At 43.1% G+C, this 61,619-nt stretch overlaps 4 protein-coding genes across 4 annotated transcripts in view; 2 read left to right on the forward strand and 2 right to left on the reverse strand.

Moving 5' to 3' along the window:
- atf4a (activating transcription factor 4a) overlaps positions 1-2,455 on the reverse strand; it is a 5,794-nt gene extending 3,339 nt beyond the window's left edge. Inside the window, exons 1-3 of the mRNA XM_083764707.1 lie at positions 2,317-2,455; positions 482-664; positions 1-192 (exon numbers count right to left, since the gene is read on the reverse strand). The exon at positions 1-192 is cut by the window's left edge and continues 93 nt beyond it. Of these exons, the coding sequence (XP_083620833.1) occupies positions 1-192; positions 482-533 (244 nt within the window). The 5' untranslated portion in view covers positions 534-664; positions 2,317-2,455. The remainder of the gene's footprint in view (positions 193-481; positions 665-2,316) is intronic.
- A 2,863-nt stretch (positions 2,456-5,318) lies between these two features.
- On the reverse strand, positions 5,319-8,870 carry rps19bp1 (ribosomal protein S19 binding protein 1). Its single transcript, XM_083765957.1, has 4 exons — positions 8,701-8,870; positions 7,036-7,221; positions 6,640-6,740; positions 5,319-6,245 (listed from the first exon to the last, which is right to left on the reverse strand). The coding sequence occupies exons 1-4, from the start codon at positions 8,756-8,758 to the stop codon at positions 6,099-6,101; spliced, it is 492 nt and encodes a 163-aa protein (XP_083622083.1). The 5' UTR covers positions 8,759-8,870; the 3' UTR covers positions 5,319-6,098.
- A 531-nt stretch (positions 8,871-9,401) lies between these two features.
- On the forward strand, positions 9,402-14,087 carry LOC310858464 (3-mercaptopyruvate sulfurtransferase-like). Its single transcript, XM_083764583.1, has 2 exons — positions 9,402-10,079; positions 13,498-14,087. Exons 1-2 carry the CDS (start codon positions 9,494-9,496, stop codon positions 13,806-13,808), a joined length of 897 nt encoding a protein of 298 aa, XP_083620709.1. The 5' UTR covers positions 9,402-9,493; the 3' UTR covers positions 13,809-14,087.
- A 5,116-nt stretch (positions 14,088-19,203) lies between these two features.
- tmprss6 (transmembrane serine protease 6) lies at positions 19,204-58,739 on the forward strand. The gene is given in 31 exon segments (XM_083765593.1): positions 19,204-19,374; positions 20,061-20,284; positions 20,899-20,995; positions 21,435-21,562; positions 21,775-21,997; positions 22,390-22,495; positions 22,733-22,811; positions 23,206-24,189; positions 25,669-25,742; positions 30,954-31,135; positions 32,349-32,569; positions 35,054-35,195; positions 40,616-40,756; positions 41,046-41,188; positions 41,620-41,687; positions 42,210-43,000; positions 44,646-44,853; positions 45,184-45,320; positions 45,445-45,461; positions 45,463-45,564; positions 45,665-45,745; positions 45,748-45,791; positions 48,029-48,171; positions 48,842-48,940; positions 49,183-49,296; positions 50,095-50,217; positions 50,699-50,870; positions 52,320-52,475; positions 52,531-52,718; positions 57,093-57,229; positions 58,480-58,739. Coding segments are annotated over 31 exon segments (5,568 nt in total). The 5' UTR covers positions 19,204-19,295; the 3' UTR covers positions 58,645-58,739.
- Positions 58,740-61,619: the final 2,880 nt, after the last annotated feature.

Consider the following 61,619-nt stretch of genomic DNA (forward strand, 5'->3'; position numbering starts at 1 on the left):
CGAACAGGGGATAGGTGGGAGGGGGAGAGGGTGGTGGGGAGGAAAAAGAGACAGGGGAGGAGGCATAGGAGGAAAAAGAGTGGGAAGGCGAAGATGCCGCCCTCCCTTCTATGAAGGAGGGGGGAGAGAGAGCTTCCTCTTCATCTTGGTCCAGAAGGGGCCCCATGGGGTCAGCCATCAGAAATGAGGGCCCTGTGGCGGAACAAATGACAGTTTGGAAGATGGACTAAAGACATCAAGCCCCATCCCCAAGATGTCATGCTCCTTTGACTATTTAATTCAATTCATAATGGCCTACAGCCATGTACTTCATTTTAATGGTTTTGATCACAACCCAAATAAAATGAACAACTGATTTCCAGATACAAATCTGATTGACATAGTTCACCTAATGACTAGATCTTTTCTTTTTTCACATGATGCCACTATGCATATTTTATGTGTGGTGTGTTGTGCTGGACATTTCACTTTGAATACCAACCTAAGAACAGGTCCCCCACGTCCTCCAAAGCTAGTTGGGAGCTCAGAGTCATGGCTGCTGCTGGTCAGTGGTAGTTGTGAATGAGTCAATAAAAACAATGGAGTGTCCGACGACGTTATCAAGTCGACTGGTCCGGTCCTGCTGTCGACGGCAGCAAAGCTGAGGGTGGTTGCCGGGAGAGACCTGAATGGAAAAGAGTGGATAAGGTGGAAGGCGGGTCAATCATGATGAAAAATTAGGCACATTATTATCCCATTCTGACCTGAGATCAGATTCATACGAGGTTTCCACTGGACACACACTGGTCTGATTAACCCATTCTGACCTGAGATCAGATTCTAAAAATGTCAGGCGTTCTTCGATTTTTTCCAAAAATAGCAGACCTACAAGCTCGTATCGCGCCACTCGGTGGCGCGATATGAGCTTGTAGATCTGCTATTTTTAAATAGCTAAAGCATAACATGATGCCAACACCAAAATGGGTGCCCGTTCAGAATGGGTTATATTAACCTACATGTTTACTTTATACATGGACAATGAGATTTAAGGGATAGAACATGTCTATACATTATCAATAGCGCAAAACACAAATATGACATTTTATCAATACAGTCGAAAAACCTTAACGTGTTACTAAAATTGAATCTAGTGCCACAGGTTTCACAAGATATAGTCATAAGATAATCTTGTGCATTTGTTATCTGGTTTACGTGACTCACATTCCACTGACACAAATTAATGTGACAACACTAAGCATGAAGTGTGCACGGTATGCCTGTGGTGTGTAGCCTACTTTCCCCATGACGAGTTATTCGTGTGAGTTTAGTTTAGTGAGGCTATTTCCATCTGATCCCTTCAATGGAAAGGCGTTGATGGGAAACAACTCCGCCTCCACCGGGGCATAACATCTCCTAATTTGGTCATGGTTTTGGTCGGTAGCTCCGCCTCCCCAATGACTCACCATGGAGACAGAGACAGGCCGGAGGGGGCAACCGCCATTTCTCCACAACACAGAGGAGCCATCTGTCATGGTGTGACTGTGAGTGGGAGGGAGGGAGGCGAACCCGCCGCTGAGCCGGGACATTACGCGCCATTTTGGATGCCACGTTGTCAACACTGAATATGAACTTCACGCTTCATATTTTAAATATTGTATTGATTCTCTGTTGCACCAGACATATCATTTACAACACATTTTACTGTGGCATTTGACAGTGAGGGGACACATCACACCATGTGATGATGTCCCTTTCTCGGTCCGTGCCCACCAGGCGGACCAGACGCCGGCCGGGTGGTGTCAAGATTTCGCCGTAAAACGGTGTAGCAGCGTGGGAAAACAGCCGATCTACAAGCTCTCAACGCGTTGCACCGCGACGCGTTGTGAGCTTGAAGATCTTCGATTTCGATTTCGATGCGCGTTACCGTACTACTAGGGAATTATATAAATAAACAAACCACTAACTAGGACGATTTCAGGTTAAGTAACGTTAAAACTACTCCTCCTCCACCATCACCAAAGCGCAAACACGACATATTGATTGATTGATTGATTGAACAGTTTGTAGAATTTACAGTACATTTAACTCAATACAAAGACTGTCAACTGTGAGTGGACGACCCAATTAAGCATTACACTTGTTTACAACAGGGTCCACATTGTTCAATTCATCAAAATATACCCATATACCCACACCACACGGCCCGTGCAGTGCACAATTACAACCAACTCTTTGTTCATTTGTTGTACGTCGTTAGATGTAATAATAACAAGTTAACGCTCGGCCCGCCGGCACGATTTGTTAACTAAACTAATCACAAAATCAACTTGTACTTACGCCATTTTGCCTGAAAGAGCCAGTGCGCAAGCCGTTGCACTGCGAGGTTATTGCCGCTGCACGATTAGCCGCGATTACACTGCCATTTTGAGCCTCACACTCAAAACAAACACAACCTCTTCTAGCGTGATGAAAACAGAGAATGCACCGGGCGAGTCACATGACTGCATATATATGACCACATCACCGACATGGGTATCCTTCCGCCGTGTCACATTTGAGGGCATGCTGCATTTGTGAAGTTGGCGCACTCGAGGAGAGCGGTGGCTACGTGCTCACTTAATGAGCATTCCTTCAAGCGGACTGCACTGACCCACAAAACACGCACACCCCAAAATCACTCCGCGTTGTCTTATCTCTGATTGGTTAGAAAGTATAGTTGCGAAACAATAGTCCTTTCCTTGGGGAGGGAGCTGTGGGAGGGCGTAGTTCGAAAGAAACACACTGTCTGTACAGTGTACACCAAACACCATGCCAGTTATGTAGGTCAAATGCAAAATGTAAACATTGGATCCTTTTGTGACGTGTTGGAGTCTAACACACCCCCCCTTTTCCCGTCACTGTATATGTATCTTTTCCCTTTTTGCTTCCTATATGATGAATTCCTGTTCTGTACTTTAGCTACATAGAAATGTCTATTTGTATGTCTCTAAATGTTTTGATGAATTGAACAATGTGGACCCTGTTGTAAACAAGTGTAATGCTTAATTGGGTCGTCCACTCACAGTTAACAGTCTTTGTATTGAGTTTGTGCTTGAAATGTACTGTAAATTCAGCAAACTGTTAATAAATATTTAAATCAATCAATCAAAAAACAAAACGATCCAATGTTCTCTCTCTCTCTCTCACACACACACACACACACACACACACACACACACACACACACACACACACACACACACACACACACACACACACACACACACACACACACAATGAATATCATATAATCGTATCGTATATCGTTGGCCTATTGCATTTAATTGGTAATGATAATCCAGTTAAAGTCTATACAAACACCAGGCTTTGGGCTGACATCTTTCCATTTTACTTTATTTAAATTAAATAAAAGCGAAAAGCTCAGAGAGCTAAAAGAGACATCAAGGTTTGATCATAATTATGGGTTTGACGCACGTTTTACGTTACAGGTTTATAGTCAAGACTGCTCTCTGGTGGCGAAAAGGGAAAAGGTTCTGTTCAGAGTTCCTTAATAGGCTACCGCTCAGGTCTTTGCTGAGGTAACTTTAAAACCTCAACTTTGCGCACATGGAGGCGAGCAGAACCTCTGTCGATAGGTTATAAAAATCATACCGTTAAAGTCACGGAATATGATCAGAAATATTCCTTAGCAAGACATGTCTTGGTCTTGGACTTGGTATTAAAGTAACGTATTTCAATATTGTTACACTTTACAGCCTAATATTCCCTATTACTGATACACATTTAACTTTCTTGCTTCTAACAATCCATCTAGTTGCCAATACAATATGGACAGATAATAATAATAATGGTCTATTATTTAATATCCATTATTTTTCGATGAATTGACTAGTACAAAGGGACCCCAGTGGAAACAAGCCATTATGTAAAAGTCTTCTCTGTTAGAGCCTCCTCCCATCAGATCACTGGAACAGTCTCCCTACAGAAGAAAGAGACCTCCAAATATTTGACCTTCAAATTTAACCTTAAGAGATGGCTTAAAGGCAACCACATTTACAATCATGAGTACCATAATCTCAGCTCCATTTGTCACTGGTGTCACTTCTCACATTTTCACTGTCAATGTCCCCTGTACCCTGTTTACATGTTTTTTGGTATTGTATCGTGGTAAGTTTTTGTATGGATAGTTTTATTACCACTTTTAAAAGCCTGCTCAGGGACTACAGATGGAATTTAGCTTCTGGTTAACTCTGGCCCATTTGCATGGATGTGAAAACTGACGTGTCGATTAATGTGCATTGTCCCTGTTAAATAAATAAACCCAAAGACAGCTGGCAGCAACGCCAAAATGCTGGATGCCACCTTCTGTTACAAGACCCATAAATAGTAGCAGCAGTGTATATTTTGAGGGGGCCAAAATAACAGTTCTCTTTATGAGCACTGTGGCTGTATTTCTTTAAAGTGTAATTAATTGCCGTGGCGTGTACACTCTCTCCTGACATTCCCTTTGGAGAAAATCTGAGAATAGCAATAGTTTGGACACTGCAGAAGAAATGTTATCATAAACTAAAGGATTGTTCATGTCTTGTGGTGTCATTGTCAATGAGAGAAAACCCATGTTCCTCCGACCCAAACCACAGGTGGCAATGACCTGTGTTGGATACCCAAAGCAACAGAAATGGTGTCTAGATATGGACTACTAGTAGTATGTAATTTATATAGCATATCTGAACTTGCATAAGTTCAGAACCAAAGTTGGAGATGCCAGCAGAGGTCAAGTAGCAGGGGGTTTAGAGTGGGCAGAGAATGATTTCTGATTACAATACAATACACCATACACTGTTCAGGCCAGGGGAATTATAGTTAAATGTGAAAAATATTGGATACTTATTTCCTTGTCATACTGTGTTACAGTCAGTGTTCAAAATAATGTTGGCACTGATCAATCTAGTGGTTTAGCTGCAGATCGGTTGACCCCTGGCATCTAGGCCTAGAGCCCTAGACAATGATTCATTTTTGTGTGGTGTATACTGTATATCTCCTGTTGACTGTAGCTGAGCCACCACAGACAATTAAATCAGAGGAAACACACCAGCTCCGCATATTGTTTTAAGGTGCTTGTCTATAGCATGACCATATATTCAAGAATACAGCAGTTCAGATGCCTATCCCTTTTTTAATATATATTTTTATCCCACGATTTTGTAACCCATTTTTCACCCCTGTGTCAATCATCTAATGTGATCCTGGGCTATTCCCTATAACCTATTCCCCATATATGAGGGACAAGGGGAGAGCAATGGACTTGAACTCATGCTTCCTTCATGCCCGAGTGTCCAAGTTGCTCCTTTACACCTGACAGGGGGGAGTTTCCCTGGTTGGACGTAGCGCATGGAAGGAACACGTTATTCCAACCAGTTCCTTTCCCCATGCCTATCCTATTAAAGAAAATGTATTAAAACAATAGTTAGTGTACACATTTAAAGGATCGTTATTTTGAAGAAAATAAACAATCCTGAATGACCTGAGACCTTTGTTAACAATTAGTCTGTATACATCTTTTTTATTACAATTTTTAACAGTGTCCCTTACAGTGAATGTCATTTAGACAAAAGGGAGAAAATTATCAAAAACACAAAAAGCAACAAGTGTTTCTTCTCCTCTCTTCTTGGTCTTTTAGAAAGGTAATGGTCATTCTGTTTGGTATTGTAATGTTTTTCATGTCATTTCTTTCAGTGAAACAAACTGGAGGATGTGTAAGCCATAACTTTAAAATCTAACATTTTCTTGTGGCTAAAAAGTAAAGAATATGTGAATAATGTGAGCACAAAGAGAGTGAAATCACCATCACTTCAATGCTGTGGGTACTGCAATGCATAATATTGTGTCCTTTCAAATAAATGAAAGTAGTAAACAGACACCTCCAGGAACAGAATATCCATCACCTGATACATGTAGCTATGCAATTTCTAACGCATGTCTCACCGAGTTCTGTGGTCCAATCAGCAGCCTAAAAGAAAAGAAAATATATACAGTCTGGTCCAAAGCCCCACTTTGAACTACTTGTTCTCACAGAGCAGAATCTCCAATGTGCATTTAATACCACTGAGGACATCTTATTATTTCTCATCCTCCACAGTTCTGCCAAAGTATTCCTTTTGGAACTGTTGAAACTGCTCCTCTGTGAACAAGGACTTTGGCTCTGGTGCCTTGGTGGAAGCGTCTGGACGGTTCCTGGACTGCCTTCCAGAGTTGTGATTCAGGATCTAAGTGATGACAGAGACCAAGTATTAGGGGGTGCAACAGTAAATCAAACTATTATTTTTTTTCTTTTTAAGCCCAAATATGAAGATTATAATTTATAAATTCCACATGGCTCCAGACTGGCCTCAAAGTACTCTGGTATACTATTATGTAGAAAAGGTTACAGTGATCTTAACCTTTGATCAACAAATTCTAATCAGTTCCTGAAATATTGCATTCATGAGAGACACAGAGTATGCATTCATGAAAAATAAATTGCCATAATACAGCAGTTATGTATAGGCACTAGTGCTTACTAGTGCTTTTTCATTAGTGATGACCTAATACAAGATTACAGTACAGTTGCAATTCAGAAAGCTGGGGGGTGCCGAGTGGACACTAGCCGCCAATCCTTACCTTCATGGTGTCAGAATCTCTTGCTTTAATGCTACCAGTTCCCAGGAAGTACTTTAGGTTTGCACTCAAATGGCTCTTTGTCTGGTGCTTCCTGAACTCCTCTGCGTGAAAGAAAAAAAAAAAGGTCTACTATTTCCTCTCCATTTTCTCCCTCTACGCTAAATCTCTCCCTTTACAACAAATCTAGTTCTACTATTTCCATCAAATGTTATAACATGCACAGAATTGGGTCGCTGGGTTAAAAGTCCATGGATGAATTTGACTCATATGGTTAGCAACAATAAACTGATACAGGAAAAGTGGAGATTTATCTAAAGAGGCCAGAAATACAAGCCCGACTACCAACCAATTATATATAGAATCAAAATGGTAAAATAACTTTATGATGTCACTTACCCACAGCAGACTTGGTCCTCTTGTCTTTAACAGTAGCTTTGCTCTTGCCCGGACCCAGGCGACCCTGCAGCCGTTTGACCTGCTTCGTGACACCGTGTCGGTTGGTGCTGACCAGCTTCATGGCACGCGTCTTATTGGGAGTCTGTAGATGCTTCTTAGCATTACTTTTCTTACTCTTGCTGACATCTGGATAGGAAAAGTAAGAGGGAGATTTGTATTGTTTCTCTCAAAAACAAAAAAATAATACCCACATAATTTCAGGTTTTAAAGCTAGAATCCAGGGCGCTCGTTTGGCAGTGTTGGACGGTGATATATTTGTCACTGCAAATAGAGTTGCAATACCCGCCCGCCATTGACTCCTCATTCATCCAATTTGCGTTTGTGATCTGCTTGTATTAAACAACGTTAAACTCACCAACATTGCAGCTCTAGGCCAAGCTTGAATTATCCTCTTTCAATCTGCCAAGCTTTTGTTTCATAAAAATCCACCATAGACATGTTATGAGCTACTTTCTGTAAAGACATTCTGTGCAGGTTATTCTTTTTCTAAGTGTTGGAGTTTGGAAGCACTCGTTTTTATGAACGGGTCACACTGCTGCCTCCTGCATTATGTGCAAATTCGAAGCAGGGCTGTTCAGTGACTTCAACGAGTGCTTCCAAACTCCAACACATAGAAAAAGAATCACCAGACCTGCACAGAAGTTCTTGACAGAAAGTAGCTCATAACATGTCTACGTGGATTTTTATGAAACAAAAGCTCGGCAGATTGAAAGAGAATAATTCAAGTTTGGCCTAGAGCTGCAATGTTGGTGAGTTTAACATTGTTTAAAACAAGCAGATCGCAAACGCAAATTGGACGAATGGGGAGTCAATGGAGGGTATTGCAACTCTAGATTCATCCCATTATAAAAAATCTAGAGTTGCAAATTGAGGCTAGGGTTGCGAGAGGAGTAGGACAATGCCCAAAATGAATCCAATCCCCACTTGGGGGACGCCTCAGAGGAATATTCCGTTTCAAATCATGTGGAAAAACAGTACCTACAATTCGTTAGTAAGAGAAACCTATGAAAATCTGGGAACTAAATCGTTACCAAGACATATTTCTTCACCAATATGTTTCTAAAGGTGTCTAATAATATGTACTAAAAGTTTGAGTTATTAGCATAATGTGTGACCATACCATTAACATCCTATAGCCTATTGGTGATACACATTGGTGTAGGCTAAATGCTAGTTTGGCATTCACTTAAGCCCAAACCAGTGAAACCACACCAACTCCTTGTAACTAGTCGCAACTGCTTGCAACAAACCGTTTTATTGTCAACCACACCAACGCAACTGCCATTTGGGACAATGGTTGCAAGTACAAGGAGTTGCATGGCGTTTTTAAGCGACTGGTCAGTGGTCACTGGACTCGTATTAGCCTTGGATCAAGAAGACTATCATTTTCGTATCTATGAAAGCAAAAATCAGACTCGATTCGATCAGGGCTAGACTCGTACATATATCTTAAATTGTCCCTGATCTCGTAATCTGACTGTTGTCCTACTACCTTTATAGTAATAAAAGCCAGCATGTTTGTAAATCTGCAATGGACTCGCGACTATGCCCGCTATGACTGCTCATGGCTAAACTAACACATTTTGCCTAGAGAAAAAGGATTACCTTTTTTGATGTCATCGCTTAGCAATTCCAGTCCTCGTCTTATCATTGATGCCGACATTCTGCTATATTATTTACTACTGTTAAGTGGGAATATACTGTATATAATTTAATTACAACTTTAATTCAGCTTCTTTCACACATGTTTTTTTCCTAGCACGCGAGTCCATCAACATCCGGTGAGCGGTGCATCATTGAAACAAACCGGATACTAAACATTGCCCAACACACACACAGTTCCACCCATATTATGGTTCCACTCTGGTTCCACCGAGATCCATCAGGAGGTCTTTGAACCGAACCAAATTAAATTATGAATATGATCTCAGATTACTTTTTCTTAACCAATTGTAATATGATTAGCTATAATATTGTTATCAAAATCATCCCAAATATCATTATTAAAGATTATAAGACCAGCTGGCTGTGTCTGTCTTGTGGTCAAGTGACAGCAGCTGTCACTTTCATTGCCTGCCAGTGCTGCCACTCCAGAAAAGTTGCTTGAGGTTTGTAAAAAAAACAACAACAACATCAAAGGCTTCAGAACACAGTCATAACATATGCATTATAAGTCACTGCCCTTTCCCATGTTGGCTTTAGGTTGGCAACGCCCCCATTGAAGTGACTTGGCATGTGGTGCGCCCTCTCTCCACCTGACCACCTCACTCACTGCTGGAGCTGGACTGTGGCATCATCGACATCTCCTCCACTTTTCCTGCGGGACCTAGGCTACCATCAGAGACTACATTTCAATAGGGCTAATAAGCGCCTTGCTTCCTCCCTCGTCAGTTTGACCATGACGCTTCAAACAAGATCCATCGTCGCCTCAAAGTGGCTCTCTGAAGCCATTAAGGGACATGGGAAAATGCGCGTCTTGGACACGTCGTGGTATCTGCCCAAACTGCAGCGCAAAGCCAAGGGCGAGTTCAAAAAGAGGCACATCCCGGGTGCAGCGTACTTTGACATAGACCAGTGCTGTGATCTAACGTCTCCGTATGACCACATGCTGCCACCCGAGAACGTTTTTGCCGATTATGTCGGTAATTTGGGTATTGAAAACGACACGCACGTCGTGGTGTACGACGCGAGCAAATTCGGCGCGTTCGCCGCGCCCCGGGTGTGGTGGATGTTCCGGGTGTTCGGACACAGGTCCGTGTCGTTGCTGGACGGGGGACTCAGAGACTGGGCACGGGAGGGTCTGCCAGTAAGCGACCAGTACGTCAGACCCACGCCGACCGAGTTCAACTTCAGGACCTCGCTGAACCGTTCTTGGATCAAGACCTATGAGGATGTCCTGGACAATGTGGAAACGAAGACGTTTCAGTTGGTGGACGCAAGACCATCAGGCCGGTTCCGAGGCGTAGATCCCGAACCCAGAGATAGTGAGTATAAGAAAATTAAGAATTAACGCGTCTGATGATGATGGAGCTGATTACTGTGGTGATGATGATGATGATGATGGAGCGCTGCGTCATCATCACTATCATCATTCATCAACTGTTCTAATATGAAGTGGAAAAAGTGGTTTGCATGTGTTGTTGTGACTTGGTTACATTACTAGTTAGAGGATTTCCTCTTTAGTGGAAGTTGACCATAATAATATGATATCAAACAGTAATCATATAATAGAATGGTTTTACAAAACGCTTATTCTGAATGTAACTCCCAGATATACTTCTTCATATATATAATTATTATTTTCATTTTCTCAAATGACATGGACAAGTCTTGCCATGGACACACGCTGTGTGTGTGGACATTTGATGTGTAATTTGGGTATTCATTTAGCTTATTAAGTTACAGTTTGATATGGCCACAAACAAAAATCACTTTCCAGGTAGTTATCCATCAATGCAGTGACACTGATTCCAGCCATGCAGCAGAGGACCCATTTGCTTTGCCCCCAACACGACCAAACTGCCTAACAATGTAGCTCGTGTAGACTGAGAGACAATCTGGGAACCCATCTGCAAAACTGAGAGCTAACCATTTTTACTGCATGCTGCTTGCCTTAGACTGAAGCTGATCAATGACCTGATTAGGAGAGGTTACATCGAGGTAACAGACACATTGCTGCAATCAAACAGCAAGGCAAACTCTTATTGGTTTGACTTCCTTACATGTTGTTGTAGGCAGATCGAGGACGGTTTACCCTGGGCAAACACGTCAACCAGAGGAATACAAACACATGACATAAGACAAGCACGCACCATGCCTTTTGCACAGTCATTGAAGTGCAAGCTCATTTGAACACAAACACTCCACACATACTGTACATGCACGAGTGCACGTGCACACAGTACATACTATCTCTCTCACACGCACACACACACACACACACACACACACACACACACACACACACACACACACACACACACACACACACACACACACACACACACACACACACACACACACACACACACACACACACACACACACACACACACACACACACAGTAGTTAGTATAGCATGGGAGTTCAAATTAAGTGAGCTGAATTCACATATATTTTAACTCAGTGTTCTTTGGGTGTGACTTGTTGATCTTTACAGGCAGTACAATGTAGATAAGGGTCTTATCTCATCCCAAAGACTCAGAAATTCCTCCAACACATTATGCACAATTTAGCTAAGTGTAATAATGTATCCCCCCCTTTATTTTCTATAGAACTCTGCACGTTTCCCATGCAAATATCTTGCAAATGTTGTTCCAGAATAAATCTCCCGTTTTTGAAAAGGTTGAATTCAAGGTGAAAGCAAGGTTTGTCTCATATTTATGGTAATAACAAGCACCGGTATACCTACTGCTACTGTTACGTGTTAAACAGTATCACATACAGCCTATGCTGTTAAGTACATAAACATATACTATGTGGGTTCAAAGTACCTATATGGCAGCTGTTACAACTTTGTTTTACAGGTTACATATTATCATGCAGGCGCTTGATTCACTGTTGAGTTAAAAAAAAACAACAACACAGAATTAATACATCCTTGTGTACATAGTAGTGTGCCATCGAAAAACAAAAGATCAGAAAACATTGTGTGTTGTTTTCTTTTGTTTACCACAATTACCAGAACCGATTATTTGACCAAGGTTGCGTGCAATAATTCAAAATTAGTATTTAATGATACGCTTGTCCACCTGGCTCCCATTTACTTTGATTGATTGAATACTTTGTTAACAGTTAGATTAGATTAGATTAGATTAAATTTATTGTCACTGCACATAGTATACAAATACTTTGACAATGAAATGAATAGTGGCGTCCAACCAGAGTGCAATACAGTAATGCAATAATGGGAATAAATACACTTGTTGTTGAATGTACAGAATGTACAGTATGTACAGTAATATATAATAAAGGAAATAAATAGAAAAAGTTGACAGATTGTACAGCGGTACGGTTTATAAAAACCTTTTAAACATTTAAAAACATGCAATTATAAACAAGTAGTCATAATCAACACTAGTAGCAAATAATGAACATAGTGTATATAAGTGAACAATGGGGGACGGGGACAGGTGGTAGCGTGTGGGGTCCTTTTTGGTGTTATAGGCTTATAGGGCTTTTCTAGGACTCTTCACAAATTGCAGACAGGTGCTCTTTTATGGCACTTTTTGATGTTTGTTGGAAGGGCATTCCACATTTTTACCAATGCTTTGCAGCATTAGTTAGTTAGTTTCCATCACAATTGGCTAGATTCCTAGAACATAGCATGGTCTGAGCTCTCTCCCTTTAAGTAGCCTTGTTATAGTTCACTATCACTACCAGTATAACCAGAGACATGTGGCTGTGGCATCTGTACAGTATGGTGTCAACTGGCAAGATTTATAGACTGTATGTAATGTATCATTGTGTATTTGTTTGCCTTACATTCAATCCGATTCATGCCTTGAAACTAAGGCATTGTCAGTAGCATTTCACCAATGTGTTAATTCTGAGTTGACTGCAGCTGCCCATCTTCTTCTAAGTCAGCCTGTATCTTGAAGTGTCTGCTTCTGTTGTCATGAAACAGCTGTCACATGGCCATCCTTAACTTAACTTAAAGGGTGCCACACATCACACCTAGGGAGCTTCTGTTGTCATGAAACAGCTGTCACATGGCCATCCTTAACTTAAAAGGTGCCACACATCACACCTAGGGAGCTTGGGGGGCCCAGGGGGTCTAAATGCCCTGCTGCTGTTCTGACAACAGGCAGTTCAAAGTTCAAACCGCAGCCACATGGAGTTTCATGGTCACCCATGCATCATGATGAGCGCTGGTATGACACACATCATGCTAACATATACTAGATATGGGGAAAGTAAAATGTGTATACCGGTATGTGCAAGATACACTATGACTTGGCAGACAGAAACACCAATGCAAATGTGCATTTGCGTGTAGATGAGAGGCCAGAACGTCGGAAAAAGCAATGTACTGTACATGTGGACAGTGCCTTAGTTTTATTTAACTTTAATAACCCTGCAGCTAGCCAGTCTCCAGTGTTGGATGCAGTTGACCCCTAGCTGTAGGCCTACCTTATTGAACAGTATGTGAAAAATGTAAAAAGACGTAACCTGGAATTTTTAATCTTATCAAAACGGTGGTGTACTATGTCTTACTTTCTTTTGTTTGTTTAACGTAATGTCTGTTAAGTAAATTGTGGTACTATTTTTCTATGTTATGTTAAAAAAGGAGAAATGGGTGGTTCTATACATAATTTATACTATACTGCAACTGAACAAAATGTGAAATGTAAAAAAAAACAAACAGCAGCTGACTGTTCTTTCTCTCGTTTGAATCAACAGACATAGAACCTGGCCACATCCCTGGTTCTATCAGCCTGCCCTTCAACACCTTCCTGTCTCCGTCAGGACACTTCTTGCCCAAAGAGGAACTCAAGGCTTTGTTTAGCCGGGCGGGGGTCGACCTTAGCCGTCCAATCTGCGTCTCCTGTGGCTCGGCAGTCACAGCAGGTCATGTGGCACTGACTGCACATGAGTGTGGACACCCAGACGTGGCAGTATACGATGGCGGCTGGTCAGAGTGGTACACCCGTGCCGTACCTGAGCACGTAATCTCTGAGGGACGAGGAAAACACGTCACAAAGGTTGTCTGAGAACATGACGGTTGGCTGATGAACACTATGACAGAATAGCCGAAGAGCAAAGGATTATGTTGAATGAATCCATGTGTTTTTCTTATGGTCCTGGGAAAAGGGCACTACGATTTAATACGGAAGGCATCATTCACTGAAGGTATATTAATTAAACATCACTGAGGGTATATTAAAGCTCTCCTGTAGGACACGCTCCAGTCACTGGCTCACACTAAAGGTCCAAAATGTAAACACAGACTTGGGGAAAACAGCCTTTTGTTTTAGTGCCCCAACCACGTGGAATGAACCCATTCTGACCTGAGATCAGATTAAAAAAATGTCTATTACATCCTGACAGTTTCATTATTAACCCATTCTGACCTGAGATCAGATTTAAAAAATGTCAGTCGTTCTTCGATTTTTCAAAAAATAGCAGACCTACAAGCTCGTATCGCGCCACTCGGTGGCGCGATATGAGCTTGTAGGTCTGCTATTTTTCAATAGCTAAAGCATGACATGATGCCAACACCAAAATGGGTGCCCGTTCAGAATGGGTTAAAGTAAAGATCTGTTCTCCCAAAACATACGGTCAATTTAAATATTTGATTGCAGACTTGCCCCCAAGTGTCTGCAACTGTTTTTAAACATGCGTGCTACATCACGTGATGAGGAAATGTTGCTGTTCTGTTTTTGTTTTTGTTTATTGCTTTGAAATGTTGTATGATGTATCTCGACGACACTGCAAATGAGGGTGACCTCAATGTCTTTTGAGAATAAATAAAGGTTTGAATTGAAAATTCACGATTCAATCATAAATAACATACCACAGGATTGTTTTTTTTTCACTCACTAAACTAACGGATAGGAGTCCCTGACAGAGGGTCTACACAGGTATGTGACAGAAAAACATGTTTTAACCCATTCTGACCGGGCACCCATTTTGGTGTTGGCATCATGTCATGCTTTAGCTATTTAAAAATAGTAGATCTACAAGCTGTAGAATGAATGAATCTGATCTCAGGTCAGAATGGGTTAAATTAGCTGTAAATGTGTCAAATAATAATCTGTTGAATAAAAAGTAGCAGTGTTGCTGAAAGTGTATGATCGAAAAACGTCGAACAAAACTGGTCAAAGAGCAAATTCCAATTTGTGCATTGAAAGCTACTTTCCACCGAGGAAAGGGACATAGCCTTTGGAAAAGCCAGAGGTTGTGCTGCACAAAATAAAATTAACCCTGGTGTCACCCTAGAACAAAATGATGATCTAACTTTTACAAATAATTCTACATAGGAAATGAAAGTAAAAGGTTGTGTGTTTCATAACAAAAAGTTTATTGTTTTTGTTTTTGGATATGACAAATGGAACCATACAAAGCCATAAACCTCTCTGCAATTTAGTAATGGTCATAGTGGTACCAATAGTAATACATTTGTCTGGTGTTTGAGTGTGGTTGTATTTGCCTGTAAGTGTGTGTTGGGTTTATCTGAAGCTACTCCTATTATCTGTTATCTCGCTGTGCATGAGGTCCTCTTATGTGGTGTTTGATGGAGATAAGGAGTCCCACAGGCACCCCCCAACCCCCCCTCCCCCATTACATAATGCTCAACTTAAAGGCTACAGTTCAATTTTCTTCCTGACAAAATATGAATGTAGTGTTTGGAACAACTTGAGTTTAGGGTTGTCCACTTGAGGGCAGCAAAACATCAGACTAAGGGACCAATGCACTTAATACATCTACATCTTACTTAAGTTCAGGGTGCTAAATCAATAATAATAATACACTTTATTTACGTGTATTTTAGACAAAGTCACAAAGTGCTTAACAACATAAAATTAAACAGTGAATCATAAATCATAACAATTATAGCAACAAAGGCAGCATAAAATTAATGTGTCAGTGAAAAATAGATGTACTGTATACATTTTAGCTGTTGGGGGGTAAAAGGCTTAAAAATATCTGCAAATAATCTATTTATGTGGTGAATTAATATGGGTTTCTGCACCAGGAAGTTAGGAAATATAAATGTATATGCATGTCCTGTAGGACTATCCTACTGTATGTGATATTAGACAACTTGAGCTATTCCTTCCATCACAGCTTGCCAACTCTGATGGTACGCTTGTTGACGTGCGAGGCCATCCAGAACTGCTGATCCCTTCACATTTATTTAACCTGAGCAATATAAACAGAAACTTTGCCAAGATTACAAGGAAATGAAGGAATGAATAATCATAACATCAAGAGTTTAAAGGGATATTTCACTTTCAAAAATCTACTTAGGCTGATGTGAACACCCCAGACAGTTTGTAAGTTGCTTGCTTCAGTATTTACTAGATATTTGATGTTCATTTTAGCTGCCTTCCTATGCAATCGGATCCCATTGTAACTTAAAACTACATTTTAACCATGATGGATTTATTGAAAACACTTTTTTCTGGTGTCTGATATTGTCCTTCTAACATGTGAGGGGGCCGTGGTTTGCCATTTACTGTTTTCATGTATTTTTAATATTTGTTTTTGGAAAATAATTAGGACTCCTGGAGGACGGAGGTGACTAAAGAATCAAAACATATATTAAAAATAAATGATAATAATGTTTGATACACATCTAACCACATCTAATACCTGCTTTCTCTCTAAGCAGAACCTTGATTGCAACATGCCGAAGGGAATGTTTGTGGTTTAATACCGAAACTACTGACATCAGTACAATACAACCTCACAGTCACAATGGGTGTTTTCTTTTCTTTTCGTCAGAAACCTTAAGACTTTACATGCCAGAAACACTCCCTACATGTCTAGATTGCTTACAGTACATGTGTAGGCAATGTACTGAAAGGAAAGCAATAATCACAAGAGACAAGAATGGGGCAGATCTCTTTGTAGAATGACATCAGGTATGTAAAACTCTTTATGATGTGACATTAGTAACAGTCTGTCTTGAGAGACAGTAAGAACATATCAATTTGCATGTGATATAAATGAAAGCCTTTATACCTGCCATGTACAATAGACGTTTCATCTTTTCTAATGTGATGCTATATTAGCTATAAGTGTAATGCTGTTGTTGATAATCCTGATTGATGGTAAAGTAATCTAAAATAGATCCCATGGGTTAAAATATGCTGTATAAAACCTCACACGAGGGTAAGATCTCAGATCCCAGATCTGTGGTTATTTCTACGTTAAAGGGTCTACCAGTAATAAGACAGGATGTATAACCACACGTGGAGAGGATGTCAGTGAGGTATACTGTGTGACTGTGTGTGTGTGTGTGTGTGTGTGTGTGTGTGTGTGTGTGTGTGTGTGTGTGTGTGTGTGTGTGTGTGTGTGTGTGTGTGTGCGTGTGTGTGTGTGTGTGTGTGCACGCGCGCATGTGTGAGAGAGACAGTTACAGTAAGTCATTTTTCCCCCTATATCACTTGTTCTTGGCTACAATAACATCAGATTAAGGTAAGGTACGTTGGTCCAGATTTCTCCTTTAGTGCATCATGGAAGGGAATCATGTTCTGCACTGTCAACTGCACTGTTTTGTTTTTGTTTTTCAAAGATATTTGGGGGGCTTTTTTTGGCCTTTATTTGATAGTATACAGTAAGTTGACAGGAAATGGTAGAGAGAGATGGGGAGAGACACCCTGCAAAGGTGGTCAGGATTGGGAGTGGAACACGCAAGGCCGCGACATCTATTCAGCATCTTCAATAAAAGGTGTGAAAATGTGGTAGCACGTTGTGTCAAGTCAATCAATCCAGCCCTAGCTCTGCTCCTTGGGTTTCTGACAGTTATGTGGCCCCAGGAACCATTTACTTGAAAAGCCCTGCCCTAGATTGTTATGCATAAATATTTATTTGGCATCCCCTACCAGGACAAAGCTCTCAGTACTACATAGTTCCCTTTATAATATAAATCCAGTTCTGTTTTCTCACTAATATGTTTATACTCATGCAGAAGTAGAAGTGAGAAGTGAGAACCTGGTAGTTTTTACAAACAGGCCTATAGGTTATAAAGTTTAGTTTGCTTAAAGGGGGGGGGGGGGTTACCACACAGTATGGCAGACCCTAGTACTTCCCCCATTCAGAGTCTTCTCTCGTTGTCAACAATCATTCTATTTCCTGCTATGAAAAAAAAAAGAACTAGGCCTATTCAAAATGTTCTGGTGCAGTAGATCTTTGTTGGAGCTCTGCAGCACTAGCGTATTTCAAACAATCCACCATCCCATCCCCACAACAGGTTACAGTATACTTGGTAAGAAGGCATAACACAGTCATTTCTATACTTAGATTTTACATTTGCAGAAATATTTAACATTTAAATATCACTGCACTTAAATTCACATGTTTACCAGCTCAGTGGCCTTGTGGCCCTGGGACTGGGAGATGGGGATTTGATCCCCGGCCGGGTCATACCAAAGACTGAAAGATGGGACCCAGTGCCTCCCGGCTTGGCGCTCTGCAGCATCGGGGTTAAGTCCCTGCGACATACTAGCGTCATGTCCAGGGGGTGTACTTGTACTTGTGTATCAAGCTGCCTCACGCTACAGAAACAGGAGATGGGCTCCTGCCCCTATGGGCCTCATGGCTACAGAAACAGGAGATAGGCTCCTGCCCCTATGGGCCTCATGGCTACAGAAACAGGAGATAGGCTCCTGCCCCTATGGGCCTCATGGCTACAGAAACAGGAGATGGGCTCCTGCCCCTATGGGCCTCATGGCTACAGAAACAGGAGATAGGCTCCTGCCCCTATGGGCCTCATGGCTACAGAAACAGGAGATAGGCTCCTGCCCCTATGGGCCTCATGGCTACAGAAACAGGAGATAGGCTCCTGCCCTATGGGCCTCATGGCTACAGAAACAGGAGATAGGCTCCTGCCCTATGGGCCTCATGGCTACAGAAACAGGAGATAGGCTCCTGCCCTATGGGCCTCATGGCTACAGAAACAGGAGATAGGCTCCTGACCTATGGGCCTTATGGCTACAGAAACAGGAGATAGGCTCCTGACCTATGGGCCTCATGGCTCGGCAAGGCACTAAATTATGTTAATCTTTGAAAGGTTATTCCAGATTTATAGGAATTAATTGGGCTATAAAAGGAACATGATTCAATAGATATTTGTTTAAACCCTGACATCCTAATCAGAGACTGTTTCTGCTTTCTGGGTCACTTGTGGTTGTGATTTTCGGTTTCTCAGCATGCACATGATTGTCATGTGTGTATGACGTGTGTGCAAGAGTGTGGAATGTGGTGTGTGGCAGGTGTATGGTGTGTGTGTGCATGTGGACACGCGAAAATAAGTGGGACTGGAAAATAAGGCCACAATCTGAAATACAATCATCCGCTAACGACACCGCCAACCACTTTTATCTTGCTATCTGCTCAGGTTGACAAGAAAAGGGAAGCAGTAAGCAGCCTCCTACACAGTGATCTACTCTGCATCCTGTCTCATGCAGCAACACAAGCATCCATCCATCTCTAACGTACCTGGGACAGTCTTCCTGAGATGATGGTCTGCAATGGAGGCCGAAAAGAAGCTTCATTTGTTGTTTCTCCTTCCCGTGGTCTTTCATCTCTCCACTGGCTCCCTGCAGGACAGTAAGTGATTGTTATTGCATAATATTGTAATAATGAATTATTACCATTACTGTGGCAGGGCTGTGAATATGTTTCACTGAGTAACTGTACATGGGGTCCAGGAACAACATGTTCAATGTACAGTGATTGTATCTGTTGACAAAAATTGTGCCTGTTACTATAATCAATTACAGGTTTACTCATAAACCTAGTAATAAACAAGTGATTATTTGTTACATTAATTTAAGAAAAAATGTGATACTGAGATAGTTGGAGACAGCCAAAACCTTAAAACAGTTGTGAACTTGTGATGTGGAGTGTAGTCTAGTGGCTGAAGTATAGTTTGTTTGATGAAACAACACCACAGTACAGTATGTTATATAATATATACTATACATAATGGTCGTTATGTAATTTCTAAGCCTGAGAATGTTGGTAAATTGTTAGGTAGCCTTTTAGTTTCTTACTCCTACATTAGTCGTTTTTCACAGTGATACTTCATAACTACCGTATATGAGTAAAATGCTGGGACTAAATTGTATTTTATTTTTGTAACACATATATTATGTGATCTAACATCGAACATAATTAAAAACAATGTGTGACCACCAAGTGTGTAATAAATAAGCATTTTAAGGTATCCTTCTAAGTTCTGTTTAGATTAGACTCTAGTCTAGATGACAACAGACGCCCTTTATCTTTCACAGGTCTTCATTGCCTCAATGACTACAATAACAACATTACATGTGAGTGGAACAGCACTTCTGCATCTGACCAGAGGATCCTGGCTGCAGACACCAAATGTACTCTCAGTGTCTCCATAACAATGGAAGATGAAGATGAGCCATACTCAACCTCCTGTGACCTGAGGCCCTTTGATGACTCCAAACCAACTATGAGAACATGCTCTCTGGTCTACAGTTTTGACGATGTGAGTTGGTAGTATATAATTATTATTACTTTCTCATACAAATCTACACACATTTCAAAAACTCTGACACTGTGAAGTCTGTGACTTCTGCACACACCATGTTCCTTATGTTATTTAATATTATATATATTAATATATTATATATATTAATTATTATTATATATTATATCAATGAAACTTTTGAATACATTCATATGACATTCCCATTTTATGTATATATTTTTTTAGCCGACACCCTTAGCCAGAGTAACGTACGTAAACAGAAATGTTTGCAAGATGACAAGGAATCAATGCTGGTAGACAAAACGGGAAAGGGCGCACACCAGTGTTGCTGAGGTGGCCTAAGACAGTAAATAAAGAATCCAACGTTTCCAAGGAATCAATGCTGAAAAGATCAAGGATCTAATTCTAGCCTCTCTAGTCAGGGTGTATTTCTGAGAAAGATACTATAGACTAGTCTATTCTTCTTTGCCGTTTTCAATGTGATACAATTACTGTATGTTTTTGTAATATATTATCTTACATGTGTAATACTGTCTAGGTATTCTTTAGTGACCTGACCTGCTCCATTGATATATATTAATATATTATCTTACATGTGTAATACTGTCTAGGTATTCTTTAGTGACCTGACCTGCTCCATTGATATATATTGTGAGCCTTTGAAGAATAGCTTGATCGGCATCATCACCTACAAGCCTGCTGACCACAGTAAGTGTAATAGATCAGACATCAAGATTCACGTCAAGAACCCCCACATTGACATTAATTAACCCGCGGACCCCCATTTGAAAAGATATGCCAGGGACCCCCATAAGAGAACATTCTTACGGCTCTAGCAGTGATTCTCAACCATTTTAATTTCAAGGACCCTCAGTTTGATATGCAATAGGCTGCAGACCCCCCCATTTAATGGAATTTCTCATTTTCTATCTCTGAGACCCCAATTTGTATTGTAAAATCAATGTTAGTTTAACTCTGAGAGTGTACAAATGTTGTGTACATTTGTACACTCTCAGAGTTACAAACACATGAGGGCCCAACACATACTCTACAACCAGAATACTGACAATAATATAACCTTAACTCAGGCAAAGTTTGTAAACTATACACTCTTCTGTACGTACGTACGACGTGCGTGCTATTACAGTAAAGCTGAGTCCTCCTGGAAGGCCTTCAATCAACTATTCCACCATTTCCTGGAAAGTCCCTGGGAATAATCTCATCAAAGACTACAGCTTCCATATCCAGTGGAAACAAAAGGCTCAGTCCTGGAAGGTAGGTGCGTGCGTGCGTGTGCGCGTGCGCTTGTGCGTGTACGTGTGTCCATGTGCATGTGCGACTGTGAGTATGTGTGTGCGTGTGCATGTGCGTGTGTGTGCGCGAGCACGTACATATACGGTTACCAGTACGTACGTGAGCATGTGTACGTGCGTACTTGTGTGTGAATGACCGTAATCTTTCATGAATCTCTTTTAAACCCTTGTCAGGATGCCTTGGAGGGAAACAGAACACATTGTGGGTTACAATGCCAGACGGAGCTGGATCCAGACAAGGATCTGGAGCTGGATGAAACGTACCAGGTGCGAGTCAGAGTCCTGGCCAGTGAATCTTGGGCCAAGTCCACCTGGAGCGACTGGAGCGACACTGCATCATGGAGATCAGTCGCTGGGAGGATGAAGACAACAGGCAACAGGTTACAGGATGAACTAGGTAAAGAACATAATCAGACAAATACAATACCCTGTGTGTACCTATTGTACCTACTATTTTACTTTCATCAACGTGTGGCAGGGATTTGGGGAGTGAGACAAACATTCATAGACATTGTATGAATGCCTTAACAAATAGAGTAGAGAAAATGTCACAGTTTACTGTATTGGCTGTCAAATGTTCAGACGAATCTCTACAATGTTCAATATGAGCAATCATTGGAGCAATGTAACAAGATGAAGGGGAATAGCAGAAAAACTAATTTGGATATAAGAAATATGGACATCACATCATGACATCTAATGCTGATTATTTACTTGATTTATTTTTGTCTTAAAATGGAATGACTCACTCATCTCTTCTCGTCTGATATGGTTGTGTCCTTCCCTTAGATGGTCGCAGTGTGCTGGAATCATGGGACTTTATGGTGGGTGTCATTGTGGGGGTTGTGGTCCTGTCCCTGGCCATCATCCTCTGCAAGACAAATAAAAACACTTGGTAAGCCAAGGAAAACTAAACAGCTTCCACTGCTTGAATGTTTCCTTGACTGCTCTCTTCTGCTATCAAACACAAATCGCTCACTTCACCGACTTTGAATATGTCATTCAACCTAAGGGAATGATTGGATATAGAGAAAATGAAGGTGGTTTATACTTAGAACATTATGATCATATGTGTAGTTTGACATGTGTTCATTTTATCATCTGTTTCATCGTATATCATTTGGCGTTTCAGGGTTTATGTGGTGAAGAAGCTTGAAGGTCCACCTCTACCAAATCCAGCTAAATTCTTCCTTCATGATGGAAACTTAAAGGTCAGCCTACAGAGCTTAATTATGTTGATTGCACTGCAGCGTGTTTTTATTGCATTTGATTGTTTTTTATTGCAAGGATTTTGGCTTTTTAATACTTTTTTGTTTGTTTAGTAGCCTATATGACATGTGAAGAACTTTGATTCTGTGTATGAAATGTACTATACACACAAACTTCCCTTGCCTTAAAGTGGTCCGCGGACCACCAGAAAACCCATGCCTTAAATGAAAGAAAATGGAAAAAAAGATTCAGTAGATAGTAGCTGTTGACAGTTGAGTAACTGGATTGGCCCTCATGTATATTAATACATTAATTCAATCTATCAAGTGACACTTTCTATTCTTGTCCCTTTTCATTTTGTCATCAACTGTCCATCCTTATACCTTCCTCTTCCAGGCGTGGCTGAATCCTCAGTTTAACAACGAATCAATCCACTCCTGTCTGAAGAAAGTGGACATCTCCTCCGTAGAGGTCACCAGCAATCCAGACAATATTGCCTTGTGTGGCTCAGAGACGGCACTGCTTGACCGGAAGCAATGTGGCAGTTTCATGTCAACCAATTCTTCCTTCTCCAATCCCAGCTACTCTCACCTCTGTCCTCCCCCTATCTCCTCTCTCACTGAGGGCAATCTGGAGCCCTGTTTTGCTGACTCACCCTACGGGCCTAGTGGCAGTCAGAATGAAAGGGAAGAGGAGAGGGGAAAGGATATGTTTGACTCACCCTACGGGCCTAGTGGCAGTCAGAATGAAAGGGAAGAGGAGAGGGGAAAGGATATGTTTTCCATTGGGAGCGTTATGCAGGCATCTTCAGAGCGAGTTGAGAATCTCCAACCCCAGCAGCGCTGTGGCCTCTTCAGCACAGAGTCAGGCATTTGTAGTGGAGAAGATCAGTTCATTCAGGACAGTCTGAACAATGGAGATAAGGCAAGTATATATGATGGTGCGGGCAAGGAGCTACCAGGAAAGGATAGGGGAAAAGAGCAGGGCAAACAAATACATGTTTCAAATTGGTTTACTAGTGGTAAAGTTGCTTTCAGTGGAAGGTGTATAGAGGTCTGTTCAGACTATGAGAGAGTTGAGAAGCTCCAGAGTCCAGTCTCAGGCATTTGTAGTGGTGGAGAAGAGCAAGTCAGCCCGGACAGTCTGGACGATGGAGATGGGATAACCGCTGGTCATGGCGTCAAGGAGCTGCAAGGAACGCATAGTGACAAAGAGAAGGGCAAACGGATAAATGGTTCAAATTTAGCTGCTGTCGGTGGCATTGTTAGTGGAGGGTTCATACAGGTTTGCTCAGACTATGAGCGAGTAGAGAAGCTCCAAGACCAGCACTGTGGCCTCCAGAGCCCAGATTCAGGCATAGGCAGTGAAGTGGAAGAACAGGTGAGCCAGGAGACTCTGGAAGGTGTTCTTGTAGATGGACTGGGTGGATCCAAAGGCATTCCTCCTCCATCTTTTACCCCTATACCATTTAATTTAGTTGAAGTCGGGACAAGCTCAGCTGTGGGGACTCTTCTAGGCCTTATGCAAGAAGGGTTAAGTGCTTTTCCTTCTACAAGGCCAATGGAGTCCTCTAGTGGTGACTACATGCCAGTGAGAGAGATACAGAGCTGATTCAAATGAAAACAAAAACAGCAAACCATAACCTCAGAGACCAACCATTTACACCTACACTGAGAGTGCACATAAACAACAGAATGGATTGTACGGAGGCGGTCTGTTAGAAGCCACAGAGCTACACTAGCTCTCGGTCAGCGCTGGCAGAGACCAGAACGATTGGCGTTCCTTCGTGCTATCAGACTATACAAGACGCCGGCCCTCCCCCCATATGAAATATGTTTAATATTTATTTAATTATTCATTTGTTCAATTCTATTCTATTTGACCTACTTTTCCTTATAAATTGGGAAGCACATTGTTTGTTTAAAAAGATAATTTTAGATAGTTTGTTGTTTGTGTGGCGTAAACATTTTACAACAATTAGTATTTTATTGAAACATATATATAGCCTACCACAGTATAACTTAAAAACCTGCAGAGTTTGATTGTTGAAAAATGTGAAATTGAGTATAAAGTGAAATTTATGCAGATGACGAACACACAAGATGCAATGTGTATTTTTTTTTTCAATCTCTGTCATGTCTGTCTGTGGTTATTTCTACGTTAAAGGGTCTACCAGTAATAAGACAGGATGTATAACCATACGTGGAGAGGATGTCACTGAAATGTCTATCTAGTGTGTGTTAGTCTCCCACAAGCTGTGAGGCTGCTGGAGGATCCATGGGGCCTGGCCCCATGGCTGTGACTCCGAAACTTTCATTTGCCTGTCGTCGACTTGATTCTCCATATTCTTGCCTGAGTATTTAGTCAAGTCTTTACGTATGTATATGGGCTATATAGTTAAGCTCATTTACTTCAACAGGAAGCACATTAACGGTGAAATAAATGTAACCATTCTGTACTCTGTCTGATGTCCTTACTGTATGTCCTGAAACTGCGTGGATTAGTGCGTGTGAGAGTACGTTCTGTTTATCACGGTGTCCCAGAAATCACATAGACTGTTTGAGTTGCCTTTGCACAGGGTCTGGTAGATGACCTTAGATCTTATAGATTATGTAGCAATGTGTGTATGTATGTCCCTGTGTATATGTCCGAGCACGGAAAGTTGCAACCCCTCATAACTCTGTCATTTCTCGACCGTTTCGGACGTGGGAAGGCTCGCCAGAACTGGGCCCGCCCCCTCTGAATAGCTTTGAACATGTACAAATGCAAAATATAAGGTGCTTACCCTGCTACCCCAACTGATCGATTTATGCACTCAAACTGTTCAAACAGTTATAATTTGCATTTGTACATGTTCAGAGCTATTCGGGGGCACCGGGTGCCGTTCTCACCACCATGGGGTACGAGACCTTAGACTCTTTTAGATTGGAAATGTGAGAATCGATAAAATACAATACGAGAGTCTAAATCTTAGGCTAGCCCCAGAGAATATAATTTCTTGAAGGGCAGAAGGCCACTTTGAGGAGCCCATGGCCTTCATGAAATTCCTGCCCTGAGCCATTAGATTATACAACTATTACTCAACACACAGACCTCCCGAACATTATAAGATCTGACTTTTGCATCATGCATTGCTGGCCCATAATGCTGTACATCCACACATATCCTAGATTTAAATAATATCCTTGAAGGAACATTCTGTGTGTGGAATCAATGTAATATAGTAGTAAATGTGTGGGTAATTGCTACGTAGTGCAAGTAGGTGCAGCTGAGCTTGCATATTGTGTGACAGAATCTCACCCACAACAGGAACAGGAACTTCACCTTTCAGGCTTGTGACTTCAGGCAGGACACACAATTTTAAAGGTTTCTCCGTCCTGCTGTGCAGATTCCACTTGGAAGAGAGTGAAGATGCAGGTGTAGACTCCTTCATACAACAGTGTGACATCGGAGAAAGGGATCCATCAGTTATTTTCTTTTAAGTAAAGCTCTGATGAACTTGAGTCAAATACCTTGACCGTTTTATTATCTCTGGCCCACGCTGGGGAAAGGCTGAAGAAGCCGCAGACCGTCCGTCGGGCGGTCAGGTTTCATCTGGTTTTCTAATTCCAAATCTGACAGTTGTAGGTTTAGCAGTCAGTGTGCTGGGTATAAGCAGACATACTGTCCTTGTACTGTCCTTGTACAGTTGTAGGTTTAGCAGTCAGTGTGCTGGGTATAAGCAGACATACTGTCCTTGTACTGCCATTTGGCTTCCTCCAATCATTTATCAGCTTTAACCCAAATTAATATAGAGATGCTTAGTGGACAACTTGTACTTTCTGGACCCCAGGAAGAATAGCCACGCTAATGGGGATCCATAATAAAGTAAAGTACTGTAAATGGTATATGCATGAGAAGCAGGGTATAGAACTAAAATAAATTGCTCAACATTCTGTGTAAATGTTTTTAAGTGGGCTTTGCTACCCACAAACCACACATTTGCTGGTGTCATTTCACTAGAACGGTTATATCCGTATTTTATTTCCTCTCTCTCACCCCACTCTTCATTAATGTCACTTGCCACCTACTACTGTGTGTACAGTATGCACGTCCTGGCTCCACCACTGAATCGCTGGTCATGAACATAAAAAGAAACTTGAGAAACTAAATGGAAATTCTGTATAAATCTTTGGCTATTATAAGGCCTACTTGATAACCATGATACAGTACATACATCAGTCACCTTTAAAGAGTCTTAACATCATCATTGATTGATTGATTAATTGATTGAAGTATTTATTAACAAGTATGCAGAATAGGTGGAAATGGAAAACTATTTCTTATCATGCACGCTCTCAAGATTATCTGATGCTTGAGACCATACATACCTCCACTACATCAGGAGAATCTGCTTTCAAGTGCTCTGCACCACACACTTTACACCTTACACAGACTTCACTAAAGTACAACTCTCTTCCTTCTCTATATCGCTTCAACTTGATATATAAACATTAGTAAATATCAACTGTACCTACTGTATCACTGTACCTATTTATTATTACCAGTAATTTACTTTATTCATCTATGGTTTGTTTTCTTTGTTTGTCGTCGTCGTCGTCGAGCCCTCAGTGTGTTCTCCGAGAACTAAATAAAGGTTGAAATGAAATGGGAAAAAAATGGTACATTTCCAGCACAACTCAATACAAAAACTGTTAACTGTGAACGCCACCATAAAGCATTACACTTGTGGGTCCACCATTTTCAATTCATCAGAACATTTAGAGACATACGGTACAAATATACACTTCTATATGACAAAAAACAGGAATCAGACTTTTGGGACAGGGACAGGGACAGGTCCCCCAAGATTTTAAACTGGCCAAAGTAACCCCCTTGTACAAAAAAGGGAGTAAATTAGAACCCGGCAACTACCGCCCTAATAGGTTGGGAAGTAACGGATTACATGTAATCCGTTACTGTAATCAGAGTAAAAAAAAAACGTAACTGTAACGTCTTAGAGTACATTTTAAAATGTGTAATCTGGATTACAGTAACGGGGGTGTTGTAACGGGGGTTACATTAGGATTACATTCTCCCCTTCCCCTCATTAATTTTTCAAACAAGTTATAAATTATTATAACGCCAAACGGAATGGATTGGAGTTGAGCGCAGCGCGCACCTCTCTGACTGTGTAAAATCCTCACAGTGGAAGCTGCTGCTGCGTCAGGGCGGTGTTGCCAATTTGCGAGAGAAATAAGCAACCAGGTCTATGAAAACAAGCCCAAAAGAAGTGACTATAAAAGGCCACACGAGCACTTCAAAGCTATATATATCGTCCATTAAACAATGTGCATATTTATATATGTTGGCTATTTGAAAATAGACGATCTACAAGCTCACAACCGTACCATTATTTACAAGCAACTTCAGAAAAATAAGCCCAATGTGGCTTATAATAATCAGACCAGGCAACACTGCAGAGATACAGGGCACGTTCGGAAATAGCGCACTGAGCCCACTGTGCAATGCAAACTAATAGGAGAGTGTGCTCCGGTGTGGTATTTCCCACTAGATAGGAGAGCATATGATATATTGGATTTGGGGATAAATAATGGGTAGCGCAGTCTTCTCTTTTAGGTCAAATACAATGAGGCTTTTTATTTAAAGAGTAGCCTACGGGGTATAAATATAATTGTATAGGGCTGAGTTATTTGTAGACTATATAAATTAGTCTTTACTGTCTAGTCAATGTTTTAAACTCATGCCATGTCTATCTAAATTAGTGTCAGCCAGGAATGTCAAAAAGAGTTTTTATTTGCCACTTTGACCACACATGGATGGAGTTGTTGGTTGTTATCAATCAAACAATCAAAATGGTTCTGTAGGTCAAGATGCATTTTTCTTATGATCTGTTATAAGTTGACACAATGACTCTATAGTAATGTAACTGTTCAGAGAGGTCAAATTCTTAACAATGAAATGACCTTAACCATATTTCAGTTGTCCTTATCTTAATTTCATAGGCTCAACATTCTTGTCTATCAATGGTAAAACTTGTATTATCTAATTAAATTGAATTTTACTTAAAAGTAATCCAAAAGTAACTGAAAGTAACTTGTAGTTACTTTTTAAATGGAGTAATCGGGATTACGTTACTGACTACATTTTTTAGCAAGTAACTTGTAACTGTAGGGGATTCCTTTTTAAAAGTAACCCTCCCAACCCTGGCCTATTTCTATTCTAAGCTCCATCTCGAAAGTGATGGAAAAAATAGTCTATGAACAGGTTGAAAAGTATCTTGCCACTAATAAATTGCTGTACGAGTTCCAATCTGGTTTCAGAACATCCCACTCCACTGACACATGCCTCCTCTATTTGAGCGACCACATCAAACACGAGGTGGATGCTGGAAAATACTGCGGCATGGTCATGCTGGACCTCCAAAAGGCTTTTGACACCGTGAACCACTCCATACTGGTTAACAAGCTTAAAGCTATTGGTTTTGATAGCACATCAGTGAGCTGGATGCAATCCTACCTGGAGGGGAGAGAACAGATGGTGGAGGTGAACGGAACACTGTCCCCTCCCCTCCCAGTGAGCTGTGGCGTCCCACAAGGAAGCATACTAGGGCCTTTACTGTTCCTAATTTATGTTAACGACATGACTTCAGCTTGTGACTGCAACTTGTTCCTGTTCGCAGATGACTCAGCACTGCTGGTCTCGGACAGGAACAAACTGCAGGTTGAAAAGACCCTCAGCTCTGAACTCGGTAGAATCTGCACCTGGCTCGCTGATAACAAATTATCCTTACACCTGGGAAAAACTGAATCCATCCTCTTCGGATCAAATAGTAAACTCAGCAAGGCAGATGGCTTCTTGGTTAGAGTGGGTGACAATATTATCACACGAAAAGATCAAATTACCTACCTAGGTTCCATCCTGGAGGCCAATCTTTCCGGTGATAAAATGGCCACCAACGTAATCAAAAAAGTCAATCAAAGAACAAGATTCCTTTACAGGATCTCCTCACTGGTCAGCAAAAACACCTTGAAGACCTTAACAGGAGCCCTCGTACAAGGTTTCTTTGACTATGCATCCACCTCTTGGTACCACAGCACCTCAAAGGCCCTTAAAACAAGGCTCCAGACCTCTCAAAACAAACTGGTCAGGCTCCTACTTGGCCTCACCCCCCGAACCCACCTCACCCCTGCCCACTTTGACAGGCTGGGATGGCTTAGGGTCGACGACAGAGTACAGCATCTTGCAATGGGTCTGGTCCACAAGATTCGATACACCACCAAGATACCCATGTACCTGTCTAAATACTTCCTTAATGTAAACGAAGTCCACACCCACAACACCAGAGGAAGTGCAACAAACCATGTACAACCCAGATTCGGCTCAAACAAGGGACTAAATTCTTTTCGCTCCTATGCCACCAAAATGTGGAACGCCCTACCAACAGTCATTAAGACATGTGAATCCCTTGACTCCTTCAAAACCGCTCTCAAAGGGCACCTACGGATGGCTGCAATTCGAAACTGGCCTCTGTAAAATCTGAATCCCCCCCACCCCCCCACCCCATTTTCCCTCACTGTATATTGTATCTTTTCCCTTTTTTGCTTCCCATATGATGAATTCCTGTTCTGTTCTTTACCTACAGAGAAATGTCTATTTGTATGTCTCTAAATGTTTGTATGTCTTTAAATGTTATGATGAATTGAACAATGTGGACCCTGTTGTAAACAAGTGTAATGCTTAATTGGGTCGTCCACTCACAGTTGACAGTCTTTGTATTGAGTTTGTGCTTAAAATGTACTGTAAATTCTACAAACTGTTAATAAAGATTTCAATCAATCAAAAAAAATGGGAGGACATCAGGCCATGTTTCAAATTGCAGCTGTCCGTAGGTGCCCTTTGAGAGCGATTTTGAAGGAGTCAAGGGATTCACATGTCTTAATGGCTGTTCCACATTTCTTCCACATCCTGCTACGAGAAAATAACTATTAAAAAGTTATTTTAGTATAACCCAATGGAAACAGAGACTGAAGCAGGTTTATATAATGGAAGAAATTACTGCAAGGTTACAATTAAAAATGGAACGTTTCATACTTAGATGGTCTTCTGTGATATTGTATTTGGGTGTTTCGGTGCATGTGTAGAGGTTGTTTGGTCTGTAAAAGTATCGTGGAGTCGTTGTTGTGTCTGCAAAAATGCTTTAAAGAAGTCGTAGGTGCCCGGTTTGTAGCCGGTCGTGAGCTGGGGGCCGGTCGTGAGCTGGGGGCCGGTCGTGAGCTGGGGGCCGGTCGTGAGCTGGGGGCCGGTCGTGAGCTGGGGGCCGGTCGTGAGATGTTTTAAAAGTCAGAAACTCAGTTTCTTTCCTGCTTTATCACCTGTGGTAGTACTTCCATTTCCGAGAGAGAGGGAGAGGGGAGAGAAAGAGAGCGAGTGTGCGATAAGAACGCACACAAGATGAGATAATGAAAGAAATTACTGGCACTGAAGAAGAAAACAACTGTCAACCACTTATACACCTCCACCCGCTCTGCCTCATCATTTGAAATAAAGAAAGCATGTAGTGAGCAGCCTATACCTACTGTAGCCTTGATCCTTGATCCTTACATCCTGCAGCAATATAACCTACCTGATAAATATATCCATGTGGTGTGAGATCTTACTTGGATGATGCTCCACAATGGAGGCTCATAAGAAGCTTCATTTGTTGTTTCTCCTGCCTGTGATCTTTCATCTCTCCACTGGACAATCCGACCACTCTGAGAGGAGCTTGCAGGACAGTAAGTGTTGATGCTGCCTGCCACACACACACTTTATAGCGCAAGTGCTCAAAGCGCTTCACAATGTTTCATTCATACATTAGATGAAGTATGTATGTATGTATGTATGTAGCAGCCTATGTATGCATGTACGTACACACACACACACACACACACACACACACACACACACGTACACCATGCATCAATCTTCAATAGTCGGGTCGCGGGGGCAACAGCTCCACCAGAGAGCTCCGGACTTCCCTCTCCAGAGCAACATTAGTACAACTTCCTCCTGGGGGATCCCGAGGCGTTCCAAGGCCAGTGATTCCTCCAACTGCGCCTTGGTCTGCCCTAACCAGATGCCCTGCGCCTTGGTCTGCCCTAACCAGATGCCCTGCGCCTTGGTCTGCCCTAACCAGATGCCCTGCGCCTTGGTCTGCCCTAACCAGATGCCCTGCGCCTTGGTCTGCCCTAACCAGATGCCCCCCTTGGTCTGCCCTAACCAGATGCCCTGCGCCTTGGTCTGCCCTAACCAGATGCCCGGACCACCTAAGATGGCTCCTTTCCAAGCGAAGAAGTGGCGACTCTACTCTGAGTCTCTCTCGTGTGACTGAACTGAACTGAACTCACCCTATCTCATATAGATACATAGGCCCCCCCTCTCAGTAGACCATTCATCCGAGGGGAATACATTCTGCCTATATTCTATCATTTAGAAAAAACTAAAATAATTTCTCCATGACTACAGACCTCTAATCTGATCTAATTTGTCTTTCACAGGTCTTCACTGCCTCAATGACTACAATAACAACATCTCATGTGTGTGGAACAGCTGCACTTCTGCATCTGACCAGAGAACCATGGCTACAGACACTAAATGTACTCTCAGTGTCTCCATGATGGTGTGTGGTACCAAATACCCAGCCTCCTGTGACCCGAGGCCATTTGATGACTCCAAACCAGCTATAAGAAGATGCTCTCTAGTCTATAGTTTTAACTATGTGAGTTTAGTAGTATATTATAAGTATTATTATAACTGTCAGTCAAGTAAATATTTGTTTACACACAAGTCATCATTTGTTATTATTAATTGCAATCATATCATTATGTAGGAGTAGACGTGCCACTTTTTGCCAACCCTATATCCAAACTAATAATACAGTATATATGGTAATAACTGTACATCACCTTTGATTATTGTTTTTAGCTGACGCCAAGATATGAGGCAATTTTGTCAAGAAGGAATTTCTTGTGAAAAGATGAAGGATCTAATGTCCTTCAGATAATGAGCATCTGATGAAGAGACTAGATTAACATCATTTCTATGTTTGCAGTATGTATTATAGCTCTACCGACAGTTTGTCTTGTTTGTAGAATGTAGTTTTATGCTTGTACATTGGAATGTAGTTTTATGGTATATATACAGTATACTGCTGTATATAAAATGGCACCGGATGTTTTGCACTATAGCACCTTAGTTTGTCATCATCATTATTACCACGCGTTTATTGCTATTTGCATTCATGTAAAGCCAGTCAATTTGATGAGTTGATTGTTGTGCGGGTAACCTCACGTGCCGTGTAATGCTTAACCTATCACAGCGTGGATGCATGGTGTAATGGTGTATGCCCGTTCCTATGTGTAAATCCTGATGAAGATCTGAGTGATTGAAACGTTGACGGCAATAAAACAGCAGAGCTTTTGCAACATTACCAGTGTGCAGAGTGCAGACTCTATTCTTCTCCAGTGTGCAGAGTGCAGACTCTATTCTTCTCCAGTGTGCAGAGTGCAGACTCTATTCTTCATTTACCCTTTTAATGAAGGCCATTTTGTCTTTTATCTATGGTACTTATAGTAACCTAAATTAGGTATAGTAAACTATATCTATATATATTTATATACGAGTACATAATATAAAATACATTTGATAGATAATGGAATAATATAGGTTGGCAGCCTCAAAATCTGAATCCTTTGAGTTATATGAACTATTTTCATGTTAACAACTGAATTGGGAAAGTAGCAAAGCCTTTATTTTCTACAACTCCCTCACATGTCATGGATGGTTTCATGTTGCCAGTGGAGAACAGGTCCATGGGGATTATTGTTCCTGTGAGGTTTACTTTAGATCTGCATGAGAGAGCATCCCTGTTGCTGGGTGTTGACTAGTGATGTCATGATACCTGTTGCTACATGCATTGCTGTTTGTCCCTCAAGGATGCAAAGGTCATACGGTATGCAACCATAAGGATATAATCATGTAGCAAAAGAGGAAATGGGGAACACAAAACACATATTATGATTACATTTTAGCTTTATCCTTGACTGGAAGGATTGTAGCAGTGGCTACAGGCTAAAGCATTGTAAGTATCAGTGAAAGTTTGTTTACCTGTGGACTTGCAAATAGGATCCTCTCTCTCGGTGTCTATGAGGTGGTTGTTGCCAACTTGTCTGGTCATACACTGAATGGAGATACTTGAGGACACTGGTGACCTGCAGCCAACATTGAGACGGTTTCTTGAGGAATGACAACAGAAGGAAGACGTTATGGTGACCGGGCATAACTCTGTAAAGTCACATTCCAGTGACACAGGGAAAACTCCTGCTCCATTTTACCAAGTGGTCAGTATGCAGTTTTAGTAAAGTATTATTGTCGGGCTGATACATGACCTAATGAGTCCAATAAATCATAATGAACTGTTTTGAATGTAACACAATCTGACAAAGCTGAATTAAGTCAAACTTTTTTTGGTCACATATTTTGGCTTCACTATTATATGTAAATCTGGATAAGAAATTGCTTAATACACTACATAATACACTGCATTATGCTATTCATTAACCATCTAATTGAACCTAGATGGTAAAACAATTGCAATTAATTCAGACACATTATTCAAGGATGAGGGAAATAATGGTTGGGAACAAGAATACAATCTGTACAGACTGTATATTGATGTATTTGTGCTTTTCAAATGAGCCACATCTGGCTTTTTACCCGACAGAAACTGAATCACAGACTTAAACCTACAAATAACACAGTAACTATACAAGCTGACAAAACATAGCATCGAGGCGTGTTGAGTTTGTAGTTCTGCTTTTTATGCTGTTTTTATTTTCACCTTTAATGACGACATGCCCGAAACATTAGGAACACCAGGTTGAAGATGTCAATAAGTTGACTAAAAAGAAGGGAATGAGCTAAGGGCAAAACTTAACCCATTCTGACCGGGCACCCATTTTGGTGTCAGCATCATGTTATGCTTTAGCTATTGAAAAATAGCAGATCTACAAGCTCATATCGCGCCACCGAGTGGCGCGATACGAGCTTGTAGGTCTGCTATTTTTGAAAAATCGAAGAGCGACTGACATTTTTAGAATCTGATCTCAGGTCAGAATGGGTTCATCAGACCAGTGTGTGTCCGGCGGAAACCTTGTATGAATCTGATCTCAGGTCAGAATGTGTTAAACTGTGCTCCCCTCAGTCAGGGAGCTGTCCACAGGCTGTGGCCCCCTCGACCAGAAGGACTCCACCCTGCAAGTGTCTGTGTCTTCGGTTCTTCCTCATCACTGTCATCATCATCATCATCCTGGCTGGAGGAGCTACCCTGCCCTGGTACTTCCTGGGTGAGCCACAAATATCTTGGCAGTCTCTGCTCCACCTTAATGTTTCTCTTAACCCATTCTGACCTGAGATCAGATTCATAACGAGGTTTCCGCCGGACACACACTGGTCTGATTAACCCATTCTGACCTGAGCTCAGATTCTAAAAATGTCAGTCGCTCTTCGATTTTTCAAAAATAGCAGACCTACAAGCTCGTATCGCGCCACTCGGTGGCGCGATATGAGCTTGTAGATCTGCTATTTTTAAATAGCTAAAGCATAACATGATGCTGACACCAATATGGGTGCCCGCCCAGAAACACAATCTCACTCTCTCCCCCTGCGCACACACACACACACACACACACACACACACACACACACACACACACACACACACACACACACACACACACACACACACACACACACACGGTTTGCATGCATGAAGCTAGGCGGGTGGAAACTATAACTGTTCAATCACATCATAAGTGACGACAAAATAGAAATAACATTGCCTGACAACCTCGAAGATAACAATTGGCTTGTAAGTGCAAGCGTGTGACAATAAAGAACAACCTTGAGCTCTAAGAGAGAGTCTACTTGACAGAAACCTGGATGATAATTCTGTATTTACTAAACTTACACACAATCTGCAGAAACTTCATACACATTACGCAGGCAAACATCTGCTTAAACTGTAGCCTACTGTACATGTAATATAAACATGTGTAGGAGGACTACACCTGGAATTCCCATACAAAATGCACACAAACGATTACATTGATACCCTGCATTAAAATGTACAGTATGTATCCTAGGTATAAGGGGATTGGATTGCCATCACCAAAATACATTTCTGATCTCTAACACACGCGCGCACACACACACACACACACACACACACACACACACACACACACACACACACACACACACACACACACACACACACACACACACACACACACACACACACACACACACACACACACACACACACACACACACACACACACACACACACACACACACACACACACACACGCTTACGTAAATGAGCTAGAAAAACCATTTGAATCTGCTAAACTTATCTTATTCAACTCTGGGTTCTCTCCCCCCCCCGCCTCTCTCTCTCTCTCTCTCTCTCAGAGTACAAGGTCTGGGTGTTGGGTGGTGTAACAGCGTGACACACACACACACACACACACACACACACACACACACACACACACACACACACACACACACACACACACACACACACACACACAACCACACACACATGAGCTGCGTTCGCTTCCCGCGTTTGCGCGTCTTACTTGTATAATGGAAGAAATGACTGCAAGGTTAAAATTAAAAATGGAACGTTTCATACTTAGATGGTCTTCTGTGATATTGTATTTGGGTGTTTCGGTGTATGTGTAGAGGTTGTTTGGTCTGTAAAAGTATCGTGGAGTGGTTGTTGTGTCTGTAAAAATGCTTTAAAGAAGTCGTAGGTGCCCGGTTTGTAGCCGGTCGTGAGCTGGGGGCCGGTCGTGAGATGCCGGTCGTTTCACAATGTTTCATTCATACATTAGATGAAGTATGTATGTATGTATGTATGTAGCCTATGTATGCATGTACGTACACACACACACACTACACACACGTACACCATCCATCAATCTTCAATAGTCGGGTCACGGGGGCAACAGCTCCACCAGAGAGCTCCGGACTTCCCTCTCCAGAGCAACATTAGTACAACTTCCTCCTGGGGGATCCCGAGGCCTTCCAAGGCCAGTGATTCCTCCAACTGCGCCTTGGTCTGCCCTAACCAGATGCCCTGCGCCTTGGTCTGCCCTAACCAGATGCCCTGCGCCTTGGTCTGCCCTAACCAGATGCCCTGCGCCTTGGTCTGCCCTAACCAGATGCCCCCCTTGGTCTGCCCTAACCAGATGCCCCCCTTGGTCTGCCCTAACCAGATGCCCCCCTTGGTCTGCCCTAACCAGATGCCCTGCGCCTTGGTCTGCCCTAACCAGATGCCCCCCTTGGTCTGCCCTAACCAGATGCCCCCCTTGGTCTGCCCTAACCAGATGCCCCCCTTGGTCTGCCCTAACCAGATGCCCTGCGCCTTGGTCTGCCCTAACCAGATGCCCCCCTTGGTCTGCCCTAACCAGATGCCCTGCGCCTTGGTCTGCCCTAACCAGATGCCCTGCGCCTTGGTCTGCCCTAACCAGATGCCCTGCGCCTTGGTCTGCCCTAACCAGATGCCCCCCTTGGTCTGCCCTAACCAGATGCCCCCCTTGGTCTGCCCTAACCAGATGCCCTGCGCCTTGGTCTGCCCTAACCAGATGCCCTGCGCCTTGGTCTGCCCTAACCAGATGCCCTGCGCCTTGGTCTGCCCTAACCAGATGCCCGGACCACCTAAGATGGCTCCTTTCCAAGCGAAGAAGTGGCGACTCTACTCTGAGTCTCTCTGGTGTGAATGAACTGAACTGAACTCACCCTATCTCATATAGATACAATTTACAATTTACAATTTAGGCATTTAGCAGACGCTCTTAATCCAGAGCGACTTACATTTAGATACATAGGCACCCTCTCAGTAGACCATTCATCCGAGGGGAATACATTCTGCCTAATATTCTATCATTTAGAAAAAACTAAAATAATTTCTCCATGACTACAGAGTACAGACCTCTAATCTGATCTAATTTGTCTTTCACAGGTCTTCACTGCCTCAATGACTACAATAACAACATCACATGTGTGTGGAACAGCTGCACTTCTGCATCTGCCCAGAGAACCATGGCTATTTAAACACTAAATGTACTCTCAGTGTCTCCATGATGGTGTGTGGTACCAAATACCCAGCCTCCTGTGACCCGAGGCCATTTGATGACTCCAAACCAGCTATAAGAAGATGCTCTCTAGTCTATAGTTTTAACTATGTGAGTTTAGTAGTATATTATAAGTATTATTATAACTGTCAGTCAAGTAAATATTTGTTTACTTTACACACAAGTCATCATTTGTTATTATTAATTGCAATCATATCATTATGTAGGAGTAGACGTGCCACTTTTGCCAACCCTATATCCAAACTAATAATACAGTATATATGGTAATAACTGTACATCACCTTTGATTATTGTTTTTAGCTGACGCCAAGATATGAGGCAATTTTGTCAAGAAGGAATTTCTTGTGAAAAGATGAAGGATCTAATAGTCAAGATATGTCCTTCAGATAATGAGCATCTGATGAAGAGACTAGATTAACATCATTTCCTTCAAGATGAGAAAAACTATGTTTGCAGTATGTGTTATAGCTCTACCGACAGTTTGTCTTGTTTGTAGAATGTAGTTTTATGCTTGTACATTGGAATGTAGTTTTATGGTATATATACAGTATACTGCTGTAGATAAAATGGCACCGGACGTTTTGCACTATAGCACCTTAGTTTGTCATCATCATTATTACCACGCGTTTATTGCTATTTGCATTCATGTAAAGCCAGTCAATTTGATGAGTTGATTGTTGTGCAGATTGTAATGCTTAACCTGTCACAGCGTGGATGCATGGCGTAATGGTGTATGCCCGTTCCTATGTGTAAATCCTGATGAAGATCTGAGTGATTGAAACGTTGACGGCAATAAAACAGCAGAGCTTTTGCAACATTATCAGTGTGCAGAGTGCAGACTCTATTCTTCTCCAGTGTGCAGAGTGCAGACTCTATTCTTCATTTACCCTTTTAATGAAGGCCATTTTGTCTTTTATCTATGGTACTTATAGTAACCTAAATTAGGTATAGTAAACTATATCTATATATATATATATATATATATATATATATATATATTTATATACGAGTACATAATATAAAATACATTTGATAGATAATGGAATAATATAGGTTGGCAGCCTCAAAATCTGAATCCTTTGAGTTATATGAACTATTTTCATGTTAACAACTGAATTGGGAAAGTAGCAAAGCCTTTCTTTTCTACAACTCCCTCACATGTCATGGATGGTTTCATGTTGCCAGTGGAGAACAGGTCCATGGGGATTATTGTTCCTGTGAGGCTTACTTTAGATCTGCATGAGAGAGCATCCCTGTAGCTGGGTGTTGACTAGTGATGTCATGATACCTGTTGCTACTGTACATGCATTGCCGTTTGTCCCTCAAGGATGCAAAGGTCATACGGTATGCAACCATAAGGATATAATCATGTAGCAAAAGAGGAAATGGGGAACACAAAAAACATATTATGATTACATTTTTAGCTTTATCCTTGACTGGAAGGATTGTAGCAGTGGCTACAGGCTAAAGCATTGTAAGGATCAGTGAAAGTGTGTTTACCTGTGGACTTGCAAATAGGATCCTTTCTCTCGGTGTCTATGAGGTGGTTGTTGCCAACTTGTCTGGTCATACACTGAATGGAGATACTTGAGGACACTGGTGACCTGCAGCCAACATTGAGACGGTTTCTTGAGGAATGACAACAGAAGGAAGACGTTATGGTGACCGGGCATAACTCTGTAAAGTCACATTCCAGTGACACAGGGATCACTCCTGCTCCATTTTACCAAGTGGTCAGTATGCAGTTTTAGTAAAGTATTATTGTCGGGCTGATACATGACCTAATGAGTCCAATAAATCATAATGAACTGTTTTGAATGTAACACAATCTGACAAAGCTGAATTAAGTAAAACTTATTTTTGTCACATATTTTGGCTTCACTATTATATGTAAATCTGGATAAGAAATGGCTTAATACACTACATAATGCCCACTGCATTATGCTATTCATTAACCATCTAATTGAACCTAGATGGTAAAACAATTGCAATTAATTCAGACACATTATTCAAGGATGAGGGAAATAATGGTTGGGAACAAGAATACAATCTGTACAGACTGTATATTGATGTATTTGTGCTTTTCAAATGAGCCACATCTGGCTTTTTACCCGACAGAAACTGAATCACAGACTTAAACCTACAAATAACACAGTAACTACAAGCTGACAAAACATAGCATCGAGGCGTGTTGAGTTTGTAGTTCTGCTTTTTATGCTGTTTTTATTTTCACCTTTAATGACGACATGCCCGAAACATTAGGAACACCAGGTTGAAGATGTCAATAAGTTGACTAAAAAGAAGGGAATGAGCTAAGGGCAAAACTTAACCCATTCTGACCGGGCACCCATTTTGGTGTTAGCATCATGTTATGCTTTAGCTATTGAAAAATAGCAGATCTACAAGCTCATATCGCGCCACCGAGTGGCGCGATACGAGCTTGTAGGTCTGCTATTTTTGAAAAATCGAAGAGCGACTGACATTTTTAGAATCTGATCTCAGGTCAGAATGGGTTCATCAGACCAGTGTGTGTCCGGCGGAAACCTCGTATGAATCTGATCTCAGGTCAGAATGTGTTAAACTGTGCTCCCCTCAGTCAGGGAGCTGTCCACAGGCTGTGGCCCCCTCGACCAGAAGGACTCCACCCTGCAAGTGTCTGTGTCTTCGGTTCTTCCTCACCACTGTCATCATCATCATCATCATCCTGGCTGGAGGAGCTACCCTGCCCTGGTACTTCCTGGGTGAGCCACAAATATCTTGGCAGTCTCTGCTCCACCTTAATGTTTCTCTTAAAGTTAAACACAATCTCACTCTCCCCCCCTGCACACACACACACACACACACACACACACACACACACACACACACACACACACACACACACACACACACACACACACACACACACACACACACACACAAGTGTTTACGTAAATGAGCTACAAAAACCATTTGAATCTGCTAAACTTATCTTATTCAACTCTGGGTTCCCTCCCCCCCCCCCCGCCTCTCTCTCTCTCTCTCTCTCAGAGTACAAGGTCTGGGTGTTGGAGTCACGAGTGTTACAACAGTACACAGCTCGAGTGTCTGTCATCAACAGAAACTTCTCCCCTAGTCTCTCCTCTCCCAGCAGTGATGTGTTCAGAACAGAGGCTAAGGGAGTCCAGGACATGGTCAGCTATAGCATCACACACACATATCTATGGCAGTAGAAACCACTGTCTCTCAACTACACTGGACTAGACTAGGCTAGAATATGACGTTATTATTGCTATTATGTCTGTGCTGTGCTTAAAATAACAACAATATCTGATCTAGCTTGACGTTGGGGAAAATATATAATGCATCCATTCTATTCTGTTTACTGTATCTGATCTTATCTTATTATATCTATTGTAAAGTCACAAAACTAGTCTGAATACGCTATGATAGGATTACATCCACATCCAGAGATGCCTATACAACACATTTAATTGTTTGTGTGTGTGTGTGTGTGTGTGTGTGTGTGTGTGTGTGTGTGTGTGTGTGTGTGTGTGTGCATGTGCGTGCGTGCATTTGTCTGTACTCAAATCAGTGAATGACATTTTCTTTTTCCATCTGTCAGGTGGAGAGGATAGTGAAGGACTCCGATATGTCTCGGTATCTCAACTCTACCACCGTGTTTGCCTTTGGGTGTGTAAATCTGTTGTAAAAACTGGAAAATACCACACACTTCTTCAATAATAGGATCCTAGTGCCTGCGCATAATATAGGCCTATACTCATTTACAAACCAGTGTTAGGATATGGTGACTGAAAATGGCCCATAGCACTTACCCTAACCCCTTAGATAGCATTTCTGTAGACTTAGATAGCATTTGATACAGACTTATAGCATGTTATGTAGACAGCACTATAATTGCATTGTATATAGTCATAGCACGCCATAGTACATATGTATAGCATAGTAGTATATATATATAGTTTATATGTATAGTCTCATAATATAGATATTCCACTGTTACTTTCTTAGCTTACGCATGTTTTATTCCCATGCTTTTGTTCTTGCTTATTGTAAGTCGCTCTGGATTAAGAGCGTCTGCTAAATGCCTAAATTGTAAATTGTAAATTGAAAAGGCAAGTGTAAATTCAATGTGAATGCAGATGCTGGTATTTACTCTTTAACAGCATGTGTCTTCTTTGCATCCGCATGCAGGGAGGGGAGTGTGGTGGCACACTTCTGGGTAGTGTTGGCTATCCCCGTCAGCCATGTTGGGAGGGTCAGCCTGGAAAGGGTCACCAGGACCCTGCAGCAGGGTCTGGGGGGACACAGGCTCTGGGGGGACACAGGGTCTGGGGGGACACAGGCTCTGGGGGGACACAGGGTCTGGGGGGACACAGGGTCTGGGGGGACACAGGCTCTGGGGGGACACAGGGTCTGGGGGGACACAGGGTCTGGGGGGACACAGGCTCTGGGGGGACACAGGGTCTGGGGGGACACAGGCTCTGGGGGGACACAGGGTCTGGGGGGACACAGGCTCTGGGGGGACACAGGGTCTGGGGGGACACAGGGTCTGGGGGGACACAGGGTCTGGGGGGACACAGGGTCTGGGGGGACACAGGCTCTGGGGGGACACAGGCTCTGGGGGGACACAGGCTCTGGGGGGACACAGGCTCTGGGGGGACACAGGCTCTGGGGGGACACAGGGTCTGGGGGGGACACAGGCTCTGGGGGGACACAGGGTCTGGGGGGACACAGGCTCTGGGGGGACACAGGGTCTGGGGGGACACAGGCTCTGGGGGGACACAGGGTCTGGGGGGACACAGGCTCTGGGGGGACACAGGGTCTGGGGGGACACAGGACCCTGCAGCAGGGTCTGGGGGGACACAGGACCCTGCAGCAGGGTCTGGGGGGACACAGGACCCTGCAGCAGGGTCTGGGGGGACACAGGGTCTGGGGGGACACAGGCTCGGGAAGGAAGAGTCAGCCAGCTGTGGTGGGTATGGGTACGTCCTGTACCTTCCTTCCCTGTCCGTCACTGGTAAGGATGAGAAAATATGAAGTTAGAACACCCAGGACGATGAATCCTCACCGTCTTCTTCTTCGTCGTCTTCGTTGTTGTTGTCTTCTTCTCGTGGGATCGCCAAGGTGATCACACTAATCTTATGTGAACGGGAACCCATTTCGGTGTCAGCATCATGTTATGCTTTAGCTATTGAAAAATAGCAGATCTACAAGCTCATAGCGCGCCACCGAGTGGCGCGCTACGAGCTTGTAGGTCTGCTATTTATTTTTCAATCGAAGAACGACTGGCATTTTTAGAATCTGATCTCAGGTCAGAATGGGTTAATCAGACCAGTGTGTCCAGTGGAAACCTCATATGAATCTGATCTCAGGTCAGAATGGGTTAAGCATGCAACCTTAGAATATAAGGTTGCATGCTTAACCCATTCTGACCCAGATATTATCTGCATGCAACCCTTTGCTTTGGCAGGTGCTGGGTTAGAGAATATGAAAACACAACATGCCACTACGACACACAAGTGTGTTTTATTTTGTCTTTGTTCATGCTTTTGCTTTCTTTTTTGTGTGATTTTGTTATTAGTTACTGTCACGATGTGGTTCTGGAGGTGTAGGACTCAGGTGCAGAACGAACCAGGCACAGGCAGAGGAGTGAATTCAAGTGGTTTTAATACTCAAAATGCACACTGTGAAACAACTAGGACATAACTAGGACTTGGAATAACAAACTGAAACACAAGGAACTGACCACATCAATCACGACGACGAACTGACAAGGAGAAGGAGCTGAAAACACTGGGGCATAGGCCTATATATAGACAAGACTAACTACACACAGGTGAACTGAAACACACAATCAACACTGGGATAGGCTAACAGACAACAGGACACAGGTGGCTAGGGTTACACTAATACAGGGGGGTGAGACAAGGCAGGAGACAGCAAACAAGGCAGGAAATCACAGAACACTAATACAAAATAAGGTACAAAACACAAATACAAGTAATAAGACCCAAAACACAGACAAAGTCCAAGGGCAGAGGAGCGTACCGTGACAGAGGATACTAATACATCTGGGAATACATTTCTTACCAATAATTTTCTTCACCAATTTGTTTGTAAGGGCTCAAAATGTGCCCAAATATATAATAACCCAAATACTGATAATGTTATATGTGATTTACAGAACTACCATAATTTAAATTTAAATTGAATAAAACAAATGCAGTTTCAATATAATACTTTTGAGTGTTATCCAAAGAACACTGACAGTGTTAGCAATAATTTATTTCATGAATCTTGTATTTGGGATAAATAATAGCCTATTAATCCATTTTGAACGGGAACCCATTTTGGTGTCAGCATCATGTTATGCTTTAGCTATTGAAAAATAGCAGATCTACAAGCTCTTAGCGCGCCACCGAGTGGCGCGCTAAGTAGGTCTGTAGGTCTGCTATTTTTGAAAAATCGAAGAACGACTGACATTTTTTAGAATCTGATCTCAGGTCAGAATGGGTTAATCAGACCAGTGTGTGTCCAGTGGAAACCTCGTATGAATCTGATTTCAGGTCAGAATGTGTTAATAACAGTAAACCTCTCACCATGCATGTCACATTGTCTTTCTTTTAGATTGCTACCATCACCAGAAGGTGCCGTCCAGCAGCCCTGTGGCCCTGCGTGACCCAGACACACAGCACTCCTCCTCCTGCCTGTGGAGCCTCCAGACCTCCCCTGGTTCTCAGCTGGAGCTGCAGCTGGAGTGGCTGCATTCAGAGTGTCGGGACAGGCTGGAGGTGTACGACTCTCTCTCCCCCTCCGGCGATAACCTCATCACTTCGTGAGTACTTTTTACTGTGAATTTGTCTCCTTATTGTCTCTTTTTAGATGAGATGCCTTTGAGATGGTTTTGGTTTTGAGATGGTTTTGTTTCACCTCCAAAAGCTAACCCCACGCTTCTGTGTTAATAAATAAATAAAAGAAAATAGAAAAACTCCTCGCATTTTGTCTTGAGAAAAGAAATGTATGTTTGACAGCACGGCTTAAAACAGATGCTCTCCTACACACCATATGACTGCAGTACTAGTGTACGGCCGAATCACAGGTATAGAAACCTAAATGGTCTCAGAGGAGAAACTCAGATGTACATATTTCTATGTCTCTCTCTCAGTGTGTATGGCTGCAGCAGGCATGACCGCTTTGTCCGCGTCCTGTCATCAGGGGAGTGGATGACCGTGGTTTGGCAACAGGGTCTGTACAAGTACAAAGATCCCTTCTCCCTTTCTGCGCAGGCTTGGGACAGCCAAGGTAAGATTGAGGCCCTAACTAAGACCATAGGTCTGTAGGACCCTGGGGTAGAGTCAATGGACAAATTCATCAATCAGTGATGATGGGCAAGCATCTTTGTGTATGTCTGTCTCAATCTACACAGAGTGTAACTCCGTTATAGTCTAAAGAGCTCACGGCAGTGCCAGGAGTTCAGGGCAGACTGAGGACTCCTTTCTATCCCAGCTACTACCCTCCTGACACAAACTGCACCTGGAGCTTCACTCTAACATATTCATTCATTCATTCATCTCTGTTAATTCATTTAATTTATTGTATTAATTCATCACATACACACTGTGTGTGTGTGTGTGTGTCTACAGCAGCTACCCATTGCAGGGATTGGCCTGACTCTGGAGTTTGAGGGCTATAAGCTGAGCAGAGCCTCTTCCAAACAGGCCTGTACCGAGAGGGACAGTGGCTCCTCCAGGACAGGCTGGACAGCCATCATGGGTTAGATCCCCTCCAACCAGAACTGATCCACAGGCTGGACAGCCATCATGGGTTAGATCCCCTCCAACCAGAACTGATCCACAGGCTGGACAGCCATCATGGGTTAGATCCCCTCCAACCAGAACTGATCTGCAGGCTGGACAGCCATCATGGGTTAGATCCCCTCCAACCAGAACTGATCCGCAGGCTGGACAGCCATCATGGGTTAGATCCCCTCCAACCAGAACTGATCTGCAGGCTGGACAGCCATCATGGGTTAGATCCCCTCCAACCAGAACTGATCTGCAGGCTGGACAGCCATCATGGGTTAGATCCCCTCCAACCATAACTGATCTGCAGGCTGGACAGCCATCATGGGTTAGATCCCCTCCAACCATAACTGATCTGCAGGCTGGACAGCCATCATGGGTTAGATCCCCTCCAACCAGAACTGATCTGCAGGCTGGACAGCCATCATGGGTTAGATCCCCTCCAACCAGAACTGTGGATTAGAGACAAGTCATTTCGACACATTAAAGACAGGGCAATAAATCATTTAATGTAAATTCAAAGGTGGGGGAAAAACAGCAACTATAATTTAGAATTTGGTATTCAAATGAACAATCAATATGTATACGTTTTGGAAATCAATGTTAACCCATTCTGAACGGGAACCCATTTTGGTGTCAGCATCATGTTATGCTTTAGCTATTGAAAAATAGCAGATCTACAAGCTCATATCGCGCCACCGAGTGGCGCGATACGAGCTTGTAGGTCTGCTATTTTTGAAAAATCAAAGAGCGACTGACATTTTTAGAATCTGATCTCAGGTCAGAATGGGTTAATCAGACCAGTGTGTGTGTCCAGTGGAAACCTCGTATGAATCTGATCTCAGGTCAGAATGGGTTAAATCCACCCTGCTCCATAAAACATTGAGTAAATCAAGTTGTTTTGGCAGTCGAAAATATAAAGATACTTACTGTATACAGTAGTGTCATCAATATACATTTAACCACATGAACCCTTGCCTATTCTGGGGGAGAACATTCAGCGGAAATGGCAGATCTACAGAAGTACAGACCCCATGGCGACGTATATAGAGATGAGTGCTTAACATTGTCCGAATACTGTGTGCATATACTGTACTATAATGTCACAAATATCATTCTGCCAGTTGGTATACTATACTATAGACAATAGGGGGCACTAATGCCCCATAAGAGCTGGAGCTAAAATATCACCCCCCCTATGATCACATCCCCATGTCCTTCCTTCACCCAAAAGCACTCAAACTGTAGGAGGGTTTCATAAATGGATACAAACCAAAGTGAAAATGAGATTTATTCCAGATTCAATGATATTCCATTTGCATGGATGAGTGCAGGCAGCAAAGCAATATCACCTTTTGCAGAAAAGGTCATATATGTCTTTTGGACTTTGATGCATGATACTTTGATGCATTAATACTTTAGAATACTTAGAATTTTAGTTGTTTTCGCCCAGCAACAGATCCTAACAATAACTCACTGCCCCATACAGCTGTACTCCTTCACCGTTTCTCTGTCGACCATTGCTAATTTGCTGATGGAGTAAGAGCCAAACACAAACAGTGCCTTGCTCAAGGTTATTTCCACAAAACTCCACAACACTCAATGATGTCCTAAAAAGAAAGGATCTTTCGAGGGGAAACCTGATGGGGGTTTCAAAATGATGACGGGTGTCTATTCTCCCTTCTGGCTCCAAAACTGTGGAATGCACTTCCCATTGTAGTCAGAACTGCAGCATCACTCCCAATCTTCCGCCGTAGTCTGAAAACCCACCTTTTTAGACTCCATCATGGCCCATAGCACTTACCCTACCCCCTTAGATAGCATTTCTGTAGACTTAGATAGCATCTGATACAGACTTATAGCATGTTATGTAGACAGCACTATAATTGCATTGTATATAGTCATAGCACGCCATAGTACATATGTATAGCATAGTAGTATATATATATAGTTTATATGTATAGTCTCATAATATAGATATTCCACTGTTACTTTCTTAGCTTACGCATGTTTTATGATAAATGCTTTTTGTGATGTATTCCCATGCTTTTGTTCTTGCTTATTGTAAGTCGCTCTGGATTAAGAGCGTCTGCTAAATGCCTAAATTGTAATTGTAATTGTATTCTGTGTAGAATGTATAAGTGACCCCAGTGTCGAGTATTATTTGTCCGTGTATTTCTGAGTTCTGTGTCTTTGCCATTATGTCAGATTTTGTGGCGCCAGGGGCCTGCAGCCGTACCGTGAACGCCTGGTCCTCCTCTCCACCAGAACCACAGTTGTCATGACATCAGAGGTGTCCCTCACAGGGCCGGGCCTTCAGCTGCACTACAGCCTCTTCAACCTATCAGATCGTAAGCTTTGCACAACGCGGGTTTAATTGACCATAATTATCCACATGGCAGCAGTTTGATTTGCTCTCATGTCTCATGGGCTTCATTTCCACCCTGTGATGATGAGGTCAAATTGATATGGTAAAAAGCAAAATGTGCACTGACTGTATGACTGTGAATATGGTTAATTTGTTTTCCATAAACATAACATACTGACTGATCTGCATGTACCTTCATATGTGTTCCCTGCTGGTTCTGTGCTCATTATTATCACATTATGCATGCTGGTATTGCTTGTTTGTTTTTTGCTTAGCAACATGGTCTTACTCTGCAATGGGTATATTTTTTCCCCCATATGAACTCTGCTATTTAGGGTTGAAACAGTGGGTGGGAGCTATCTTTGGGAGAGCTTTTGTTCCGTTTTGTTTTGTTTGTACTGTTGTATTGTTTTGTGAACTGTATTGTACAATGTATCTGTGTTGAGGACCCTCTAAAATGAGATGCGACATCTCAAGGGGCTTATCCTTTCAATAAAAGGTATTTAATAATATACTCATAGGATGTGGAGGATGGATGGAAATATAGATGCAAACTAAAATAAAAGCCTCTATATTAATTTATATCATTTATATTAAAATGCAATGCGTGCGTGTGTGTGTACATGCGTGTGCGTGCATGATGCTTAATGTAGCTTGTCCGGGTCAGTTCCTGTGCACTCTGAATGGCCTGTGTGTCCCTGCCTGTGACGGCATCAAGGACTGTCCTAATGGTCTTGATGAGGACACCTGTGGTGAGTCTCTACCGCCTTAGCATCTTATATCTGCTTTGTCACTATATGTTTCACATTGGGGTTTACGGGGTAGGATACATTCAAAACAATCAACCTGCTTTTTTATCGTCTTTATATTTATCAATTTGATGCTATAGCCAAGACAGTCTATCAGTTTGTTACTCTGTGTGCGTACGTGTATGTGTGTGTGTGTGTGTGTGCGTGCGTGCGTGCGTGCGTGAACATATGCATGCATATGTCAGTGTGTGTGGCCCAGTACCAGTGTCCTGAGAACAGGCAGTGTGTGGATTACTTCAAGGTGTGTGACCGTCACCCAGACTGCCCTGAAGCCATGGACGAGGAGAACTGCACCCAAGGTAACGCTCTTCTTCATGGACGAGGAGAACTGCACCCAAGGTAACGCTCTTCTTCATGGACGAGAAGAACTGCACCCAAGGTAACGCTCTTCTTCATGGACGAGGAGAACTGCACCCAAGGTAACGCTCTTCTTCCGTGTATGTCCAGCTCAGTGTCGCACATGCAGCCATGCGCTGGTCCTCCATGCAGCCACGCGCTGGTCCTCCATGCAGCCACGCACTCCATCCTCCGGTCCCACTTGGAAGAGGCTGGTCTCTGAAGGTGCATGGTCTAATACAGGGACACACACACCCACACACCCCCACACACACACACACACACACCCCCACACACACACACACACACACACACAGCGCTGTTTTTCCCCTTATATTTTTTACGATGGGTTCTCAGATTGCAACTCTAGCATCAAGCTGATCTCCAGTCCATTTGTTTTGGCTGATTAATAATTAAGGAGAGAAAATGTTATACACTTAGTTTGCATCTGTATTCTGTAAATATGTTTTAAACAGGTCTTGGCCATGTATCCTTAACCTTTAGGTTTAATTGTAACATGTTTTCTACTTAAAGTGCTGGAGCCAGACTACATGGGTTTGGTACTTGTTGCTGCATGTTTCTGTACGTTTCTATACGTTGTGTATTGATGTGTTCAGGAGTGCAGTGTACAGATATGACCTATGTGTGTGTATTGATGTGTTCAGGAGTGCAGTGTACAGATATGATCTATGTGTGTGTATTGATGTGTTCAGGAGTGCAGTGTACAGATATGACCTATATGTGTGTATTGATGTGTTCAGGAGTGCAGTGTACAGATATGACATATATGTGTGCTGATGGAACATGTCTGAAGAAACCAAATCCAGAGTGTGACTTAATTTCCGACTGTCCTGATGACTCCGACGAGGACGAACTACACTGTGGTGAGAACACGCACGCACGCACGCACGCTTACTTGCTTATGGCAGTCCATCGTAGTCGATGATGACTTCATATCTCCCGGGGGTAAGGGGGGGGGTTTTCAGCGCCTGGCGCGCTCATGCGCCCACATGTGGCGGTTGAGACCAATAGCTGATCCGCACACTTTTCCACACGTGGGGCAGGGGTGTGTTGAGCCTGGGTGGATAGTCCCTGCAGCGCGCTCATGCCGCTGCCTGCGCTTCTCTGCGCGTCTCAGGGATGTCTTCTCCTCCCAGCGGGAGACACCTGAGTTTACGCACGCACACAAACAATGTTTACTTTATAGCGGACTCCTGTCAGCTGTCATAGTTTATGTGAGCACAAGAGTGTGATAAGAGTGTGAGTGTGTGTGTGTGTGTGTGTGTGTGTGTCTGTGTGTCTGTGTGTCTGTGTGTGTGTGTGTGTGTGCATGTGCATGCGTTTCATGTGTGTGCGTGTGTTCAGAATGTGGTCAGAGGGAGTACTCCAGTCGTATAGTGGGCGGGGTGAATGCATCAGAGGGGGAGTGGCCATGGCAGGTCAGCTTGCAGATCAGAGGTCAACACATCTGTGGCGGAGCGCTGCTCTCCAGCCAATGGGTGGTGTCTGCTGCCCACTGTTTCTATGACGACGACCAGTGAGTGACGATTAGAGACAGCATGTCACATTGATCTAATATTTCTACTATAAGTCGTTTTCAACCAGTGACCACCAGTCCTGGTTCCAGGTTGTCCCCACCTACTGTAGATGTAAAATGAAACCAAGTGGACCCCCACAGGTCCATTTGGTTTCATTTAACACGCTCAAGAGTTACATTATTGTAAAACATCCATATTACTTTTATTTATTTACAAGAAGTCTACACAATTAGACAATGTAGAATAATTGTTATTTTGATCAACGTTTGCCCGTTATCTGTCCTAATGGTACCACATCAATACTAGCCTGGTTAATAAACCAGACAGAATCAGCCGTTGGCAAAAGTAAATTGCCTGCCGGCGGATTACGGTCTGGAGAGGCTCAATTGTACACCCATTTCCTACACCAGAGAAATGGGGCGGCCAATCGGGACACGGTATGCAATATGGGCGGGCTTTGGTACAGTGACTTTCAATGCTTGAGACCTTTGACTGACAGTAGCTCTGACCAATTGCGTCAAAGAGAAAATGTTTCCCTGGAAATGAAATCCAAGCTGAGCCTCCCCAGACTAATATCCCGCGGTCCGTGCGATATTAGTCTGGTTTATTAACCAGGCTACATCAATACAGTATGGATGTGTGGACAAAATCTTAATCCAACGACAACAACACATCCTTTAGTTTTGAGCGTGAGAGGCTGAATCTCATCATGGTAGTCTGTGGCGCAAATGCTGAATAAATAATGGGCCTGGATACGAAAAGGGTTGAAAACCACTGCTCTCTAAGACATTGCTATATACTGTATGCATCCATCCATAGCTATATACTGTATGCATCCATCCATAGCTATATACTGTATGCATCCATCCATAGCTATATACTGTATGCATCCATCCATAGCTATATACTGTATGCATCCATCCATAGCTATATACTGTATGCATCCATCCATAGCTATATACTGTATGCATCCATCCATACCTATATACTGTATGCATCCATCCATAGCTATATACTGTATGCATCCATCCATAGCTATATACTGTATGCATCCATCCATAGCTATATACTGTATGCATCCATCCATAGCTATATACTGTATGCATCCATCCATAGCTATATACTGTATGCATCCATCCATACCTATATACTGTATGCATCCATCCATAGCTATATACTGTATGCATCCATCCATAGCTATATACTGTATGCATCCATCCATAGCTATATACTGTATGCATCCATCCATACCTATATACTGTATGCATCCATCCATAGCTATATACTGTATGCATCCATCCATAGCTATATACTGCATGCATCCATCCATAGCTATATACTGTATGCATCCATCCATAGCTATATACTGTATGCATCCATCCATCCATATATACTGTATGCATCCATCCATCCATACCACTGTGAGAACAACTGAACTCTCTCCCCAGATTCTCCCCCTGGCTGTGGACGGCGTCCCTGGGTAAGCACCTGCTGAGCCACGGCGGCCCGGCGGAGGAGGAGGAGGGGCCGCTGCGCGTGAGACGCGTCCACCTGCACCACTACTACGCTCGGGCCACCAACGACTACGACCTGGCTCTGCTGAGGCTGGAGCGGGCCTCCCCTGGAGCGGGCCTCCCCTGGAGCGGGCCTCCCCTGGAGCGGGCCTCCCCTGGAGCGGGCCTCCCCTGGAGCGGGCCTCCCCTGGAGCGGGCCTCCCCTGGAGCGGGCCTCCCCGGGGCCGCCCCCGGCCAGCCCCGCCCGGCCCGTCTGCCTGCCCCCGCCCTCCCACCGGCTGGAGGCCGGCCTGCCCTGCTGGGTGAGCGGCTGGGGGGCGCTGGGGGAAGGAGGTGAGACTCCCAACAGGGACGGTAGACTCTCTAGACCAGGGGTTCCCAAACTTTTTTGGACCAGGTACTAGGGCATTAACGACTTGAGATTTTTCCCAGTCGACTTGTCGGACAGTAATTTATCGATAAGTCGAATTATCGTTTCTGGTGGCGGCGGGGGGGGGGGGGGGGGGGGGGAACGCGGACGCGCGGGGGATTTAACAGGGGCGGGTGGAGCTGCCGCGCGCTCAAATACGGAGCATGTCAAACATAGCACTGAGCATTCAGTGGCCTCTCCAATATGACACAGTCACAGTGCATGTATCATCTATATCAGAGGTTCCCAAACACCGGTGCCGGTCCGCGGGACACGTGGCACTGGTACGCAAGAGGGGAATTATAAGTTTTGCGTCGTTTAAAAATGTCCAATCTTTGTATCTTTAGCAGCAGCAGCTGTAGGCTATTTTGTGACGATAGCATTAATGAAACCAAACGCTACACGCGGTTCCGGTACAGGATTATTATTTCATGTGAATCATGTCAAAATGAAAAGATGATGTTATCCAGGTAAAGTAGTGGTATTGGCACACAGCGCAGCAGCAGCACCGAGAACACAATGAGAGATATGACATTATTATTCTCCTCCTCCTCCTCCTCCACAACTCGATAACGTTCTCATTTGTTACTCATTTTCTGAGCCATGCAAATAAACAACAACCCGCACTGACCGGAGACGGAGAGGTTCATGTGCGCTGCGCGTAAAGCTTAGCCAGAAACAGACAGTCATTGCGTCAGCATGCATGTAGCCTCGGGAACCCAGACGTTATATTTCCAGCACGGAGGTGAGGGGGATATCGTTTGGGGGTAACGTTTGCGTGCTTCTATCTGTTACTTCTCTGACACAGCGCAGTTCAAACAGACTTCAGCCAGTCTCAATAGTGGGACACCGCGCGCTGAGAGCCACATAGCCTACACAGCTGCATTTGGTTTTTAATTAAGGGCGCGTTCTGAATGCAATGAAAAAAGGGGAGAAAAAAAAAAAAAAAAAAGCTCAACTTTCGACTCGCGCTGCTGCGAGTCGACTCGTGACTCGTTTATCGATAAATCGATAAATCGATTTTTTGATGAATGCCCTACCAGGTACCCCTTTTGGGGTAGATATTTTTCCAGGTACCCCCTCATCCTCGCAACACAGATAACAATATATTTACAACCACAAGCAGTGTTTCCTGCAGGAAAAAGCTTTGGCATGGTGCTGGGCGCAGGCCGCAGGGGGGCCTTCTTGCGTCGAACATTTTGATGAATTAATTAATTTGATTCAATAATTAATGAATAAGATTAATAAATTAAGATTAATTTGTATTATTGCTCTTGTATTGCTATTGGAGACACTGGGGGGACACTGGGCAGGCACTGGGGAGGCACTGGGGAGGCACTGGGGAGACACTGGGGAGGCACTCGGGAGGCACTCAGGGGGACACTGGGGAGGCACTGGGGAGGCACTGGGGAAGCACTCAGGGGGACACTGGGGAGGCACTCAGGGAGACACTGGGGAGGCACTCAGGGAGACACTCAGGGAGACACTGGGGAGGCACTCAGGGAGACACTGGGGAGGCACTCAGGGGACACTGGGGAGGCACTGGGAAGGCACTGAGGCGACACTGGGGAGGCACTGAGGCGACACTGAGGGGACACTGGGGAGGCACTGGGGAGACACTGGGGAGCATGGGGAGGCACTCAGGGGGACACTGGGGAGGCACTGGGGAGGCACTGAGGGGACACTGGGGAGGCACTGGGGAGGCACTGAGGGGACACTGGGGAGGCACTGGGGAGACACTGGGGAGCATGGAGAGGCACTCAGGGGGGCACTGGGGAGGCACTCGGCTGGGCACTGGGGAGGCACTCAGGGGGGCACTGGGGAGGCACTCGGCTGGGCACTGGGGAGGCACTCAGGGGGACACTGGGAAGGCACTGAGGGGACACTGGGGAGGCACTGGGAAGGCACTGAGGGGACACTGGGGAGGCACTGGGGGGACACTGGGGAGACACTGGGCAGGCACTCAGGGGGACACTGGGGAGGCACTCGGGAGGCACTTGGGAGGCACTCAGGGGGACACTGAGGAGGCACTGGGGAGGCACTGGGGGGAAACGGGGAGGCACTGGGGAGGCACTCAGGGGGACACTGGGGAGGCACTGGGGAAGCACTGAGGGGACACTGGGGAGGCACTGGGAAGGCACTGGGGAGGCGCTGGGGAGAAACTGCAGCCACTGGGGAGACATTGGGGAGGCACTGGGGAGACACTGGGGAGGCACTCAGGGGGACACTAAGCAGACACTGGGGAGGCACCATGGCGGACACTGGGGAGGCACTGGGCAGACACTGCAGGGCAGACACTGGGGTGGCACTTGGGGAGGCACTGGGGAGGTACTGGACATTTCATATCACACACACACCATGATTCACTAGCCCCTCAAAAAAAAAAAAAAAAAAAAAAACTTTTTTTTTTCTTTTTTTTTTTTAGGGGGCTTGGGGTACCCCCTGGCTATGCGTCGCGTACCCCTAGGGGTCCGCGGACCCCACTTTGGGAACCGCTGCTCTAGACTAGCCCATTCTGACCTGAGATCAGATTCACACGAGGTTTCCGCCGGACACACACTGTGTCTGATGAACCCATTCTGACCCGAGATCAGATTCTAAAAATGTCAGTCGTTCTTCGATTTTTTTCAAAAATAGCAGACCTACAAGCTCGTATCGCGCCACTCGGTGGCGCGATATGAGCTTGTAGATCTGCTATTTTTCAATAGATAAAGCATAACATGATGCTGACACCAAAATGGGTGCCCATTCAGAATGGGCTAGAGCACCGTTTCCCAAACACTGCGTTCGGGGGACACATTTGTGGGTCGCCGCAGACATGAATCTGCTATATGGGTCCTCTTAGTTTTTGTTTCCCATTTGGTTTTTAATTATTATTATTTCAAAACATTTTCAAAAAACATTCCCAAAAAAAGCTAAACTTTTCATGAAATAATAACAAAATCCAATGATTTTGTCATGAATAAATGAAAGAAAAATCTAAGAAATTCCATAACAAATAGTGAACATAGCAAATCTACAAGCTCACAACGAGCTCACACATTGTGAGCTTGTACATCTGCTATTTTCACTAGTTTGGGTCCCGTGCGAATATCTAATTTCTGTTTTGGGTCACGGGCTGAAAGGTTTGGGAACCTTTTTTAAATGAAGTGCCATCTTTTTATTTTGAAGAATAGTCAGTGTAAGTCATACATTTTAATGACAGCGCATTAAAAGAAATCCAACATATTTTGAGTGTCCACGGATATAACCTTTTCCCTTCTTTTTAAATATATTCTTTCACATTGTTATAATGATCATTAGACTCAGAGCAATAACCCACCTATCTCCCCATGCAGTCAGAGTTCAGAGTTTTAATGAATGTAGAATATGTGCAGGATGTAATTTACATACAAATGTGAGGGACTTCATTTATTTGACTAAATCATTTTGAATAGTTTATTTTAAACCAAAAATCTGTTTAATTTGGGTGACCCGGCTATGTTGAGTGGTGTATATCCCCCTATAGCTGATTGGATTCAGACTGCTGTTATGTTAGGGAGAGGAGGCTCTTGGTTACGGAATGGAAAGCCACACCTGTGCAGGTCATGTCACTTGACCACTTGGCTGCTTTAGATCGACTGTCATTATTATAAGTTGCTGGATAAGTTGGAAATGTTTAAATGGGGGCATTATCATCTTAATATGTTGGGGGGAGGGGGGGGTCTGATGGTGTTTCCAAACTCGCTAGGACCTGCAATACCTCACTAGTGTGGTACAGAAGATTATTCTTTAGCTGAAGCCGTTTGTTCTGTGGTGGGCTTCTAGGGGAATTTTGTTTTGTTTTTGGTGTTTGTGTTTTGTTGCGTCTGTCTGCGTATAAAAAAAGAAATAAATGAGCCATGGGAAAATGAACTGCAACACAACCTTCTGGAGACCTGGGACTGATTTATGATGCCCTCACTCCTATTCCAGCATCCGCTTACAAACGAATGGAACAGCTTTGACATTCCCACACAAAGATAAACCTTTGGATACTGTAGCAAATAGCTGTCCGTATTTTGCTCCTTCTATCTAAACTAATAATCAAAACTATTCTGACCTATTCTGACCTGAGATCAGATTCTAAAAATGTCAGTCGCTCTTCGATTTCTCAAAAATAGCAGACCTACAAGCTTGTATCGCGCCACTCGGTGGCGCGATATGAGCTTGTAGATCTGCTATTTTTAAATAGCTAAAGCATAACATGATGCCGACACCAAAATGGGTGCCCGTTCAGAATGGGTTAATCACGTGTCATTCTTGTTTTACCTTCATAGGCGGTAGTAGCAACGTTCTCCAGAAGGTGGACGTACGCCTGGTCAGTGAGGAGGACTGTGTCCGCACCTATGGCCACCTGGTCACTCCCAGAATGCTTTGCGCTGGATACCGCGGTGGAGAGAAGGACGCCTGCCAGGTGTGAGCGAGGAACTAACCATGTAAAGATCTCGTTGGCATGTCTATGGGGTCTGTCTATAGGGTCTGTCTATAGGGTCTGTCTATAGGGTCATGTCTATAGGGTCTGTCTATAGGGTCATGTCTATAGGGTCTGTCTGACGATGACATGAATGGAGAATGTCTATAGGTAGTCTGTCTGACGATGACATGAATGGAGATGGAGATATGAATGGCTCTGTACAGGCCTAGGTTTCCAGTCCATGTCTATAGGGTCTGTCTGACGATGACATGAATGGAGAATGCAATAGGCTCTGTACAGGCCGAGGTTTCCAGTCCATGTCTATAGGTCGTCTGTCTGACGATGACATGAATGGAGAATGCAATAGGCTCTGTACAGGCCGAGGTTTCCAGTCCATGTCTATAGGTCGTCTGTCTGACGATGACATGAATGGAGAATGCAATAGGCTCTGTACAGGCCGAGGTTTCCAGTCCATGTCTATAGGTCGTCTGTCTGACGATGACATGAATGGAGAATGCAATAGGCTCTGTACAGGCCTAGGTTTCCAGTCCATGTCTATAGGTCGTCTGTCTGACGATGACATGAATGGAGAATGCAATAGGCTCTGTACAGGCCGAGGTTTCCAGTCCATGTCTATAGGTCGTCTGTCTGACGATGACATGAATGGAGAATGCAATAGGCTCTGTACAGGCCGAGGTTTCCAGAAGGTCGGTGGCATATCCATTTCCTCTTTCGGTTAGTTTTCCTATATCGGTGATTGGCTCGGCAGCAGGTTTGAACCAGAAAAACACATGACACCTTCACTTCCAGTTCAAATCTGCTTCTTAGTCAATCAAATGAGCCATGGGGAAATTAACTGGAACATAAATACCATCTGGACACCTGGGATTACAGTATTGCACAGAGCCCAACTGATTTATGATGCCCTCAGTCCTATATTCCAGCATCCGCTTACAAACAAATAGCTCCGACATTCCCACACAAAGAGATACCTTTAGGTAGAAACCAGCTCATCAGGACTGCAGATGTGATGCGCCCTCGTTGGCCTGTGTCTCTTCCTCTGCCTCGGGCAGCTTGGTCCGTGTTTGGAAGCGCTGCGGATGTATTTTGCTCCTTCTAAGTTGCTAATATAATTCAGATTTGACTAAGTGTACTGTACTCTGCCTGGGTATCTTTCTCTTTGAGAGAAGTGGGTATACAGTGATTAATGAATCTGTGCCTTGCTCTCTGCCTATTCTTCTGCCTCACAGGGGGACTCTGGGGGCCCCCTGGTGTGTCAAGGATCCTCAGGTCGCTGGTTCCTGGCAGGGGTGGTGAGTTGGGGGAAGGGCTGTGGGCGTCCAGACTACTATGGCGTGTACACACGCATCACCAAGCTCACCATGTGGATCAAAGGAGTCATCAGCGACCCCTGAAAGTCACGAAGATTCATTGGGGATCTTTGGAATCACCAGATTTGCTGCCCCATGCAGACATCTCACACTGTGCGATGGAACCCCCCTCAAGGACCCCTGGTCTAGGGCAGGGGTTCTCAACGTTTTTGGGCCATGCTTTGGCCATGCCTCACGTTAGGGTGCTGTACACCCAGGAATGTCAGAAATGTCACTGCAGAGGAAAAACTAAAAGTCTTCCATGTCAATGAGAGCTGGAATTTGGTAATTGGAAATAACAATAATACACTTGACATTTACGCCTTCCATCTCAGCTTTCCACTATCTCAAATTAAATAAAGTAGAAGGGTTGAGGTCTACCGTCTAACCACTCTCCCTCTTTAAAAACACGGCTGTGTTCTCCATCGTGTACTGGACTAGTAAACATATTGGAGATATTATTGACCACTCATTTTGTATGTCAAAGAATATAGTTTGAGGAAAATGTCCATAACATTATTTTGAATATTTTCACATAGCATCCTTGATGGACCACATATGTTTAGAACACTGAAGACCTCAGAAGAAGCTTCTCTTTCCGTCTCTCTGTTCCTGTCAGACTTCTGGACTCCTCAAACACAAATGCTCGCTCCGCCCTCTGTAAATTAGCCCCAACTTTAATGTATTGAATGTTGGGGGCTGCCTTTTGGACATAAGTGGTATTTTATGAGGTTGTAAACTGCAATGACAGTTCTAAAATCTGTTGTTAAGGCCATATACCAAACGTTAATCTCTGAAAAATGCTACACCCAAGCCAAATGCTATGTTTAATCACAGGGCTAAACTTTGCCTTGCCCATAAAAAAATGAAACATACTGGATGTTACCCTACGCTCAGCTCATCTAAGTTTGACCCAAAATGGACAACTCAAATCAAATAAAACAGCAATCTCACTTGACATTTTAAATGAAATGTTTTCAAACGGTAGCCAACAAATCCTGAGTAATATGTGCTATTTTTTTTTACAAAGTAATATGATATAATATTACTGTTTTGGCAGAGTAATATTACTATTACACTACTCGTTAGTGGGTAAAGTAATATTACAGTAATATATTTATAGTAACTTGTTACTGCCCAAGACTGGGGATGAACAGATTTTCTGTACCAAACTGGTACAGAAAGGAAAGGAAAGAGAGAATGGAGGTTCTCCATCAGTGAGCGAAAAAGCCCTGCTGAACCTGATTCTGAATGATTATTATTATTATTATAAAGACCTGCTGAACCATGCTGATTCTGAATGATTATTATAAAGACCTGCTGAACCATGCTGATTCTGAATGATTATTATAAAGACCTGCTGAACCATGCTGATTCTGAATGATTATTATAAAGACCTGCTGAACCATGCTGATTCTGAATGATTATTATAAAGACCTGCTGAACCATGCTGATTCTGAATGATTATTATAAAGACCTGCTGAACCATGCTGATTCTGAATGATTATTATAAAGACCTGCTGAACCATGCTGATTCTGAATGATTATTATAAAGACCTGCTGAACCATGCTGATTCTGAATGATTATTATAAAGACCTGCTGAACCATGCTGATTCTGAATGATTATTATAAAGACCTGCTGAACCATGCTGATTCTGAATGATTATTATAAAGACCTGCTGAACCATGCTGATTCTGAATGATTATTATTATTCTTATTATAATAAAGACCTGCTGAACCATGCTGATTCTGAATGATTATTTTAAAGCCCTGCTGAACCATGCTGATTCTGAATGATTATTTTAAAGACCTGCTGAACCTGCTGATTCTGAATGATTATTATTATTCTTATTATAATAAAGACCTGCTGAACCATGCTGATTCTGAATGATTATTTTAAAGACCTGCTGAACCTGCTGATTCTGAATGATTATTTTAAAGACCTGCTGAACCTGCTGATTCTGAATGATTATTTTAAAGACCTGCTGAACCTGCTGATTCTGAATGATTATTTTAAAGACCTGCTGAACCTGCTGATTCTGAATGATTATTTTAAAGACCTGCTGAACCATGCTGATTCTGAATGATTATTTTAAAGCCCTGCTGAACCATGCTGATTCTGAATGATTATTTTAAAGACCTGCTGAACCTGCTGATTCTGAATGATTATTATTATTCTTATTATAATAAAGACCTGCTGAACCATGCTGATTCTGAATGATTATTTTAAAGACCTGCTGAACCTGCTGATTCTGAATGATTATTTTAAAGACCTGCTGAACCTGCTGATTCTGAATGATTATTTTAAAGACCTGCTGAACCTGCTGATTCTGAATGATTATTTTAAAGCCCTGCTGAACCTGCTGATTCTGAATGATTATTTTAAAGACCTGCTGAACCTGCTGATTCTGAATGATTATTTTAAAGACCTGCTGAACCTGCTGATTCTGAATGATTATTTTAAAGCCCTGCTGAACCTGCTGATTCTGAATGATTATTATAAAGCCCTGCTGAACCTGCTGATTCTGAATGATTATTTTAAAGCCCTGCTGAACCTGCTGATTCTGAATGATTATTTTAAAGACCTGCTGATCCATGCTGATTCTGAATGATTATTTTCACTTTGTAGAGAGAAGGAACAATGTGGAGAATCTGAGCGGTGTCATTTTCTAAAGGAAATAATGGAAAATGTGAAAACATGGCTGTGAAAATCTTTTCGGCCCAGGCCGTAGCGTAACGGTCTGGGCACCGGACTGGTAATCCAGTCGCAGTGTGCCGCGGGTTCGACTCCCGGACCCGACACGGCCTTTACTGCATGTCATCCCCCCATCTTCTCCCGTTTCCTGTCAGCCTACTGTCTGTCCCTTCAAAAATCAATAAAAGGCGTAAGCCGCAAAAAAAATATCTTAAAAAAAAAAAAAAAAAAAAAGAAAATCTTTTCAACTTTTCAATCAACATATCGGTATCGTGGTAAGTATCATGATGCAGAACAAGTCTTGTTGAGTATAATTGAATGCC

This window comes from Protomyctophum parallelum (genome assembly GCF_964188405.1).
Source record: "Protomyctophum parallelum genome assembly, chromosome: 5".
NCBI classification, from domain to species: Eukaryota; Metazoa; Chordata; class Actinopteri; order Myctophiformes; family Myctophidae; genus Protomyctophum; species Protomyctophum parallelum.

Bases quoted from the DNA above. Each gene is read 5' to 3' on its own strand.
- LOC310858464 (XM_083764583.1), top strand. From the start codon at position 9,494: ATGACGCTTCAAACAAGATCCATCGTCGCCTCAAAGTGGCTCTCTGAA. The intron at 10,080-13,497 runs GTGAGTATAAGA...TTGAATCAACAG, and splicing joins AGATCCCGAACCCAGAGATA to ACATAGAACCTGGCCACATC.
- rps19bp1 (XM_083765957.1), bottom strand. From the start codon at position 8,758: ATGTCGGCATCAATGATAAGACGAGGACTGGAATTGCTAAGCGATGAC. The intron at 7,222-8,700 runs GTAATCCTTTTT...TTTCCTATCCAG, and splicing joins AAGCGATGACATCAAAAAAG to ATGTCAGCAAGAGTAAGAAA. The intron at 6,741-7,035 runs GTAAGTGACATC...TCTTTCACGCAG, and splicing joins GAGGACCAAGTCTGCTGTGG to AGGAGTTCAGGAAGCACCAG.